The following is a 72,089-nucleotide window of genomic DNA, read 5'->3' on the forward strand; positions in this document are numbered from 1 at the left end:
ATATTCATACTCAGTAATACTGTAAATACAATACGTGTACACTCATACTACATGAATACAGTATATATTCATACTCAGTAATACTGTAAATACAATATGTGTACACTCATACTACATGAATACAGTATATATTCATACTCGTAAATACTGTAAATACAATATGTGTACACTCATACTACATGAATACAGTATATATTCATACTCAGTATATACTGTAAGTACAATACGTGTACACTCATACTACATGAATACAGTATATATTCATACTTGGTAATACTGTAAATACAATACGTGTACACTCATACTACATGAATACAGTATATATTCATACTCAGTACATACTGTAAGTACAATACGTGTACACTCATACTACATGGATACAGTATATATTCATACTCAGTAATACTGTAAATACAATACGTGTACTCTCATACTACATGAGTACAGTATATATTCATACTCGGTAATACTGTAAATACAATACGTGTACACTCATACTACATGAATACAGTATATATTCATACTCGGTAATACTGTAAATACAATATGTGTACACTCATACTACATGAATACAGTATATATTCATACTCAGTAATACTGTAAATACAATACGTGTACACTCATACTACATGAATACAGTATATATTCATACTCGTAAATACTGTAAATACAATATGTGTACACTCATACTACATGAATACAGTATATATTCATACTCAGTAATACTGTAAGTACAATACGTGTACACTCATACTACATGAATACAGTATATATTCATACTTGGTAATACTGTAAATACAATATGTGTACACTCATACTACATGAATACAGTATATATTCATACTCGGTAATACTGTAAATACAATACGTGTACACTCATACTACATGAATACAGTATATATTCATACTCAGTAATACTGTAAATACAATACGTGTACACTCATACTACATGAATACAGTATATATTCATACTCGTAAATACTGTAAATACAATATGTGTACACTCATACTACATGAATACAGTATATATTCATACTCAGTAATACTGTAAGTACAATACGTGTACACTCATACTACATGAATACAGTATATATTCATACTTGGTAATACTGTAAATACAATATGTGTACACTCATACTACATGAATACAGTATATATTCATACTCGGTAATACTGTAATTACAATACGTGTACACTCATACTACATAAATACAGTATATATTCATACTCAGTAATACTGTAAATACAATATGTGTACACTCATACTACATGAATACAGTATATATTCATACTCAGTAATACTGTAAATACAATACGTGTACACTCATACTACATGAATACAGTATATATTCATACTCGTAAATACTGTAAATACAATATGTGTACACTCATACTACATGAATACAGTATATATTCATACTCAGTACATACTGTAAGTACAATACGTGTACACTCATACTACATGGATACAGTATATATTCATACTCAGTAATACTGTAAATACAATACGTGTACACTCATACTACATGAGTACAGTATATATTCATACTCGGTAATACTGTAAATACAATACGTGTACACTCATACTACATGGATACAGTATATATTCATACTCGGTAATACTGTAAATACAATACGTGTACACTCATACTACATGAATACAGTATATATTCATACTCGGTAATACTGTAATTACAATACGTGTACACTCATACTACATGAATACAGTATATATTCATACTCGGTAATACTGTAAATACAATATGTGTACACTCATATTACATGAATACAGTATATATTCATACTCAGTAATACTGTAAATACAATACGTGTACACTCATACTACATGAATACAGTATATATTCATACTCAGTAATACTGTAAATACAATATGTGTACACTCATACTACATGAATACAGTATATATTCATACTCGTAAATACTGTAAATACAATACGTGTACACTCATACTACATGAATACAGTATATATTCATACTTGGTAATACTGTAAATACAATACGTGTACACTCATACTACATGAATACAGTATATATTCATACTCAGTACATACTGTAAGTACAATACGTGTACACTCATACTACATGGATACAGTATATATTCATACTCAGTAATACTGTAAATACAATACGTGTACACTCATACTACATGAGTACAGTATATATTCATACTCGGTAATACTGTAAATACAATACGTGTACACTCATACTACATGAATACAGTATATATTCATACTCGGTAATACTGTAAATACAATATGTGTACACTCATACTACATGAATACAGTATATATTCATACTCAGTAATACTGTAAATACAATACGTGTACACTCATACTACATGAATACAGTATATATTCATACTCGTAAATACTGTAAATACAATATGTGTACACTCATACTACATGAATACAGTATATATTCATACTCAGTAATACTGTAAGTACAATACGTGTACACTCATACTACATGAATACAGTATATATTCATACTTGGTAATACTGTAAATACAATATGTGTACACTCATACTACATGAATACAGTATATATTCATACTCGGTAATACTGTAATTACAATACGTGTACACTCATACTACATAAATACAGTATATATTCATACTCAGTAATACTGTAAATACAATATGTGTACACTCATACTACATGAATACAGTATATATTCATACTCAGTAATACTGTAAATACAATACGTGTACACTCATACTACAGGAATACAGTATATATTCATACTCGTAAATACTGTAAATACAATATGTGTACACTCATACTACATGAATACAGTATATATTCATACTCAGTACATACTGTAAGTACAATACGTGTACACTCATACTACATGAATACAGTATATATTCATACTCAGTAATACTGTAAATACAATATGTGTACACTCATACTACATGAATACAGTATATATTCATACTCAGTAATACTGTAAATACAATACGTGTACACTCATACTACATGAATACAGTATATATTCATACTCGGTAATACTGTAAATACAATACGTGTACACTCATACTACATGAATACAGTATATATTCATACTCGTAAATACTGTAAATACAATATGTGTACACTCATACTACATGAATACAGTATATATTCATACTCAGTACATACTGTAAGTACAATACGTGTACACTCATACTACATGGATACAGTATATATTCATACTCAGTAATACTGTAAATACAATACGTGTACACTCATACTACATGAGTACAGTATATATTCATACTCGGTAATACTGTAAATACAATACGTGTACACTCATACTACATGGATACAGTATATATTCATACTCGGTAATACTGTAAATACAATACGTGTACACTCATACTACATGAATACAGTATATATTCATACTCGGTAATACTGTAATTACAATACGTGTACACTCATACTACATGAATACAGTATATATTCATACTCGGTAATACTGTAAATACAATACGTGTACACTCATATTACATGAATACAGTATATATTCATACTCAGTAATACTGTAAATACAATACGTGTACACTCATACTACATGAATACAGTATATATTCATACTCGTAAATACTGTAAATACAATATGTGTACACTCATACTACATGAATACAGTATATATTCATACTCAGTACATACTGTAAGTACAATACGTGTACACTCATACTACATGGATACAGTATATATTCATACTCAGTAATACTGTAAATACAATACGTGTACACTCATACTACATGAGTGCAGTATATATTCATACTCGGTAATACTGTAAATACAATACGTGTACACTCATACTACATGAATACAGTATATATTCATACTCGGTAATACTGTAAATACAATATGTGTACACTCATACTACATGAATACAGTATATATTCATACTCAGTAATACTGTAAATACAATACGTGTACACTCATACTACATGAATACAGTATATATTCATACTCGTAAATACTGTAAATACAATATGTGTACACTCATACTACATGAATACAGTATATATTCATACTCAGTAATACTGTAAGTACAATACGTGTACACTCATACTACATGAATACAGTATATATTCATACTTGGTAATACTGTAAATACAATATGTGTACACTCATACTACATGAATACAGTATATATTCATACTCAGTAATACTGTAAATACAATATGTGTACACTCATACTACATGAATACAGTATATATTCATACTCAGTAATACTGTAAATACAATACGTGTACACTCATACTACATGAATACAGTATATATTCATACTCGTAAATACTGTAAATACAATATGTGTACACTCATACTACATGAATACAGTATATATTCATACTCGTAAATACTGTAAATACAATATGTGTACACTCATACTACATGAATACAGTATATATTCATACTCAGTAATACTGTAAATACAATACGTGTACACTCATACTACATGAATACAGTATATATTCATACTCAGTACATACTGTAAGTACAATACGTGTACACTCATACTACATGAATACAGTATATATTCATACTCAGTACATACTGTAAGTACAATACTTGTACACTCATACTACATGAATACAGTATATATTCATACTCAGTAATACTGTAAATACAATATGTGTACACTCATACTACATGAATACAGTATATATTCATACTCAGTAATACTGTAAATACAATACGTGTACACTCATACTACATGAATACAGTATATATTCATACTCGGTAATACTGTAAATACAATACGTGTACACTCATACTGCATGAATACAGTATATATTCATACTCGTAAATACTGTAAATACAATATGTGTACACTCATACTACATGAATACAGTATATATTCATACTCAGTACATACTGTAAGTACAATACGTGTACACTCATACTACATGAATACAGTATATATTCATACTTGGTAATACTGTAAATACAATACGTGTACACTCATACTACATGAATACAGTATATATTCATACTCGGTAATACTGTAAATACAATACGTGTACACTCATACTACATGAATACAGTATATATTCATACTCGGTAATACTGTAAATACAATATGTGTACACTCATACTACATGAATACAGTATATATTCATACTCAGTAATACTGTAAATACAATACGTGTACACTCATACTACATGAATACAGTATATATTCATACTCGTAAATACTGTAAATACAATATGTGTACACTCATACTACATGAATACAGTATATATTCATACTCAGTAATACTGTAAGTACAATACATGTACACTCATACTACATGGATACAGTATATATTCATACTTGGTAATACTGTAAATACAATATGTGTACACTCATACTACATGAATACAGTATATATTCATACTCGGTAATACTGTAATTACAATACGTGTACACTCATACTACATAAATACAGTATATATTCATACTCAGTAATACTGTAAATACAATATGTGTACACTCATACTACATGAATACAGTATATATTCATACTCAGTAATACTGTAAATACAATACGTGTACACTCATACTACATGAATACAGTATATATTCATACTCGTAAATACTGTAAATACAATATGTGTACACTCATACTACATGAATACAGTATATATTCATACTCAGTACATACTGTAAGTACAATACGTGTACACTCATATTACATGAATACAGTATATATTCATACTCAGTAATACTGTAAATACAATATGTGTACACTCATACTACATGAATACAGTATATATTCATACTCAGTAATACTGTAAATACAATACGTGTACACTCATACTACATGAATACAGTATATATTCATACTCGGTAATACTGTAAATACAATACGTGTACACTCATACTACATGAATACAGTATATATTCATACTCGTAAATACTGTAAATACAATATGTGTACACTCATACTACATGAATACAGTATATATTCATACTCAGTACATACTGTAAGTACAATACGTGTACACTCATACTACATGGATACAGTATATATTCATACTCAGTAATACTGTAAATACAATACGTGTACACTCATACTACATGAGTACAGTATATATTCATACTCGGTAATACTGTAAATACAATACGTGTACACTCATACTACATGAATACAGTATATATTCATACTCGGTAATACTGTAAATACAATACGTGTACACTCATACTACATGAATACAGTATATATTCATACTCAGTAATACTGTAAATACAATACGTGTACACTCATACTACATGAATACAGTATATATTCATACTCGTAAATACTGTAAATACAATATGTGTACACTCATACTACATGAATACAGTATATATTCATACTCAGTAATACTGTAAGTACAATACGTGTACACTCATACTACATGAATACAGTATATATTCATACTTGGTAATACTGTAAATACAATATGTGTACACTCATACTACATGAATACAGTATATATTCATACTCAGTAATACTGTAAATACAATATGTGTACACTCATACTACATGAATACAGTATATATTCATACTCAGTAATACTGTAAATACAATACGTGTACACTCATACTACATGAATACAGTATATATTCATACTCGTAAATACTGTAAATACAATATGTGTACACTCATACTACATGAATACAGTATATATTCATACTCAGTACATACTGTAAGTACAATACTTGTACACTCATACTACATGAATACAGTATATATTCATACTCAGTAATACTGTAAATACAATATGTGTACACTCATACTACATGAATACAGTATATATTCATACTCAGTAATACTGTAAATACAATACGTGTACACTCATACTACATGAATACAGTATATATTCATACTCGGTAATACTGTAAATACAATACGTGTACACTCATACTACATGAATACAGTATATATTCATACTCGTAAATACTGTAAATACAATATGTGTACACTCATACTACATGAATACAGTATATATTCATACTCAGTACATACTGTAAGTACAATACGTGTACACTCATACTACATGAATACAGTATATATTCATACTTGGTAATACTGTAAATACAATACGTGTACACTCATACTACATGAATACAGTATATATTCATACTCGGTAATACTGTAAATACAATACGTGTACACTCATACTACATGAATACAGTATATATTCATACTCGGTAATACTGTAAATACAATATGTGTACACTCATACTACATGAATACAGTATATATTCATACTCAGTAATACTGTAAATACAATACGTGTACACTCATACTACATGAATACAGTATATATTCATACTCGTAAATACTGTAAATACAATATGTGTACACTCATACTACATGAATACAGTATATATTCATACTCAGTAATACTGTAAGTACAATACGTGTACACTCATACTACATGGATACAGTATATATTCATACTTGGTAATACTGTAAATACAATATGTGTACACTCATACTACATGAATACAGTATATATTCATACTCGGTAATACTGTAATTACAATACGTGTACACTCATACTACATAAATACAGTATATATTCATACTCAGTAATACTGTAAATACAATATGTGTACACTCATACTACATGAATACAGTATATATTCATACTCAGTAATACTGTAAATACAATACGTGTACACTCATACTACATGAATACAGTATATATTCATACTCGTAAATACTGTAAATACAATATGTGTACACTCATACTACATGAATACAGTATATATTCATACTCAGTACATACTGTAAGTACAATACGTGTACACTCATACTACATGAATACAGTATATATTCATACTCAGTAATACTGTAAATACAATATGTGTACACTCATACTACATGAATACAGTATATATTCATACTCAGTAATACTGTAAATACAATACGTGTACACTCATACTACATGAATACAGTATATATTCATACTCGGTAATACTGTAAATACAATACGTGTACACTCATACTACATGAATACAGTATATATTCATACTCGTAAATACTGTAAATACAATATGTGTACACTCATACTACATGAATACAGTATATATTCATACTCAGTACATACTGTAAGTACAATACGTGTACACTCATACTACATGGATACAGTATATATTCATACTCAGTAATACTGTAAATACAATACGTGTACACTCATACTACATGAGTACAGTATATATTCATACTCGGTAATACTGTAAATACAATACGTGTACACTCATACTACATGGATACAGTATATATTCATACTCGGTAATACTGTAAATACAATACGTGTACACTCATACTACATGAATACAGTATATATTCATACTCGGTAATACTGTAATTACAATACGTGTACACTCATACTACATGAATACAGTATATATTCATACTCGGTAATACTGTAAATACAATACGTGTACACTCATATTACATGAATACAGTATATATTCATACTCAGTAATACTGTAAATACAATACGTGTACACTCATACTACATGAATACAGTATATATTCATACTCGTAAATACTGTAAATACAATATGTGTACACTCATACTACATGAATACAGTATATATTCATACTCAGTACATACTGTAAGTACAATACGTGTACACTCATACTACATGGATACAGTATATATTCATACTCAGTAATACTGTAAATACAATACGTGTACACTCATACTACATGAGTGCAGTATATATTCATACTCGGTAATACTGTAAATACAATACGTGTACACTCATACTACATGAATACAGTATATATTCATACTCGGTAATACTGTAAATACAATACGTGTACACTCATACTACATGAATACAGTATATATTCATACTCAGTAATACTGTAAATACAATACGTGTACACTCATACTACATGAATACAGTATATATTCATACTCGTAAATACTGTAAATACAATATGTGTACACTCATACTACATGAATACAGTATATATTCATACTCAGTAATACTGTAAGTACAATACGTGTACACTCATACTACATGAATACAGTATATATTCATACTTGGTAATACTGTAAATACAATATGTGTACACTCATACTACATGAATACAGTATATATTCATACTCGTAAATACTGTAAATACAATATGTGTACACTCATACTACATGAATACAGTATATATTCATACTCAGTAATACTGTAAATACAATACGTGTACACTCATACTACATGAATACAGTATATATTCATACTCGTAAATACTGTAAATACAATATGTGTACACTCATACTACATGAATACAGTATATATTCATACTCAGTACATACTGTAAGTACAATACTTGTACACTCATACTACATGAATACAGTATATATTCATACTCAGTAATACTGTAAATACAATATGTGTACACTCATACTACATGAATACAGTATATATTCATACTCAGTAATACTGTAAATACAATACGTGTACACTCATACTACATGAATACAGTATATATTCATACTCGGTAATACTGTAAATACAATACGTGTACACTCATACTACATGAATACAGTATATATTCATACTCGTAAATACTGTAAATACAATATGTGTACACTCATACTACATGAATACAGTATATATTCATACGCAGTACATACTGTAAGTACAATACGTGTACACTCATACTACATGAATACAGTATATATTCATACTTGGTAATACTGTAAATACAATACGTGTACACTCATACTACATGAATACAGTATATATTCATACTCAGTACATACTGTAAGTACAATACGTGTACACTCATACTACATGAATACAGTATATATTCATACTCAGTAATACTGTAAATACAATACATGTACACTCATAATACATGAATACAGTATATATTCATACTCAGTAATACTGTAAATACAATACGTGTACACTCATACTACATGAAATCAGTATATATTCATACTCGGTAATACTGTAAATACAATACGTGTACACTCATACTACATGAATACAGTATATATTCATACTCAGTAATACTGTAAATACAATACGTGTACACTCATACTACATGAATACAGTATATATTCATACCCGTAAATACTGTAAATACAATACGTGTACACTCATACTACATGAATACAGTATATATTCATACTCAGTAATACTGTAAATACAATACGTGTACACTCATACTACATGAATACAGTATATATTCATACTCAGTAATACTGTAATTACAATATGTGTACACTCATACTACATGAATACAGTATATATTCATACTCAGTACATACTGTAAGTACAATACATGTACACTCATACTACATGAATACAGTATATATTCATACTTGGTAATACTGTAAATACAATACGTGTACACTCATACTACATGAATACAGTATATATTCATACTCGGTAATACTGTAAATACAATACATGTACACTCATACTACATGAATACAGTATATATTCATACTTGGTAATACTGTAAATACAATACGTGTACACTCATACTACATGAATACAGTATATATTCATACTCGTAAATACTGTAAATACAATACGTGTACACTCATACCACCTGGATACAGTATATATTCATACTCAGTACATACTGTAAGTACAATACGTGTACACTCATACTATATGCATACAGTATATATTCATACTCAGTAATACTGTAAATACAATACGTGTACACTCATACTACATGAATACAGTATATATTCATACTCGTAAATACTGTAAATACAATATGTGTACACTCATACTACATGAATACAGTATATATTCATACTCAGTACATACTGTAAGTACAATACGTGCACACTCATACTACATGAATACAGTATATATTCATACTTGGTAATACTGTAAATACAATATGTGTACACTCATACTACATGAATACAGTATATATTCATACTCGGTAATACTGTAAATACAATACGTGTACACTCATACTACATGAATACCGTATATATTCATACTCAGTAATACTGTAAGTACAATATGTGCGCATTAAAATTACATAAATACAGTATATATACATACGCACAACATACTTTAAATACAGTACATGCACACACTCACACTAGATCAATACAGTATATACGGATGTAGCCATCTTTAACTTGATTCTGATAACTTGCTGCAGCGTGATATCACACAACAAAAGCCATTGAAAAGTCATTGAAAAAGTCGAGATAAGGGATCTAGCCACTGTTTGTTTAATGCGTTAAAAGTCAAGGTAAAGATTGCTACATCTGTATGTATACTCACAACATACTGTAAATATAGTACGTGTACACTTATACTACAAGAATACAGCATATATGCATACTCAGTACATACCTCATAGTACATGAATTTAGTATATATGCATACTCAGTACAAACTGAAACTACAATACGTGCACACTCAAAATACATGAATACAGTATATAAACATACTACAATATACTATAAACACAGTACATGCACACACACACTACATTAATACAGTATATATGTATACTCACAACATACTGTAAATACAGTACGTGTACACTCATACTACATGAATACAGTGTATATGCATACTCAGTACTACTGTAAATTCAATACGTGCGCACTCAATCTACATAGTAGAGTCAATACTGCAGAATTTCCATCCAGACCAAATCTCATACCCACGCTGCGGAAAAAAATTGTAGAAAAGACGTGCAGAAACTGAACTGCGTTTCTCAATCTGCAGCATGTCAATTACTCTTGCGAAAATGTGCGGAAATTCTGCAATATTTATGCTACATGTGAACTGAGCCTTAGAAGTCAGCTAGACTACTCTAGTTGCTGATGATTGACATGTTGTCTGATTTCCAAATGCACAGCATGCTCATTATGTTGTGTCAAATCTGAAACACAATCTGCGGCAAAATAGGCATGTAAGCCGATGTTAGATAGCTCAGTGAAGATGTGGATCCTCTAAGCTACAATCGGTTTGGTGCTGGCTAGGCTGGTGAGCGAAGTCTTAGCCCCAATGCACATGACCGTATGTGCCACTCGAGTCCCATCTGTGATCCATGTAGTCAGTCATGTGCAACTGGGCTAAGGAGTTTACCAATTCTTCACCCTTAACAACCCAAAAAGTGAAATGGAGTTAAATTCCACAGTCTCGGTACCCAAAATAGTCACCAATTGGTGGCAGAAGCGCTAACGGAGCAGTAGGATAGTCAGGAATGGAGCTAACGGTTGTCACCAGGGAAGCATTAGGGATGCGAAAGGCCAGAGAATGAGACGGGAGCATAGTCAGGGGATAACCAGGGGTCAGAACCAGGAGTGGAACAACTGGTACCAGGCAAACAATCTAAAGGGCGAAATCTAGGAACAAAGCCAAAATCAAGGTCAAAGCTAAGTTCCGGTACAATACAGATACAAGAGCAAGTAATAGGAAATACCTTAATTAGCCGGCAAGGTGGTGAGGCTGGAGACCCCTTTAAATAGCCTGCCAGGGCGGACATCAGCAGGAGGTTCCAGTTGATTTGGCAACATGACGCAGATGGCAGAGAGGAGGAGGGCTGTGGCCAGGTATTTACAACGATGAAGTTGAGGAGAGATGAGTCTCGTTACCTAGCAACCTGACATGACCAACGGCTAGCACCGCGGCCGCCAGCAGATACCCGACTCTGGAATGTGGAGAGGGTAGTAACAGCCAAAACCCAGACTGGATCCTAAACACAGAGAAAGTATAATGGAAAAATCGTTGGGTTCAGTTGACTATCTTTTAATGTATATGGGCACCTTATTCTCTATAACAAACATTAATGTACGGATACTAACAATATACATCAAGAATAATAACTCCAACACCTCCCTAATAAACTCATATGTACATAATTTAGAAAGTCTGGAATTGTGTGCATTTTACCATCCTAAAGGTTAAAGAAATACTTCAGAAAACATATGTTTGACTTCCCACCATAACAAATGTATTTGCATATCTCAGACTGCAACTTATTCTGCTGCACCATCTCTGAACTCATAAGATATCTGTCAAAAAGAAAAAAAAATGTTTTAGATGAAATAGCAGAAACAGAGCAAATGCAGAATATTCCCACTGCTCGTTTCCACCACTTATGCAAGAAACAAGGAGGTTGTAGAGGTTACTCAGCTGTTTCCATAACTTCAATATAGATAGCCGTCCACATAATAGGTCACATGAACACATGGTGGCCACCTTTTCCATTTGGTTTCCTTCTGTATGTGGCTGGCTAGCTCGACTTGTATAGAAGGGGACAGAGGTGGAATTTCCCATCTGTCAAACATTTATGGTAAATCCTGTGTATATGCCATAAATGTCCAAAGTGGGAAAACTCCTATAATTCTGTATAGTACTGATACAGATTTTAAGTACCGAGCTATTTATCCCATCTTGCATTCAGTGGTTAGCCTTCATGACTGCAATCTATGGTTGTAAACCCGAAAAACACTGTAGCCCTATGTTCATTTTTTTTGCCTTATCTTAAGGCGGCTATATACATGAAATAACTGTTATGTCTCCTGACTACCACAAGCCAAACTTGACTAATGTGTACGGCCATCTTCAAGGGCAAATGCAGGATTTTTAAAGGGGGTTTCCAAGCAAATTGGGTTCCTACAGTGGAGATGGCAAATGTCTCCTCGCCCCTGAATTGTCTATACAGTACAAAACCTCAAAGGGTCTCTAACTTTTTAACAAACGTTGCACAAATCAAAAGTACTACTGAATACAAGAAAATGGTTAATATATCTTATAAGAGAGAATGCCTCTTTCTCCACTTATCAGGCTCCTTCCCCTCCCTCATAACTGTTCACTCACTCTCAATTTACTGTTGTATCTTCCTGCTGGTTGTGCCCAACAATTGTGGTGCAACGACCGCGGCCGTGCGCCATCCACCCCCCGTCGGACATAAAATAAAAAGAATGGATACTCTTCTCAAAGCTCCTCTTCATTTCTCTGGGTCCGCTCAGCATGCTGTGGCTCATACAAAATACAGACGCTGCGACTTTTGGGCATTTGTGACTATTCTACTCACCGCAGATACTACAGTTTCCTGGTAAGTACTATATCTCACCCCAGTGCAGGATTCTTAGCTACGCTGCTCACGGCTGCTGTATAATTTCCTCCATGCTGCTACAGCATATATATATATATATATATATATATATATATATATATATATATATATATATATATTATACAAAAATGGTGACAGCACTCTGAAAACACCCTGCACTCCTCCCATTTTGCCCTGGGTGATTTTAATTAGTTTAATTAGTTTAATGCTGGTTCCTTCCATCCCAAGGTATATGTAGGCTCAGCTACAGTTCTGGGGGTACGAGCAGAGTAGGGACCCACCTATAGTGGCAGGTGGGCTCACACAATTTGATCAATATATGCGCTAAGAACCTCACTATTGTTAGTAGATTTAGAGATGGGGAGCAGGATATTCTCTGCTCTATGTGTGCATTGTATAGAAGACATGATAGTTATTAGGCTCCGCCCACTAGCTCAGAGACAATTGAGAATTGGAGATAGAGCCTGCAGATAGGAAAACTGCAAAATAATACCACATACAAGTCATATAATGGCCAGTAATGTTATTCCTCATGTACACACATATAACCGCTTATTCTGAAAAGTCACCTGAAAGGTTAGGAACGCTTTATTGGAAGTGGTCTAGGACACAAAAAGGTACCTATCATTTAATTTTACTGTATGTCCAAAATTCGTTATAGGGGTTAGAGCCTTGTTTTTATTATTCAGAGCTTCAAATCCTGTTTAGGGTATGCGCACATGCCATTTTTTGGCAAGCAGAAAAAACCTGCCTCAAAATTCCTTTAGGATTTTTGAGGCAAATTTTGAAATGCAAAAAGTTCTTTTACACTTTTTTATTATTCTGTTGTGATGTCCGCATTAAAATAAAAAAATGATGTGTGAACTTAATGAGTTAAATGATAACATTCTGGCACGTGGCAAAAACTGTTTTTTTGAGAAACCATGGTGGATTTTCCACGGTTTTCCAAATATCACAGAAAAACACCACACCAAAACCACAATGTGTAGCTTTACCCTCAGGGTATGTTCACACAGGCCAAAAGACTGCATCAGATTGTGGTGCAGATTTTCATCCGAAATCGCCGCTGCGAAAAGAAGAGCAAAAAAACCAAAACCCAATACTTACCTTCACTGGCGTTGCCATAGCGATGTGTCCCTCTGGTCTTCATGCAGCCCGGCCTCCTGTGAAGATGTTGCAGTCCATGTGACCGCTACAGCCTGTGATTGGCTGCAGGTGTCACATGGGATGAAACATCATACAAGGAGGCTGGGCTGCACAAAGAACAGCTATGGGAACAAGCAGCCATCATTTTGATAGCGCCAAGGGGTTAACTATAGACTTTTTTTATTCAATTTGAACAAAAAAAGTAGTTTATTTTCAGATTTGCGATTTTTACGGCGGAATCGCAGCTTTTCCACCATAAGAATCACAACATTTGCCTAGTGCTATCTTCAATAGCCCCATCGAAATAAATGGCGAAAAGGCAGAGCATGCGCACTATCGCTCTATTCCTATGGGGGCTCCCAGGAACGGCAAGGTAACCCTGTTCTCGTGATCAGTGGAGGTCCCAGTGGCCGGACCCCCACCGATCAGATATTTATCACCTACCCTAAAAGCAGCTTCTTACCGTTTATTACATTGCATGTAAGGGAATAAGATAATCACATTGTATTTCCATATGGACACTGATTGTGATGACAAAATTAAAAGTTCACCCAGTTCCTTGGGTTCGCACTATTCCTAAAGAGGCTGTGAGACATACAAGGTTACCCCTGTGTATACGTGCCGGCCCCGTGAGGTCACTGATAGTACATATCTATATAAACACTTGTAGCTACAGTGAAGTTTGCAGAATCCGGGTCAGGTATACTGTACATTACCATGAGGGACACAATGGTTCTCCTATTGCTCCTACCATGCATGATCTATGGAGCTAGCCTGCCAGAGCCAAGTAAGAATATTACTCTTATTTTTAATGGGGTAACAAGGATATTACAGTATCAATTGATCGATCAATATAGGTATCAAATAGGATAGGATATTATACTTTAATACTATGTATATCCATATTTACTTTTTACATACTCCATATTACACTATTAGATTTTACCTTTATATTTTTTATCAATTACTTAATGTTCAAAGAGGTTTTCAGGTTTAACCCCTTCCCTCCTCAGCCATTTTTCGGATTTCCACATTTTTTTTTCCTCCCCACCTTCCAAGAGCTATAATTTTTTATTTTTCCATCTATATAGCCACATGAGGGCTTGTTTTTTGCGGGATAAGTTGTAGCTTTTCATGGCACCATTTATTGTACCGCATACTGAGAAGCTGAAAAAAATATATTTGTGGGGTGAAATGGGCAAATAACAGCGATTAAGCCATCTTTTGGGGGGTTTTATTGTTACGGCATCTATCAGGCGGTAAAAACGACATATTCATCTTATTGTACAGGTTGATACGATTACGGCGATACCAAATTTATATGTTTTTGATTTATGTTTTACCACTTTTAAAAAAAATAAAACTATTTGCCGAATTAAAAAAATCTTTTGTGTCGCCGTATTCTGAGAGCCATAACGTTTTAATTTTTTCATCATAGTGATGTGAGGGCTTAAATTTTGCGGGGCGAGCTGTAGTTTTCACTGATACCATTTTGGCGAATATACGACTTTTTAAATCACTTTTTACTTCATTTTTTTTGGAGCGCTAAGGTGACCAAAAACCAGCAATTTGCATGTTTTATATATTTTTGTTTTGTTTTACAGCATTCACCAAGAGGGTTAAATAACACTATATTGTGATAGTTCAGACTTTTATGGACGCGGTGATACCAGTTCTGTTAACTTTTATTTTTTTTAACATTGATTTAGGGAAAAAATGTGAAAAGGGGGATTTTTTGAACTTTCAATACTTAAAAAACTTGGAACTTAAAAAAAACCTTTATTTAACTGTTTTTTTTACTTTTTTTATTAGTCCCCCTAAGAGACTTGAAGCAGCGATCGTTGGATCGCTTGCATGATATACTGGAATACTAATGTATATCGTGATTCTGACAGTCTCCTCTGAAGCCCTGCCGGAGGCAGAGCTTCATAGGAGTACAAAGATGGCAGATCTGGGGGCCTTTGTTAGGCCCCCAGGCTACCATAGCATCCGTTGTTACCAGCCAATCGTGCCGCGGGGGGCGCGATGGCTTGTTTGAGGGGGTGCCCCCTGATTCTAACACTTTAAATGCCGCGGTCACGATTGACCGCGGCATTTATGTTGTTAAACGGGCGGAATCAAAGTGAACTTTGATTCCACCGGTTGCATTGAGGTGTCGGCTGCGTAAGGGCGGGTTCACACATGGCGGAATTTCACTTAAATTCCGCTGCGGACACTCCGCAGCGTTAATCCGCAGCGGAGCCGTTTCTCCATTGACTTTCACTTTAATTTAGCAGTGTTCGTTTACACGATGCGTACAATTCCGCTGCGGAGCATAGGCTGCGGAGCGGAATTTGGTGTCCGCAGCATGCTCTGTCTGTTGCGGAGCAGTGGCGGACTGGTTGCGGACTCATGGCGGAATTTCTCCATTGACTTCAATGGAGAGTCAAAATTCCGCAATGAAGTCCGCAGATCTTATGTGTGCTGTGGAGCGTATTGTTTTTACTACCATGACATTTCTTCATTCTGGCTGGACCTATGTATTTCTAGGTCTACAGCCAGACTGAGGAAGTCAATGGGGCTCCCGTAATGACGGGAGCGTTGCTAGGAGACGTCTGTAAATAGTCACTGTCCAGGGTGCTGAAAGAGTTAAGCGATCGGCAGTAACTGTTTCTGCACCCGGGACAGTGACTACCGATCTCAATATACATGTATCTGTAAAAAAAAATATAAGTTCATACTTACCGAGAACTCCCTGCGTCTGTCTCCAGTCCGGCCTCCCAGGATGACGTTTCAGTGTAAGTGACGGCTGCAGCCAATCACAGGCCAAGCACAGGCTGCAGCGGTCACATGGACTGGAGCGTCATCCAGGGAGGTCGGGCTGGATGCCGAAAGAGGGACGCGTCACCAAGACAACGGGCGGTAAGTATGAATTTCTTTGACTTTCACTAGGGAAAGTGCTGTCCCTTCTCTCTATCCTGCACTGAATAGGGAGAAGGGAAGCACTTTTCCTGCAGTCCGCAGCGGCCAGTCCGCATCAATTTTCTGCACATTTTGTGCAGATCCGCAGCCGTAATCCGCAACCCGGATTAGGTGCGGCATTGATGCGGACAGTTGCGGAGGAATTCCGCCATGTGTGGTCATGCCCTTACACAGCTGTCACCCGCTGTGTATGGAGCAAGCTCAGCCCGTCTGCTTGCTCCATACTTCCCCTTAACCCTCATTACGTACAGTTACGTGATATTGCGTGAAGGGGTTAATGTACAAAAAATTCAAATATTGAAAGTAAAAAACCTTTTTTAATTTCCCCCCCAAAGTAATGTAATAAATAAGCATAATTGATATTGCCGCCTCCTTAAAAGTCTGAACTGCCAGAATTGCAGTTTTTTGATTATTTTTAGCTCACAAAATAAATGGAATAAAAAGTGATCAACAAGTCGTATGTGCCCAAAAAAATTATACCAATAAAAACAACAGCTCACCCCACAAAAAACAAGCCCTCATATAGCTCCATCGATGGAAAAATAAAAAAGCTCTGGGTTTTTCAACAAATAGTTTTTTTCTTTGTAAAAATAGTACATCAAAAATAAAAAATATATAAATTTGGTATGACCGGAATTGTATTGACCTGCAGAATAAAGATAACATGTAGTTTATACCACACGGTGAACGTCATAATAGCGAAAAAAAAAAAAACAACAATTGAGAAACCGCTGTTTTTTTCCAATTCCACAACAAAAATATATATTTTTTTCTGTTTCCCAGTACATTATATGATACATTCAATGGTGCTTTTAAAAAACTAGAACTTGTCCCACCGAAAACAATCTCTCATACGGATATGTCAACAGAAAAATAAAAAAGTTATGGGTTTTGGAACGCCGTGAGAAAAAACTAAAATGGAAAAATAAAAAATGGCTGCGGCGCCAAGGGGTTAATAATATAGAATACAAAATAAGGACAAAATCAGGAGGGAAGATAATATAACACATTCAATACAATCCTAGACAAATTTTAATAAACCATCTAGATGAGACCTCAAATAAGAAATAATTATTAAAAAAGGTAATGGTGAAGTTAATATGAGTTATGGTACCAGCTTCTGAAGATGATTAGGAGGGAAGAGGAATGGGCTAGTGTACAATAGGTCGGCGGGTGGGTGGGGGGAGGGGGGTTGACAAGGAGGACAAAGGTAAGGCACTATTTCTGTTGGAAGTTTTGTCAGATGCAGTGCTATATTTTATATATATATATATATATATATATATATATATATATATATATATATATATATATATTAGGGGTCCAGGAAGCACAGAGGACTTCAGCTTGGCAGTCACAGGGGCATATACAGTAACTCTTCAGTGTGAGAATCCTGCATAAGAATACAGTTACCCTATATATTAGCTTCCAAGGCTTCTGCCATGTATGCTTGACAGGTGCAAGTGCCAGCTCTGTCCCCCTTTTCACATAGAATTCAATGGAGGCGTACCTGTGTGAACAGATGGATAAGCGGATAAGGGCCATAAACGTATAAGATTGGAATACCACTTTAACATGAATACTCCTCATTGTCTCATACTTTTGCTTACTATGTGACCACAAAGTCCAAAAAATTAGGGGAAAATAACTAGAACAAAACCAACAACACCCATTGTCCATCCAACTACATATACTAAATGCTTCAGATGAGACTTGTAGACTAAAGAGTGTATTGAGTCTATCCTTGTGGACAAGATAGGGGCGAGATGTGCAATTCATGCCACTTTATAGAGTTCCTAATATGGGAAAACACCACCAAACATATCTACTTGTTGCCTAACGTGTCAATGCTTTTTTTTTTGCTTTTGGAAACCAGGGCAAGCAGTACTTTCTGCCACTAACGCCGAGATTACAAGTCTGGCTGAACAGTTGTATTCTGCAGATGTAAACAAAGCCAACAGTGGTGACGTAACGCTCAACCTCCAGTATAAAGCGACCGGCACCGAAACCAGTTCAGGAACAGACTTTGCCAGCCAAAAGTAAGCTGATGGTGGTGTCAGTAATTTGGGGTCTGTTATACATAGTAATGTCAAATTATTAAAATATTCAAAACACATTTGCAAACTTCCATAGATTAGAATAGAATTTCACAGCTCCTCTGTTATAGGGATTGCGTCGCTTCCAAGGGGTCGGTCCAAGTATACATATATATATATATATATATATATATATATATATATATATATACGGATATTGTAAGCCTGCAGCAGGTAAAGTACTGGAGGGGGTGTATATCTTGCTCAGTCTGGGCTCGTGACTGAGCCACAAAAGGTCATTTAGTGCAGAGAGGGTCAGAGCCTGGGAAGCCACATAAGGATAGTGTGGAAAGCCTGACCCAAGAAACACTGTGCTCACGGTTTATAATAGGTGGGGAAACCTGCTGTTTAGTTCATGCTCAGACGGGCAAGGTGTTTGTTTTATTTTTGGACTGCAATAAAGCCAAGTGTGGACTTTAAACCTGAGCGGTATCACCATTATCATTTCTAACCACAGCCTCCGATACATGCAGATTCCGACAATATATATCGCATTGGCCACTTATGTTCTATGTAATATATTAATAGGTATTTTTGAGTGCCATATTCCACCCTCCAGTCCACTAAATTATTTATTATTTAAATTAAGCTATTTGTTTCTTTCCTGTAAAGAACATAACGTACATTACTACACGTACATAACGTACATTACTGCAGTCCAACCACTCATAGGTGGCAGCCTTGCAGTATTTATGATTTGCTGATCTGCAGCCCTCTTGTGGTCAGTTATGGAAATTACTGTTGCGTTTCCTTTCCATGAAATCCTGCTACTTGAGCTGTCATAGTAAAACAGCTGTGTATTAAGTGGATATATTATACCGTATATACACAGTCAGGCTCGTTTCTCAAATACTGGCACAATGCCAAGGGTTTGCTGTAGAGTGTGCCATATGCCCCAGGATGGAACCATGCAGCTACTCACACACAAAAAAAGAGTACTACCTGCAAGCGTCGACCCCTTTTTTCCTGGGGATTACGAAACAATTTAGCTGTAGGAAAAAGTGTCACCGGGGCTTGATAAATATGGCCTCCAACAGCGTCTGAAGACTCTGCCATCTTAAGTTCCACTAGATGTTTTTATAGATGGTGGGTTAAAAATACATATCTATCATTTTATACATAACATTTTGTAGATGATTTTTTATGTTTTTTTCTACTATAGCATCTTTTAGAAGTTAGGTTATAACTTGTTATAATATCTGTATCCAGTGGTTCCATTTTAATACAATCAAGAGAAAGACATTGTTAATATGGGTATTATTGACTCTTTATTATTTTTTCAGGCTTTTCGGCTATGTGAATGAAGCCAAACTGTTTGCCCGTCCAACCTTTTCTCGCTTCATATCACTGCTTGACAATTATATCAAAACCACAGGGACAGCAGAGGTAGTGACCAGTGGTGAGATCGCAGAACAAAATGCATTTGTAGATGAGATCTTCAAGACCACAGTGTTCAGCAGACTGTCAAGCTTCTTCGTGTCCAAAGGTAAATGTAGAAAAGACCTGTACCCATGATGTACACGTAAGATTAAAAGCACAAATACAACTAATTACGAAAAGTAGGCATTTACATCAGTAGGTACAAGCAGGAACATACACAGAAATCATAGGGCCCAATAGAAATACTCAGGGAAAAAGACAATGTGCTACAGCAACTAAAACTAAATACTGCATGTATATATATATTTTTTTTTTTTATATATATTTTTTTTAATGTGTATGAAGGTTTTTAATTATTTTTTTTTTAACAGACTGGAATTTCCTTTAATCTGATACATCAAGGGTCCCCTAGGGTGCCAGACTATGAGAATTTTTCTGTAGATAGACACAGTGAACGTTACAGTACTTCTTCATTCATCAACAAGTAGTACATTGAACACCATTTCATTTTAAGTTCCAAAATTCTGTTCTGAGTGATCTCATAATATATGTCTCTAATGGTTGGAGCTATATTTTTCTGATATCAGAACTCCAATTCTACTGCTTTCCTTCATACAGCCATAGTGTAATGACAGGGATAGGGAAACAGACAAGTGAACCCTAATCTACCCGCCACTCAGTCCCTGCCTACTTGCAACGACCCGCCCTAGGCAACAGGGTACAACTGGGTGACGGTCCCTACACTCAGTAAGTGCACGACAGACAACCAGAGAAGGAAACACAGAACAAAGGGAAACGGGGCAGTTGCCCACGGCAACACCGTGAGCAACAAGAGTAGTAAACGAGCCGAGTCAAACCACGAGAGTACGAGGTGCCAAACGCAGAGCAGGAGAGTAGTGAACAAGCTGAGTCAAACCAGGAGTGTACGAGGTACCAAACACAGAGCAGAAGAGTAGTCAGTAAGCCAGGGTCAATATGAAGCAGGGTCAAATAGATCAAGAAGCTGCAGCAGGGCCAGGAAACCAACAGAGAAGAATCACAAGCAAGGAGGAACAGGAAAGGCAGGTATAAATAGACAGAGGGCGGGAGCTAGCTCCGTCTGGCCAGGCTGTGATAGGCTCTCCCACTCCTAAGCCTGCCATCCTGAGTGGTGGAAGATGGAGTCAGTCTCACAGACATAGAAGCAGGTGCAGACTGATTACCTATGGGCGTGGATACAGAAGCTGTGCCTGGCAGACCTTAACACATAGAGTTAATAAAATTGTGGCTGGAATAGTTTGGAAAGTATTGTCTATTTGAGCGTCTAACTATCTGTCGTCATACATAGGCTATTACACTACTGCTGAAAGCTTTAAGACTGACTTCACTGAGATGTGGTTTGGATTATACACCCGTACCAAAGGACCTTTGGATTCATCTGGTTTTGAGCACATTTTCCATGGTAAGAAGAGACATATTATTATTACTATTATTATTATTATAATATCAGGAAGAATTCCTACATGTTAATTCTGCACTGATGTTATGCCCTAGGTAAATGTCATGGCTAGACCAATTGGATATATGGCCTTGCTGTCTGGGTTATGGACTTTATTTGTTTTTTTAATAGTGTAGAAATGGCATGTTGCACTTGTTTTTGTTTAGAAATTATGCCTTGCCGTAGAAAGAGTGGTTAAATCTCATTTAAAAAATCTAATTGTAATGTGTGGTGGTATGTTCTAGAAAGTTTATAGCATGACCTTGCTTAACTTATCCAACCCTGCTTGAAGGAAAACTGTACTTTTGAACAACAGTGAAGAGTTATGACACTTGCTCATATAGTATGGCTCCACCAGGTGTTCAATGTTCATAGTAATGTACACGTCCACCTAATATGCTGAGTGCTGTGGACATGCATGACAAGTTACTCTACCCATAGTCAGGAATCTGTATAGGGATCCTCTGTTCAATGCAGAGTAACCAATATAAATACATTTCTTCCCTGCTTGTCAGGGTAGGAGCAGAGCCAAAGCAGTATCATGTCAGTATAACTGAGGAGACTCCGTCTTCCCAGCTTGTTAGGATTATAAAGCCCTGCACCCAGGCAGCAGATATAAACCCTGCACATGCCCCCCTTAGTCTTTATTGTTTGATTTTATAATTTTTTAATTGCTTTCTAAAGAAGTGGAAATACTGTGGAAGTCGCACACAATATATACAGTATGTATATATATATAAATATATATATATATATATATATAAAAATTTCATTACTCTGGATTCCATGTTAACTATCTGCAGGGAAGGTAAGAAGGAACTATATTGTCAGCTGCCAGTGGAAGAAGACTGCTTCTGCTCAGAGCCTCTCCCCCGCAGCACAGATTTGCAGCAGCCCCAAGGGGTACACAGGGGACACAGGGAAGCAAAACACTGAAAATTACTTTAAAACAGCTATTAAAGGGTTTTTCTCATCTCAGACATTTATGGCATATCCACAGGATATGCCATAAATGTCTGATTGATGCGGGTCCCAGCTCTAGCACCTGCACGTATATTAAGAATGGGATAATCCGATTCCCATCTCGCCTGGTGAGGTGGCCGCTGGCCACCGATTCCAGACGGGGACTAAGAATTCAATCAGACGGTAGTTTTTCATGGCCGATTTAACCTGTGCGCCATCTATTTTCACGGATTCCTCATAGACTTGAGTCTATTGAGTGATCCGTGAAAACAGACAAAATGGGACATGTCCTATTACTTCACAGGTCGTTCACTCGGTCCGTTAAAACAACGGCTATGTGAATTGCCCCATAAAAATACATGCAGCAGTGTGACGGCCGTTAAAAAAAGTGTCTGTCACACGGATGATTTACACGTTCGTCTGAATAAGGCCTAAGTGGAGAGGTGGCCAAGCATTTGCGCAGTTCTCCCCATTATGTTCTGTGGGAGCTATGGAAACAGCCAAAAATCGCTTGCTCGGCTGTTTCCATAACTTCTATATGACATAATGAAGAGAGTCGCGCACATAAATGTCTTAGATGGGAAACCCCCTTTAATGGCATTTCTAGAATTTTAGTATAACAACGATTAATGGGATGACGCCTTTAAATACTTTCCTTTTGAGCAACATGTCATTTTCTTCTCATTTCACATCCAAATTTGACTAAAAATGATGTTGGTTATGTTGGTTCCTTTTTAGAATCTATGAGGGTTTTTCCTATAATAGATATTCACAAGACCTAATAGCTTTCTGTTTGAACCAAGAATAAAATATCATACAGTATAACAAAAAAGCAGTACAAGAGAAATAAAGCAAAGTATTTCCATAGATATTCAACATTTTATGTAGATTTAAACAGAAAAATGTTGAAAATATGTGCAAAAGTTGAGTTTTCCTTTAAATTGGCAAAAGATTACTAAAGATGGCCATACACTTAAAATTGCTTTCGGCCAGATATAGTTCAGCTATCTCCTCCGACCTCCCCATAAACATGCATACTCGCCCGAACAAGCATGTTGTTCAATAGAAAAAGGGAGACAAACTTCTGTCAGATATATTTGACAACGGATTACGTACCGGTAAAACAGCGGGTCCACATCGGGAGGCCCCCATGCACATCAAATTGTCTGCAGATCCCGAAAGGGTCCGCCAACAATATTCTAATGTGTATGGTAAGTGTAACTGCAATAATTATCCTACTATACGTCTTTAAAGGGAACTTGTCACATTGAACATGATGTCTGGTCTGCAGGATGTTGCAAAGTAGGAGGAGCTGAGCAGATTTGTATCTATTTTTATGGAAAAGATTCAGTATAACTTCTATATTTTTTATTTAGATCCCTTGTTTATATGCATACTCATACGGGGAAGGCTGTCAATCAGAATAACTCCAGCCCCTTGACTGAAAGCGCAGAGTTAGCAGGAAATTAAACAAATAAAATACAAGTTATACTGAATCTTTTCCCATAAAACTAGATATCATTCTGCTGAGCTTGTCCTATAGCTGCCCGCAAATTGGACATTTTGTTGAATGTGACAGGAACATCTCCATTTATGCATCCACTTTCTTCAGAACTAAATGAACTATATTCACCATCCATGATATGTGTGTGGATGGACGTGAAAACCACCCACACTCCTGGTACTCAGAGGCCCATGTTGCTCCTAAAAGCTGTTGCTGAGATCATATGAATAGTATTTAAATGTTTACTATTATCTATGAATGGTGAATGTCATGCACTTTTCTATTCTTTTATCTCGTATTCAGAATCACTGTGACTGGCACAGGGTAGAGGTATTGGTATAGTGGTTAGTAAGAAAGATGAGCCTGGCTGCTGCATTCAGGATAGATTGGAGAGGGGAGAATTTAGTAAGAAGAAGACGGATTAGTAATGAGTTACAGTAGTAAAGGCGAGAATGAATAAGAGCAACAATAAGAGTTTTGGCTGTTTCCACAGTAAGAAAAGGGTGGATTCTGGAGATGTTTTCTAGGTGCAGGAGACACTAGCATGCAAGTGATTAACTATAAGAGAGAAAAGGAAATATCTGGGTAAAATATAACTTCAAGAGATCTGGGATTGCTGCCTAGGAGCTATGGTAGTACTACACACTGAAATGGAAACATCAGATTTAGGAAGGTTAGTAGACGGTAAAAACACAAGGAGCTCAGTTTTTAAAAAATGTGGTTTCAGATAGAGATAGTACATAATGTTAAAGACAGCGGACAGACAATCACGAGTGTTTTTTATCACAGCGAGGGTGATATAACTGGAAGAGTTATATAATTGGATGTCACCAGCATAGAGGTAGTATTAGAAGCCAAATCTGATGATAGTTTGTCCATTAGGGGCTGTGTAGAGAGAAAAGAAGAGAGGACCTAGGACTGAATGCTAAGGAACTCCTACATCGAGGGGAAGAGAAGTAGAGCTAGCAAATAATACACTGAACGAGCGGTCAGAGACATAGGAACAAAACCAAGAGAGAGCAGTGTTTTTAAGACCAGTAGAGTGGAGTCTACTGAGCACGAGTTGGTGTTCTACAGTGTCGAATGCTGCAGAGAGATCCAGAAGAATCAATAAAGAGTAGTTGCCATTAGACTTGGCCATCAGGAGATTATTTGAGGCTTTAGTAAGGGCACTTTCTGTAGAGTGTAGAGTGCGGAAACCAGATTGTAAGGGCTCTGAAGAGCGTTAGTAGGGAGATAGAGGATGGGACGAGAGTAGACCAAGTTCTTGGAGTTTAGAGATGAAGTGGAGATTAGAGACATGTCGGTAGTTAGCAACGTAGATTCGGTCAAGAGTTGCTTTTTACAGTAATGGGTTGATAACAGCATGTTTGAAAGATGAAGAAATGATCCCAGAAGAAAGAGAGAGGTTAAAATTTTAGTTAGGTGACTAGTGACAGTTGGGGACAGACTAGATGAGGTGCCAGGAAATAGGATCACTAATGCAGGTAGTAGGACGACAAGAAGAGAGGAGCTTAGAGACTTTTTCTTCTGTTATTGGGTCAAATGCTGAAAGTGAAGAAGAGTGTAGGAGAAAAGAGGATCGATGCTACTTGGGGACTGGGAAATAATTTCATGCCGGATGTTATCAATTTTAACTTTGAAATAAGTGGCCAGGCCTTCAGCAGTGAGATCTGTGATAGGCGTCTGAACTTTAGGAATACGAATGGTAGTGTAATGACGGGGTAGGAAGACAGACAGGTGAGCCCTAATCTACCCGCCACTCAGTCCCTGCCTACTTGCACGGCCCGTCCTAGGCGACGGCGTACAACTGGGCGACGGTCCCTACGCTCAATATGTGCACGACAGACAAGGGTACACAGAAGCTAGGGGAAATGGGGCAGTTGCCCACGGCAAGACCGTGAGCAACAAGAGAAGTGAACGAGCCGAGTCAAACCAGGAGTGTACGAGGTACCAAATGCAGAGCAGGAGCGTAGTCAGTAAAGCCAGGGTCAAAATGAAGCAAGGTCAATAATGATAGCAGGAGCAGCAGAGCCAGGAAACAGGAAAGAATCACAGGCAGAGACAAGCAGGAAATGAAGGTATAAATAGACCGAGGGCGGGAGCTAGAACCGTCTGGCCAGGCTGTGATAGGTTCTCCCACTCCTGAGCCTACAAGCCTGAGTGGTAGCAGATCGAGTCACTCTATCAGACTTTGGAGCAGGTGCAGACTGATTAACCACGGGCGTTGACACAGAAGCTGTGTCTGGCAGATCCTTTACAGGTAGCACCGCTATATAAAATGACTTTGAGACGTGTGCCATGTTGGGAGATTTAGAGTGTTTGCTTCATCCAGGCCACATTTGAGTATTTAATTGTAATGTTTGGCAGTCAGATAGGACAGGAGAGGGAATAGATAGGGGACAATGAGAACGTAGACTGTCTATGTGTTGCTGAGTGTTGATGGCATGTAGATTTAGAGGAGAGTTAATAAAGTCAGAAGCTGGTAAGAGCCGTCGGAAGATCCATCCTCATGCCTAGGAGAATTAGTAATTTGCGAAAGGCCTAGGGAGTAGGTTAAAGATAGAAACTGCGAGCAGATGAGAAATTTGGCGGTCAATAGGGATGTTACAGTCATAATGGGAGTGGATAAGAAATGATGAAGCAAGACAGTGAGTCTGAGGGTGTGGACCGCAAAGGAGGAGAATGTGAGTGGGGGATCTGGTAGTGCAGTATGGGAAAAGAAGTATTCCTACTACTCCACCCAGTCTGTTCTTGAGTCTGGGGGTATGAAAAAAGTGTAGACCACCATAGGAGAGAGCAGCAGGGGTATTAGCGTCAGACTGGTGAAGCCATGTATAAGAGAGAGCCAGCAGGTTGAGAGAGTTGGAAAGGAATAAGTCATGTATAAAGGAGAGTTTGCTGCACATGGACTAAGACTTCCAGGACGCACAGGAAAAGACATGCAATGAATGTTAATCAGATTTGCAGGTTTATCTTGTATGGCAGGTAAGAAGTTGAAGTTAGCAATAATAGAAGGGGACCCAGGGTTAGAAGAAATGTCCCCTGCAGCTAACAGCAGGAAAATGGAAAGAGACGGCAGATGGTTCAATGGTTTATGAGACGAGACCGACTTTTGTGTTGAATAGTGGGATGAGATGGTTTAAGGTGATTGAGGAAAGTGAGTTTTGCATGGGAACTGCACATGGTCGAGGGAAGGAGTGAGGGACTGATGTGCATAGAATCCATTGCAGGCATAAATAGGTGGTAGGTCTAAAATAAAAAAATAAAATGAAGACATAAGCATTGAACATGGAGAATATTCTTGGGTGAAAGCAGATATAGAAAGAATTAACCGTGGTAGTTGAGCTGTAGACAAGTTTGTTTGCTGCAAGTAATAGAATATGCATGTCCCTGTATACACAATGATGTAAGTGACTTTATAATCTAGTCCTCCCACACAGAACACAGCTGCTGTGTAACACAACGTTCACATGAGGCAGTGCATCAAGGTCATGTTCATCATGGTATCGTGTATTTGATAAATGTGATATTCCCAACCCTGGAAAAACTGTTCGGTCCTTGGACATTATTTGAATGGAAAAAGAACAGAGGTCTATTAAGAAAATAATTGTTTTCTCCTATTTTTTGTTTGCAATTTATTAATAACTGTGTTACCATTATGATAACACAACTAAATATGAGGCAAATTATGTCCTGGTAGAGATGAAAAAATACACTTTGTGTAGCCTTGTTGTCAAAACTTCTACATTTAATGTCTCACAGTCCGTATTTCTGAACTAATCTTAGAATGCAAAACTACTGTAATGTGGTGCTCGGGGAGTGGAAAATATACTCCCCAACAAATTAGCCCAACTATAATCTATACCAGGAGTACTGAACTTTCGGAACGTGGTTCGAATCTGGACTGTCGACGCCAGTTGAGCCTCCATTGTAGATGGGGACCAGCAGCCAATCCACATTTGGCGGCTGGTCCCCTTTCGACCAATTAATCTTCTGGTTACAACAAGAATATGAGCGCTATGCATGCCCTTTAATTAATAGGTCTGGTTTAAGACTAACGGTCTATTTCGTCCCATTGCAGCTGTATATCTCCATACTTATACTATTATACGGCTTATGGCTCCAATATTGATATTGCGCTTGTGTAGCCTGTTAGTATCTCCATGGGATCTTGGCTGTCACGTTATCGCATCATAGTTTCATGTAAGGGACATTGCGATTACTCATGTGCCCCGCATTAATAACATGAATGTGAGTTACATGGGGTTACTAATGTGGGGTACATTGGGTTATTAATTTAGTAGCCCATTGTGCTGCACATTATTAACCCTATTGCACCTATTTAGTGACTTGTGAAAAGTTTTAACCCTGTTTTTCTTGTTTTGTTGCATTACAACTTTAAATTGAAATGGATTTTGGGGGGTCTGTACCATTTGATTTTTACAACATGCCTACCCCTTTGAAGGTGAAAAATATTTTTAACGTGACAAACAATAGTTAAAGAGTATCTGTCACTAGTTTATTCATTTCCTAACTAATCTAATAGGAAATGATAACTGATGACTTTGATGACTAATGATGTTGATTACTACAATTTACATTTTTTTCAAAAAACTTTTATTATTTGCAAAGTTATTTGGATTTTTCTAAATATGCTAATTTGGCTATACTTGCCAAATGGGAGGTTACTCTTTCTTTTCACTCTGGGCGGTGTAATGTTTTCTGTATGGCGCTGTCCAATCATCATACAGCTTCTACTCTTTCTAGCCCAGCAACACAGCGTGATCATATAATATACATGTAAAGGATCTGCCAGACACAGCTTCTGTGTCGACGCCCGTGGTTAATCAGTCTGCACCTGCTCCTAAGTCTGATAGAGTGACTCGATCATCTACCACTCGGGCTGGGAGGCTGAGAAGTGGGAGAGCCTATCACAGCCTGGCCAGACGGAGCTAGCTCCCGCCCTCTGTCTATTTATACCTTCATTTCATGCTCCTCCTTTGCCTGTGATTCTGCCTGTTTCCTGGCTCTGCTGCTGCTGCTTGTACTATTGACCTCTGCTTCATATTGACCCTGGCTTTACTGACTACTCTCCTGCTCTGCGTTTGGTACCTCGTACACTCCTGGTTTGACTCGGCTTGTTCACTACTCTTGTTGCTCATGGTGTTTCCGTGGGCAACTGCCCCATTTCCCTTAGCTTCTGTGTACCCTTGTCTGTTTGTCTGTCGTGCACATATTGAGCGTAGGGACCGTCGCCCAGTTGTACGCCGTCACCTAGGACGGGCCATGCAAGTAGGCAGGGACTGAGTGGCGGGTAGATTAGGGCTCACCTGTCTGTCTCCCTACCCCGTCATTACAATACAGCTTCAATTCCCGACTGTGTATTCAACTGGTGATATCTCCGGTTGTTTCACAGCTAGACCTGCGATCCTGGTGCCATATGAAAGATTAGAATCTCCTCTTTCATATGCCACCAAAACCACTGGAGATCTGGCTATTTGAAGTGATCCCCCTTCTTTTCAGCCTCAGTCTCTCATACTGTGTGAAGCACAGGACAGATAGGACAGCGTCAGAGGCTGTGAGGCAGCTCCACCTCAGGAGAATCACTGTTGTTGATGCCCACTTATCTAGTATAGTCTCATTTGCATATTTAAAAAAAAGCTTATAACTTTTTAAATAAACTTTTTGAGACACAATTTTCACTAGCATTATCAGTGTGACAGCGCCTATTAGATTAGCTAGGAGATTGGGCACAGTCTCAAATTTTGGGCAGACAAACGGTTTTCCAGTTCCTGCCGATAGAAAACATCCCCACAGCATGATGCTGTTACCATCATGCTTCACTGTGAGAATGGTGTTCTTGAGGTAATGGGAAGTGTTGGGTTTGCTCCACACGCATCGTTTCCCATGATGGTCAATAGTTCTGTTTGGCGAACTTAAAACGTGTTTTATTCCGTTTTGTTTTTTTAAGAAATGGCTTTTTTCTCTGGCCACTCTTCCCTAAAGCCCCACTCTGTGGAATATACAGCTTATAGTGGTCCTATGGATGGACAGATACTTCAATCTCCGCTGTGGATCTTTTGATCTCCTTCAGCGTTATCGTTGGTGTCTTTGTTGATTTGCTGATTAATGCCACCCTTGCCCGGTCAGTGAGTTTTGGTGGGCGGCATTGTCTTGTCAAGTTTTTGTAGTTGTGCCAAATTCTTTACATGTTGTTACAGTGGATCTAACAGTGCTCCGTGGGATGTTCAAAGTTTGGGATATTTTTATTTTTTATATATTTTTTTAGCCTAACCCTGATCAATATTTCTCTACAACTTTGTCTCTGACCTGTTTGGAGAGATACTTGGTCTTCATGTTGCTTTCTCAGTAGTACTGTTTACTCAGGGACCTTTCAGAACAGATGTATTTATACTGACATCATGTGATAGATCAAGGGACACTTTTATTGCACACGGGTGCATTATTCAACTAATTATGTGACTTCTGAAGGTAATTGGTTTTGCCAGACTTTATTTAGGGGCTCCATAGCAAAAGTAAATACATATTCACTCACAACTTTTCTGTTTTTTTTTGTTTTTTTTAAAACAAGTTATTTTTTTCATTCCACTATAGCAATTTATACTATTTTGTAAGGTCTATTACATAAAATTTAATTTAAAATTTCAGGTTGTAATGCAACAAAACAGGAAAAACGGCAAGGGGTTGGAATACTTTCACAAGGAACTGTAATCCCAATTTTCCTCAAATAATCCCAACGCACCTCACATTATGTGCCATTAGTGACATGAGGTTATTTAAAATTATATTGTGAGGCCCATGCGGTTACTAATTTAGTTTACCCATGTACCTCCCAGTAACTTCATGCATCTTGCATCATCTTTGTTTTAACCCCATGCGCCTCGTTTTAACTCTCGTTTGGTGTTCAGCTCAGGTCTTTACTTGACAGCAGACACCGGTAAATGGACCTTTACAAAATGTAGTTGAGTACCCCGTATCTATTCGGTACTGAGTTGATGATCAGTGGTAGATATTATAGTGTATATTGTATAATTCTTGATTTCGTTGATTGACATGGTAATATACATCTGTTATTTTTCCGATATTAATTACATGTTGTAACTGTTTGTGATAGTTTTAATTAACAGCGCAGTCACCATCTGCGAGACGGCTATCCAATTTGTGAACCATGTCAGAAAATGTCATTTTCAGTGACAGAAAATGTAAATACAATATTTTATTTTTATTCTGTCGAGTTGAGATATTGATTGTGCCTTGTCAAGGGGGTGGGGGGGGGGGCACTGTCACATTGTGTGGAAAATTAAAAATAGCTGGACAAATAACATTAAAATAGCAATTCCAAACGGGCAAATTTCAAGGAGGCCTGCTTCTTTAGACAAGATTCTCAAGTGCCGAGAAGTAGTAGGTAAGTTATAGGTGGAATTCCATTATTTTCAACAACTACTACTACTACTACTACTACTGGACCATCACTTTATCGGACACATGTCAGTGACTGACGCTCTCTGTACACAGGTGAAATCCACAGTGGGAAGATATCTGGATTCCACAGCTGGGTTCAGTTCTACCTGCTTGAAAAGTCTGGACAGATCAACTATCTGAGTTACAGTGCAGATGGCCCAGTAAGTACTTGATGCCTGTACACATATGATACTTATATGAGTTATAAACTTTTCTTCTATGGTACTGAAAAGTATAAAGCACCCCCTTTCCTGACCCTCTTCAAATTAAAATAAAACTTCACTGATGTTGTCAAGGGGTATTCCCCTTGATATTCAATGATGGCATATTAATATTCAATGTCTGCAACAAGGTGGCTGAAGCTGTTTTTTTTTAAGTAAATGGAGTGATGGTGCTTAAATAAAAAATGAAGGGGACCCTTTGTCGTAGACATTGATATGCCAACAGTGCATTCTAGGCTGGGACCATCAACAATTTGACATTGATGCATCTAAAATAAATAGAAAAACAACTTTACAAATCTTGATTAATAATATCAGCAAACAAACAAGGAAGGTGGCACTGTGAATGAAACTGGAGGTAAACTCCCGAATCGGGTGCTCAGCTTCCAAGGGTTGACTCTAAGGGTATGTTCACACGCTGAGAGGCATTTACGTGTGAAAAGACAGACTGTTTACAGCTGCCTCGTTTCACACGTAAATGCTCCTCCTCGTAATTTACGAGGCATCTGTGACGCTCGTAAATCTTGAGCTGTGCTTCATTGAGTTCAATGAAGAACAGCTCAAATTACGTGGCAAAGAAGTGCCCTGCACTTCTTTGCCGAGGCAGTCAATTTACGCGTCGTCGTTTGACAGCTGTCAAACGACGACGCGTAAATTACAGGTCGTCTGCACAATACGTCGGCAAACCCATTCAAATGAATGGGCAGATGTTTGCCGACGTATTGTAGCTCTATTTTCAGGCGTAAAACGAGGCATAATACGCTTCATTTACGCCTGAAAATAGGTCGTGTGAACCCAGCCTAATACCATTCAATATGTAAACAAAAGAAAATGAAGCGGCACTCCAGGAAGGTCCAAAAAACGATATAGGCTTTATTCATCCATGATACATGAAAAATGCAACGTTTTAACCCCACAATATAGTCATTCTCAAGTTTGAGAATTACTTTATTGTGGGGTTAAAACATTGCATTTTTCATCTACCATGGGCGAATAAGTCTACACCTGTTTTTGGATATTCCAGGAGTGCCGCTTCATTTTCTCTTGTTTACAATCTTGATTAATAATATAACATAACTCCTATGCAGATCCATGAGTCCTGAATAAAAATAATTTAAAATATATGTTATAGCCAATAAACCAGCACTTGTGTAAAATCACTAAGTGTCTAGTCATTAGGACCCAAAATATCTCTGATTAAAGTGATGTACAAGGCCGATGTCGATTTATCACACCACACTGAATTATTTTATTTTTAGTGGACAGGTTATCCTGATGTATATGGATTCCAGTTCAAGTGGACTACATACATCAAAACCCTGGGATCAATGTTTCTAGGAACCAGCCCTGAGTTTGACATTGCAATGTTCACTCTGTGTTATGTTACACGTCCAGATAGTCAGTAAGTATATCATGTCTGTTTATATAAATATTATAAAACTAGAAATAAAGCCCGTTGTGCGAAAAAATACAATGGGCTCTAGAAAAGTCTTCCCTCTAATGTTATCACTCTGCCACCTGTGTGCCACAACCCTGTCCCCTGTATGACATCACTGTACCATGTATGCCACCACTCTGTCCCCTGTACATCACTGTCCCCTGTATGCCACCACTCTGTCCCCTGTAGGACATCACTGTACCTTGTATGCCACCACTCTGTCCCCTGCACATCACTGTCCCCTGTATGCCACCACTCTGTCCCCTGTAGGACATAACTGTACCTTGTATGCCACCACTTTGTCCCCTGTATAACATCAATGTCCCCTGTATGCCACCACTCTGTCCCCTGTACGACATCACTGTCCCCTGTATGCCACCACTCTGTCCCCTGTAGGACATCACTGTACCTTGTATGCCACCACTTTGTCCCCTGTATAACATCACTGTCCCCTGTATGCCACCACTCTGTCCCCTGTAGGACATCACTGTACCTTGTATGCCACCACTTTGTCCCCTGTACGACATCACTGTCCCCTGGTATGCCACCACTCTGTCCCCTGTATGCCACCACTGTCCCCTGTGTGTCACCACTCTACTCCCTACTCCTGTGAAGCAACATTTAGAAAACTTTCTAACCGGAACGTCTTTCTCCAGGAAAGTGTTTAGCATGACAAAAAGCACAAATTTGGTCAAGAGTGCCACATGAATTTCTTGAAAAAGCATTTTCATCATGTATGTTGTTTAAGGCCTTTTATTGTGCAGCATTTTGTCTAGCTCGGAGAGCTCTGACATCTCTATTATTGTACTTTTGACTTCTTTAAATCGTTTCTTCAGGCTGTTTTTGTTGTCTGTTTCGAAGTTGTCTTTTGTCTTTCGATTGCTGAGACATGCCCTTTTTTCTGAGTCATGATTTGTGTTTCTTAAAGAGGCTCTGTCACCAGATTTTGCAACCCCTATCTGCTATTGCAGCAGATAGGCGCTGCAATGTAGATTACAGTAACGTTTTTATTTTTAAAAAACGAGCATTTTTGGCCAAGTTATGACCATTTTCGTATTTATGCAAATGAGGCTTGCAAAAGTACAACTGGGCGTGTTGAAAAGTAAAAGTACAACTGGGCGTGTATTATGTGCGTACATCGGGGCGTGTTTACTACTTTTACTAGCTGGGCGTTGTGTATAGAAGTATCATCCACTTCTCTTCACAACGCCCAGCTTCTGGCAGTGCAGACACAGCGTGTTCTCGAGAGATCACGCTGTGACGTCACTCACAGGTCCTGCATCGTGTCAGACGAGCGAGGACACCGGCACCAGAGGCTACAGATGATTCTGCAGCAGCATCGGCGTTTGCAGGTAAGTCCATGTAGCTACTTACCTGCAAATGCTGATGCTGCTGCAGAATCAACTGTAGCCTCTGGTGCCGACACGATGCAGGACCTGTGAGTGACGTCACAGATCTGCACTGCCAGAAGCTGGGCGTTCTGAAGAGAAGTGGATGATACTTCTCATCAGAGCGGCCAGCTAGTAAAAGTAGTAAACACGCCCCGATGTACGCACATAATACACGCCCAGTTGTACTTTTACTTTTCAACACGCCCAGTTGTACTTTTGCAAGCCTCATTTGCATAAATACGAAAATGGCCATAACTTGGCCAAAAATGCTCGTTTTTTAAAAATAAAAACGTTACTGTAATCTACATTGCAGCGCTTATCTGCTGCAATAGCAGATAGGGGCTGCAAAATCTGGTGACAGAGCCTCTTTAAATATTCACGTTCTGCATGCACTGAGAATCAGCTTCAGTTTCAGTGTCATTTTATTATGACAATCACACAAACGCTGAAGCTCAGCATTTCTTTCATCTACAGTTGGTTGTTGCCTCCTTGTTCTGCCATAATTGTCTTTGCATCGTTTAGCATCACCTTGTTCTTCTGCGTTAACTGCCATTTGGGACATGGCATTGCTTATAGATGTAAAATAATGTTGTGTTCACCCCCCCCCCCACACACACCATGTGACCTTTGGCATTCAGTAAACGGGGTTACATGTAATCCATGGGCTAATTTAATAGAAATAATTGTGGAATCCTACCTCCCAACTTTCAAGTATTGTAAAGAGGGACAACTGATGCAGCACAGCTAATTTTTCCAAATTAAGCCACGCTTCTAACCCTGCCAAATCCCCTTCCATACACACCACCCACACAGTATAATGCCCCCATAGTGGCCTCCACACAGTATAATGCCCCCATAGAGCCCCCCACAGCATAATGCCCCCACAGCTGCCCACCACACAATATAATGCCCCCATAGTGCCTCCTCAAAGTATGCCCTAATAGAACCCCCCACATAGTTTAATGCCCCCATAGTGCCTCCTCAAAATAGAATGTCCCCATAGAGCCCCCACATAGTAGAATGCTCCCATAGTGGCCTCCACACAGTTCCCCCCACACAGTATAATACCCCATAGTGCCCCACAAAGTATAATGCCCCCAAAACTGCCCCACACAGTTTAATTCCCCCATTATTCCCCCCCACAGTATATTGCTCCCATAGAGCCCCCACACACAGCATAATGCTCCCACAGCTGCCCACCACACAGTATAATGCCCCCACAGCTACCCACCACACAGTATAATGCCCCCATAGTGCCTCCTCAAAGTATAATGTCCCCATAGAGCCCCCTACATAGTATAATGCTCCCATAGGGGCCTCCACACAGTGCCCCCCACACTGTATAATGCCCCATAGTGCCCCACAAAGTATAATGCCTCCATTGTGCCACCCACACAGTATAATGCCCCCACACAGTATAGTGCCCCCATAGTGGCCTCCACACAGTACAATGCCCCCATAGATTCCCCCTATAGTATAATGCCCCCATAGCTGCCACCACACAGTATAATGACCAAATAGCTGCCCCTAGAGTATACTGCCCTGCCCCCATAGCTACCTTCACACATTATAATGCTCCCATAGCAGCCCCCACACAGTATAATGCCCACATAGCTGCCCCAACACAGTATAATGCCCACATAGCACCCTCACAAAGTATAATGTCCTCATAGCTACCCCCATGCAGTATAAAGCTCCCACAGCGGGCCTCCATACCCGGTATAATGCCTTCAGAGTGCACAATAAAAAAAATTGTTACCTAACCCCATTCCCACAGGAGGAGATCTCTCTGTTCCTCCAGGCTGTGCTCTGTGTGGCTCAGCACACAGAGGTGACAGGTGTGATGACGTCACTGCATCGCGCCTGTTTACGCCAAGCCGCTCACAGCTGACTTTACATAGTGAATAGTAGATCAGGGAGCTCACAAATCCCTGCTTCAACATTGGATTCAACTGTATCTGCATCCTGAGGAAGCAGATGCAGTTAACACTGGGACATACCACCGGCCACCCAGGACAGCGAGAGACCACCTGGAATCCGGAACTGTCCCACTGGATCCGAGACGGTTGGGAGGTATGGTGGAATTATTGTTATTATTGAACAGCTCATTCACTGTGTGTGTATGTACTACTATTACACTGCAGTCTGTCTCTAGGTGATATTGTCATGCCAAAAGCAACCAATCACAGCTCAGCTTTCCTTTAATTAAACTACTCTGGTAAAATTAAAGCTGGGCTGTGATTGGTTGTTATGGGCAATAAACAGTTTTACTTTTAGACAGTTTAAATAAATCTGATCACTAAAACAACACATTTCTTAAGGGAACCTGTCACCAGATTTTAAACCACTAAATCCACAGCACCCTACCTGAGGGTGCTGTGTTTAGAGGTGAAAATGTTGGTAAAAGGGTTCCCTTTAGATTAGTCCATGCAGGTAGATGAGAGGCAGTAAATATGTCTGCTTCAACCTGCGACTGATTGGCTAAAGTGGTTACCCCATGTGACCGCTGCAGCCAATCAGAGAAGAAGTGAGTCGTTGGCAACAAGGCTTGTGTTTTTATATATTAGTATGATGATTTGTTTTTATTGCTACATTCATTGAATTATCTCATTTTATTTTTAGGTGTTCTGTCACTATAGGTGGACATACTCTCAAAATACAAACATACACATGGGCCAATTCAACATATGGAGTTGGCAAGAGATATGTGGCATCTACTTACCCAGTCGTTTAAAGGATAAGATTTTACCCTCATATGCAAATAAAATCTTCCCTCTGCAAATATCCTTTGTGCTGTTATTCTTAATGTTACTTTTAGGTTGGGTTCCCACAGTGCAGAATTGCTGCAGATTTTGCATGCGTTTTTTTTTAACCAAAACCAGAATTGCATCCAGGAGACGAGACCTATAAGGCTTTTCTTTATATATTTCTTCTGTTTAGGTTCCGTTCCTGGTTTTGCCTAAAAAATCTGTAGCTAATCTGCACTGTGGGAACCCAGCCTTAGAGTTCAGATACAGCTGAATATTTCCACAGTGGATTTTTATGCGTATGTCACTGCAGATTTGATGGCAAAAAATCTGCAGCAAATCAAGAAGATTATACTGTGGATGTGAAGATCGACAGCATGTCCTGAAATCAACGCAGATTTTATTTTTATTTTTCCAGATTTTCGCTGCAGAATCCTCAATAAAGTGACTGTGAGCTTTAACAGCTAACAGGGCACACATCCAAAAATTTCCCCTCCCTCTCCAGGCTCATTAAGCAATGTTGTGACTGAATAATACTGCCACACAGTGACTGAATAACACTGCCATATGATTAAGTGGTAAACGGTAACAACTCTAGTTGTAAACATCCCTACTGTTTTAGGGTATTAAGGGAGATTATGCAGGGGCAAACGCAAGGTTTTTTAAATGGGGGTTCCAAATGCATACTTTATAAACCTAAGTTGTTTTTGCCATGCTCCCGCTGCCCTCTGTTTTTTACGCTACGAGTATTGGTCTGCCTGTATCGACCAGCCGAGCCCTTTATATGACGCACTCTAATATAAAGGGCTAGGCTAGTGGACATGTGCTGACCACTACTCAAAGCCTAAAAACCAGCGTAGATAGTGCCCCCTGTAGATAGTGCCCCACACTGACCCCGTAATAGTGCCACACACTGCTCCTGTAATAGACAGCACAGTGTATCATCATAGCCTTGGGGTACTTTGATATAATTTGTATAAGTAAGGCCCCATGCACACGAACGTGCTTTTGCGGCCGCAATTCCCCCAAAAATCCACGGGAGAATTGCGGCCCCATTCATTCCTATGGGGCCATGCTCACGACTGTGGTTGCCACGGTCCGTGCATGGCCCCGGAGCCCGGACCGCAGAAAGAACGGGCAAGCCTTATTACGGCCGTGTTCTGCGGTCCGGGATCATTGAAAATAATGGCCGCGGCCATGTGCACAGGCCGCGATTACCAGAAATTTCTGCAACAAATCTTCAATACCATTAAAGAGGCTCTGTCGCCAGATTTTGCAACCCCTATCTGAAGAGAAGTGGATGATACTTCTCATCAGAATGCCCAGCTAGTAAAAGAAGTAAAAACGCCCCGATGTACGCACATAATACACGCCCAGTTGTCTTTTTACTTTTCAACACGCCCAGTTGTACTTTTGCAAGCCTCATTTGCATAAATACGAAAATGGTCATAACTTGGCCAAAAATGCTCGTTTTTTAAAAATAAAAACGTTACTGTAATCTACATTGCAGCGCCTATCTGCTGCAATAGCAGATAGGGGTTGCAAAATCTGGTGACAGAGCCTCTTTAAGGGTACCTTCACATGCAGCATTTTTAGATGGTTTTTTTTTGTGGTGCTTGTCCCGGCGCTTTCTGCGGCAAGAAAAATATCGCGTATTTTTGTGTGGCGTTTCTTTTTTCACTTGGTTTTTTGGGTCAGTGGCGCTTTTCTTTAAATCGTGGCAGGGGAAAATTTTGCGTTTTTTCCTTAAACAAAGTATGTAATAAAATACAAATAGCGCCACACAAAAAATGCTTCTAAAAGCGCATGAAATTTATGTCGTTTTTTACAAGTTCCCCACAAAAAGCTGCACAAAAAGTATGTGTGAAGAAAGATTAAAGGAGGAAATGTATCCAACACCGATAACACCCATGTGAAAAAGTAACTGCACCCTTTAAGCTAATAACAAGTTGCACCACCTTTCTCACCAATAATGGAATCCAAACATGGATACAATTGAGTGCAGGGGACCTGTTCTGGATCCCTTATTCTCCCACTTTCCCGGTATCGGCTGTAATTTTAACAAACACTTCCGGGGAATCCTGACGAACCGACCAGATCCTTCCCCTGATAATACCGCGCATCGTGACCACACATTGCCACCACATAGTGACTGCATAATATTTCCATACTGTCACTGAATATAATATGCCACACCATGACCACATATTACCACCATATAGTGACTGAATGACCACCATACTGGTACTTAAAATACCGCCACACTATGAACACATATTACCTCAACATTGTGACTGAATAATACCACTCGGTAACCATATAGTGGTAGATACCAGTTCTACACAGGTGCTCTGCTGACCATATAAGTGAATACAGTACAGTGAAATCCAGAGATTCACCGGTGACTTCTCAGATTGCAGTCATTTATTTCCCCTTTTCTTTTCCATCTGACCCAGACTGTCATGACCACTTGTCGATGCAAACTTTGTTACCCAGACATCGATGGCTCCTCACTTTTCCAGCACCCTCCCCACCTATTCTTCACCCTCTACACAAGCTTTCCATCCTATCTCCTCTTTTAACAGTACCATCCTGCTGCCTCACCCATTACTGTGCCTACTTTTACCACATGTGCCCACATTATACTGTACTTCACATATAATGGTGTCATAACTACGGTTACCCCCAAAATAATAGGAAGTGCCCCAGACTGTAAAAGTTCCGGCACTGTAATGTGTTCGCTTCTGGGTCCCACGCACTAATAGTCATCTCTTATTGGCATTAACACAGTATTAGTGCCCCTATTTGTCCCCCACACAGTAATAGTGTCCCCTTAGTTCCCTATCACAAAAATAATTCCCCCTAATGCTCCTATAAAGTAATCGTGCCCCTATTTGTGCCACCAGAAAGTAAGTGCCCCCTTAGTGCCCCTTTACAGTAATAATCAGTGACGTAAGTACCACCGTAGCAGCAGTAGCGGCTGCTACGGGGCCCGCGGCATGAGGGGGCCCGTGTCGCCCACCGGCACGGGCCCCCACCATGGCCGGAGGCTCCGCTAGCAGCCGCTATGGCTGCTACAGCGCAACGCCACTGAACACTACGGCAGAGCAGGGAGGTATCTTCCCGCTCTGCCATTAAACAAAAGACATGTATCCCCTATCCACAGGATAGGGGATACATGTGTGATCGCTGGCAGCGATCAGGAGAATGGGGGACTGAAAGTCCCCTGAAGTTCTCCACCACAAACCTCGGACTTCCGGGGTCTGTGTCGGCAGTTCCGTAGAAATGAATGGAGCGCCGGTCGCACTTGTGCGCATGCGTGACCAGCGCTCCTTTCATTTTTATTGAGCTGCGCAGACGCCGGAAGTCAGAGGTTAGTCATGGAGAACTTCAGGGGGACTTTCGGTCCCCCGTTCTCCCTATCGCTGCCAGTGATCACACATGTATCCCCTATCCTGTGGATAGGGGATACATGTCTTTTGTCTTCACACTGTAGGTCGCATTTTTTTGGGGGGTTGGGGACGCTGTATGGCGTTCCCTACAGGGGGGGCTGTAAGGCGTTCCCTACAGGGGGGGCTGTATGGCGTTCCCTACAGGGGGGGGGGGCTGTATGGCGTTCCCTACAGGGGGGACTGTATGGCGTTATCTACAGGGGGGACTGTATGGCGCTATCTACAGGGGGGACTGTATGGCATTATCTACAGGGGGGACTGTATGGCGTTATCTACAGGGGGGACTGTATGGCATTTTCTACAGGGGGGGACTGTAAAAAAGGCACTATCTACAAGGGGGGGGGGGGTTGTGTGACACCCAGGGGAGGGGGGGCCCCAGTCAAAAGTTTGCTATGGGGCCCAGTCTTTCCTAGTTACGCCCCTGGTAATAATGCTCCCTTACATTCCCTACACAGTAATAGTGCCCTCTTAGTGCTCCTACATTTATTAATGCCACCTTACTTTCCTTAGAACAGTAATAATGCCCCATACTTAGTAAAAGTGCACCTTAGTCCCCCCTACTTAGTAAAAGTGCCCCCTAGTGTCCTCCACACAGTATTAGTGCCCCCTACTTAGTAAAAGTTTATTCTTAGTGCCCTCTAAACATTATTAGTGCCCCTTAGTGCCACATAGAATAGTGCCTCAACAAAGTAATAAAATGAATGCTCACAACTTCACTCCAATCCTCTGCTCTGCTTATTAGTCGGTCAGAGAGTGTGGCGCCATGGGACTCAGGTGGGTGGCATCCATCAAGAGAGGTCTTGGTAGTCAAGCAACCTTCCGGAGGGAGCTGCGGTCCGCAAAAGGGATCATCAGAGGAGGAGTCAGAGAGGAGTGCAGATGGAGTGGCAGTGCACATACAGAACAGGCTATCACAGAGGGTGACTGGCGCTTCTACATTATTCTCCCTGACAGTCTGCTCTCTGGCACTGCTGCTCTGTGCCTCTTCTTAGTAATTAAGTGATGCGACCTGTGCAGCAATACAGGTTGCATACTCCAAAGGCCGGCCCTGGCTGAAGGCTCTCAGAAGTTGTGTGCCTTCCAGAAAGAGTTGTGTTTGAGCAGTTGGTGTAATTTTGGTGGGCGACTCCTGGAAAGAACATCACTGTTCAAAGTCTTGCAAATTTGGACATGGTGGATATTTGTTTTAAACAGGAAAATAAAATCACCAGTGACTACATTCTTTCCTTCTATGTTACAAGTAGGGAGTGTGGCCTTGCAGTCGCACAAGTGTCACTGATGTACTAAAAGTTCTGAATCATAGATTAGTGGCAGCGAATAATGTTAGGTAAGAACTGGCATTGGTCAGTAGTGAGGGGCCGGCTATATACCTTAATGCCCCTACACATTGTAGGGGAATATATCCCTAATTTCCCTGCTTTCTAGTCAGTAAGTCAATCTTTACAAGTGACCCTAATTCAAGCAGCTTCTTCTTATTTCTAAACCACTTTGCATAGAGCAGTTAATGTAGCTGACATACACTTATTTAATAAAGAATTTATTCTATCTCTACAATGCTTCCTCTTTTTATTTTACATGAGTATTTAAAATAATTATTTTATATTGGGACCTCAAGAAAAATCTTCATTACAAGTTTTAAAAATACATGTTCTGTTTTGGAGAACCTACATTATGCAATTAGCCTGTTACTCATCATGTCCAAATATTTCCTGGAACTAAACAATATGTATCTTCTTGTAAGTGGAAAGTATATTGCGGCATTACCCCACGGAGCACAATGATTTTCCTTTTGATTACATGCTGCACAGATTTTCATTATTTCATTTTTAATATCTTTATTTGGACCACTTATGCAAGTTAATTTTTATTACAAACTTGCTTCTCCCTTTGTGGTGTGGCAAATAGTCTTGTGATGTAGTTGCCAGGCATCCAGCTGTTGTACCAACACATAAATATTTCTTGAAAGTGACCTTTTACTGACATGGCAGCTATAAACTTGTCTTGTAGATGTCCTTACTTAGTTAATGGTATTTATATCTCTGACCATCCCATCTGTATCTAATATTCAGCTCAGAAAAAATGCCTTATTTTAAGTTCTCCTTGATATAAATTGGTGAATGCTACCATTAGCTTGTAAGATGGAAGGCCGAATGCTCTCAATAAAGATTTTTTTTATTTTTTCCTTGCAAATGTACAAACTTGGACTGAAGACCACAACCACTGCAGGAGTCCCACCGTCTGGTTGTGCTCAAGATTCCACCAGAAACACCCATGTGCAACTGTGCCTCTCTAAGTGGCATGGATTACCAGATTTTTCTTGGTCAGTGTAGTTAAAGAGGCTCTGTCACCAGATTTTCAAACCCCTATCTCGTATTGCAGCAGATCGGCGCTGCAATGTAGATAACAGTAACGTTTGTTTTTTTTCAAAAACGAGCATTTTTGGCTAAGTTATGACCATTTTTATATTTATGCAAATGAGCCTTTCTTATGTACAACTGGGCGTGTTTAAAGTTATGTCCAACTGGGCGTGTATTGTGTTCGTTACATCTGGGCGTTTTTACTTGTTTTACTAGCTGGGCGTTGTGAATAGAAGTGTATGATGCTGACGAATCAGCATCATCCACTTCTCTTCGTTACCACCCACCTTCTGGCAGTGCACAGACACACAGCGTGTCCTCGCAAGATCACGCTGTGACGTCACTCACTTCCTCCCACAGGAACTTCATCGCGTCAGATGAGCGAGGGCACGCTGTGTGTCTGAACTGCCAGAAGCTGGGTGGTAACGAAGAGAAGTGGATGATGCTGATTCGTCAGCATCATACACTTCTATTCACAACGCCCAGCTAGTAAAACAAGTAAAAACGCCCAGATGTAACGAACACAATACACGCCCAGTTGGACATAACTTTAAACACGCCCAGTTGTACATAAGAAAGGCTCATTTGCATAAATATAAAAATGGTCATAACTTGGCCAAAAATGCTCGTTTTTGAAAAAAACAAAACACATTATTGTTATCTACATTGCAGCGCCGATCTGCTGCAATAGGAGATAGGGGTTTGAAAATCTGGTGACAGAGCCTCTTTAACACCGGGGAATGCGGCAAAGTATGTGCCTATTTGTATTGTGTCAGTCTTGATTGACAGTCCAAACACACTTCCTCTGCACTACGCTAAAGGGACCAATCACAATTAACTTCAATTACTTTTATGAACCAAAACTTCTATGATAACTTAAACTCACAGAATGATAGTGATTGATGCAATTCCACAATCTAATAGTAAGGCCAGACGTAGCTCAGGACAAACGTCAGCATGATATAATACAAGAGTCTGCTCCTCCACTCAATCCTCTGCTAATTCTCAATGGATGAGCTATTTTTCACTGCTGCTTCAATCCCTATGCTTTCTGTTTCAGCAGCCAGTATTCTTGCATCTCTGTTTGAGCGCGCGTCAATCAGATCTCTCTTCTTCCTGTCCAACACTGTAAGGCCTGATTTACACGAGCGTGTGCGTTTTGCGCGCGCAAAAAACGCTGCGTTTTGCGCGCGCAAAAGGCATTTGACAGCTCCGTGTGTCATCCGTGTATGATGCGCGGCTGCGTGATAAAGATGAGGCTAGTCGACGTCCGTCACTGTCCAAGGTGCTGAAAGAGCTAACTGATCGGCAGTAACTCTTTCAGCACCCTCGACAGTGAGTTCCGATCACAATATACACCAACCTGTGAATCAAAAAAAGACGTTCATACTTACCATGAACTTCCTGCTTCCTCCAGTCCGGTCTCCCGGCCGTTGCCTTGGTGACGCGTCCCTCTCTTGTCATCCGGCCCCACCTCCCAGGATGACGCGGCAGTCCATGAGACCACTGCAGCCTGTGATTGGCTGCAGGCTGTGCTTGGCCTGTGATTGGCTGCAGCTGTCACTTGGACTGAATTGTCATCCCGGGAGGTCGGACAGGAGGAAGAAGCCGGGAGTTATCGGTAAGTCAGAACCTCTTGTTTTTTTTACACGTATATGTATATTGTGATCGGAAGTCACTGTCCATGGTGCTGAACCAGTTTAACTCTTTCAGCACCGTGGACAGTGACTGTCTCCTGCCGTCGCGTACCCGAACATTTTTTGCCGGGTTCGGTCAAAACGAGTTCGGCCGAACCCGGTGCGCTCATCTCTAATTTGACACTCCGTTTGGATGTTTGTAAACAGAAAAGCACGTGGTGCTTTTCTGTTTACATTCATCCTTTTGACAGCTCTTGCGCGAATCACACAGTTCGCACGGAAGTGCTTCTGTGCGGCATGCGTGGTTTTCACGCACCCATTGACTTCAATGGGTGCGTGATGCGCGAAAAACGCACGATTATAGAACGTCGTGAGTTTTACGCAACGCACTCGCGCTGCGCAAAATTCACGCATCGTCTACACTGCCCCATAGACTAATATAGGTGCGTACGACACGCGTGAAAAGCACGCGCGTCGCACGCGCGTATATTACGCTCGTGTAAATGAGGCCTAACACTGCGATGCCCCGCAGGACGTCACGCATCGAACCCCTCCCGGTAATGCTGAGTAGCACGTCGTAATGGGAAAATACTTTAGTGACACAATACAGACTTGTCAGAGAAAGAATTGGACACCAGTGCAGGAAAATTTTGGGAGCTGGCAAGGATGATGCATGACTTAGACCATTATTGAGTAGGTGCAGTTTAACGTGGGGTGCGGAGTCTAAGGAATCCCCTGCCCTTCACCGTTAACCCCTACAAAGATAAGATTCCCAGGTCATGTTCCCCAGAACATTCCCCAATAGAGGGTCGGGCTGTAGATGGCTGGTATAAACAGCATCATAGTCAAAAATATAGGGAGCGTAACGAGCGGGCAATGCCAGATTAATTAATCAATATCAGAAAGCAAGGTCAGAAGTCGGTACATAGATAATTCAGATCAAGCAAAGTCAAGACAAAACACAGGGAACAACAGGAAAAACACTAGGAAATTCCCCACCAAACCAAACAAAGAGCTCCAGGAGATATTCCCCTTTAAGGTCTCAAGCCGATATTGTCATTCACTGCGTCAGGCCCCAATCCTGCGGCAGAGCCGTGCACAGTACAGAGAAGAGAACTGTGGCATCACCCAAACAACGAGAAGCCACAGCTCTGGAACGAACCGACGGACGCCCCGCCTGGCCGATGTATCGCAATACCTGACACCCTTGCACTCAGCACTAAGCAGGAACGACTTCCCTCCTTCTCTCATGACCAACCACCATTAGAGCGAAGCAGCATCACAAGCCACTGTCCTGGAGGCCTGAACTCTCTGACAATGGGAAGCTGTGGTGCACATTAACGGCCCCGCTCTCGGCCCACAAAGTGCCCACACATCACCGCTACTACACATATAACACAAAAGAGGAGGCAACAAACAACCTCCACACCAGGGGCGTAGCTAAAGGCTCATGGGCCCCGATGCAAGAATTCTTACTGGGCCCCCCCCCCGCAAACTTCTCATGGCCGACGGTCCGCAGCTTTCAGCTGCATCGCTGGGTCTCCTAAGTGACCCAACAATGCAGCACTAGCAGCCGGGGCGTCACTAAGGCTGGGTTCACACACCCTATTTACGGACGTAATTCAGGCGTTCTAGCATTGAATTACGTCTGAAAATGCGTCTCAAAAGCGTTGGCAAACATCTGCCCATTCATTTGAATGGGTCTTACGATGTTCTGTGCCGACGGACATTTTTTTTTACGCGCCGCTGTCAAAAGGCGGCGCGTAAAAAAGACGCCCGCGTCAAAGAAGTGCCTGTCACTTCTTCAGACGTCAATGGAGCCGTTTTCCATAGACTCCATAGAAAAACAGCTCCAATTACGTCCGTAATGGACGCAGCGAAAGACGCCTGCACATGCCTTTATGGCTGAAATTACGGTGCTGTTTTCTCCTGAAAACAGCACCGTAATTTCAGCCGTAACGGACGCTGCCGTGTGAACATACTCATAGGGCTTAAAATGTCAGGGGAAATAGCCCCAATACATATGTGTCCGCCCAAAAAAAAGTGTGTGTATAGGAGACAGCATAGAATATCTATAGCATGACGACCCTATAAACTATGGATAGGATTAGATACAGTGGCTCAGCAGACAGTATCACACATGATAGGATTAGATACAGTGGCTCAGAAGCCAGTATCACACATGATAGGATTAGATACAGTGGCCCAGCAGACAGTATCACACATGATAGGAGTAGATACACAGCTCAGCAGACAGTATCACACATGATAGGATTAGATACAGTGGCTCAGCAGACAGTACCACACATGATAGGATTAGATAAAGTGGCTCAGAAGGCAGTATCACACATGATAGGATTAGATACACAGCTCAGCAGACAGTATCACACAAGATACGATTAGATACAGGGCCCAGCAGACAGTATCACACATGATTGGATTAGATACACAGCTCAGCAGACAGTATCACACATGATTGGATTAGATACACAGCTCAGCAGACCAGCAGACAGTATCACACATGATTGGATGAGATACAGCTCAGCAGACAGTATCACACATGATTGGATTAGATACACAGCTCAGCAGACAGTATCACACATGATTGGATTAGATACACAGCTCAGCAGACAGTATCACACATGATTGGATTAGATACACAGCTCAGCAGACAGTATCACACATGATTGGATTAGATACACAGCTCAGCAGACAGTATCACACATGATTGGATTAGATACAGGGCCCAGCTCGCTGACATTGCGTCTCCAGCGCTGGACCCAGGATAGGTAAGAATAATAATCTTGCTTCTTTGTGTTACTGATTATTTTTGTGCGTTTGTGTTTTTTTACAGGTTCAGTTGTTGGACTTCGGATACGAGGACTTCAATGACGGCGTTTTTTTTATTCTCAATAAAATGGTTAATGAGGGTTGTGTTCTTTTATTTCAATAAAATATTTTTTCTATGTGCTTGTATCTTTTTAAACTTTATTATCACCGCCTTAGTAATGGCCGCTGGCTGATTGACAACCTCCATTACTAAGGCGAGGCTTAATATTAGCCGGTGCAAAGGCTAACACTAACCCCCATTATTACCCCGGTACCCACCGCCACCAGGGGTACTGGGAAGAGCCGGGTACAAACCAGTACCCGACCATCTTTAGTGACGGGCAGGCACCGGGGTGGCCGCAGGCTGGTATTAGGCTGGGGAAGGCCAAAAACAGTGGCCCTTCCCACCCTGGTAATGCTGCCTGCTGCTGCTGTGTTGTATCTGGCTGGTTATGAAAATTGGGGGGGGGCCCCACATCGTTCTTTCCAATTATTATTATTTATTTTTTAAATGACGTGGGGTTCCCCCCATTTTTCATAACCAGCCAGATACAATAAAGCAGCAGCAGCCTAGTATTACCAGGGTAGGAAGGGCCACTGTTTTTGGCCTTTCCCCTCCTGATAATACCAGCCTGCGGCCACCCCAGTGGCCGACCATCACTACAGATGGTCAGGTACTGGATCGTACCCGGCTCTTCCCAGCACCCCTGGTGGAGGTGGGTACCGGGGTAATAAAGGGGGTTAGTGTTAGCCTCGGCACCGGCTAACACTAAGCCCCGCCTTAGTAATGGATGCTGTCAATCAGCCGGCGGCCATTACTAAGGCGGTAGTAATATAGTTTAAAAAAAAAACACAAAGACATAGAAAAAATATTTTATTGAAATAAAAAAAAAAAAACACACAGCCCTCATTAACCATTTTATTGATAATAAATAAAAAGCCGTCATCGAAGTAGTCCTGGAATACGACGTAGTCCAACGACCGAACCTGTAAGAAAACACACAAAAAATGATTAGTAACACATGTGTTAGGCTTAGATACAGGGCCCATATGTGATACTGTCTGTGGGACCCTGTATCTAAGCCTACCACAACGTAGGCTTAGATACAGGGTCCAGCAGGCAGTAATCTTATACAGTATAAGATTACTGTGTGCTGGGGCCCTGTATCTAAACCTACAGTGTGGTAGGCTTATATACAGGGCCCATCAGACAGGATCACACATGGGCCATGTATCTAAGCCTACCATGTGATTGGCTTAGATACAGGGCCCAGCAGACAGGATCACGCATGGGCCATGTATCTAAGCCTACAGTGTGGTAGGCTTATATACAGGGCCCACCAGACAGGATCACACATGGGCCATGTATCTAAGCCTACCATGTGATTGGCTTAGATACAGGGCCCAGCAGACAGGATCACGCATGGGCCATGTATCTAAGCCTACAGTGTGGTAGGCTTATATACAGGGCCCACCAGTCAGGATCACACATGGGCCATGTATCTAAGCCTACCATGTGATTGGCTTAGATACAGGGCCCAGCAGACAGGATTACACAATCTGTGATCCTGTCTCATGGGCCCCCTAAGCCTGATACATCGTAGGCTTAGGGGTTGTACAGTCCCTAAACATTGATGGCCTATCCTCAGGATAGGCCATCAATAGCTGATGTGTCGCCCGGGACCCACAAATCAGCTGTTTTGAAGGAGCCGCAGCACTCGTACGAGAGCTGCTTCCCCTTCATTTCACTACTCGCCCACACTGTGAATCGCCGACACAGATTCACAGTGTGACCGGAATGAAGTGACAGGAATGAAGGGGAGAAGCTCTCGTACGAGTGCTGCGGCCCCTTCAAAACAGCTGATTGGCGGGTCCCAGGAGTCGGACCCCGCCAGTCAGGGCTAACCTTACCTTCCTCTTCGGCCGCGGCGGGAGTTCTGTCGTCTCGATGCTGTGCGCGGCGCTTAGCGCTGTGACGTCATGCGCTGCGCACAGCGCTTGACGTCAGGACCTCCGCTGCCATCCGGAACCAGGAAGGTAAGTAAAGTATGTTACTATAGTAACAGGGGCCCGCGGCCCGAGTTACTATAGTAACTTTTTATTGATGTGGTGCGGGGGGCCATGGGCCCCCCTGGCTTCGGGGCCCGGTCGCAATTGCGACCGCTGCGACCCCTATAGCTACGCCAGTGCTCCACACTCTATTGAGCCCACACACATCAGATATGATGCACACTTGAGGGTCACAGGCTTACAGTGGAAGGGAAAAAAAAGCCCCAGCATAATGCTTACCCCCCATTCCCAATTTTTACAAGCTTTGCTTTATAAAGGACATCCTTTTTTTTATAGCTTTAGAAGTTTTGGGGTTTATTAAGCCCTTCCCGACATCCGCTGTATATATACGGCGCTGCCGGGAAGGTGTTCCCGCAAACCGCAGTACAGTTACGTCGCAGTGATGGTGTGGGCTCAGAAGCAAAGCCGGCACCATCACCGCGGGGTGACAGCTGTATTATATAGCTGGCACACTCCTGTAACTGCCAGGACCGGAGCTATTCTCCGATCCGGCTGATTATCCCCTCAGATGCTGCGCTCAATATTGCGCAGCTTCTTTAACCCGACCGGCAACCCAGTGACGCAATTGCTGGGTTGCTGTGGCAATCGGAGGCCAGATAATGGCGTCCGAGTCTGCCTTGTACGGGAGCCGATGAGCCTCGTATGTAGTGCAGTGTATTAGAGTAGCGATCGGGGCATCAGACCCTCAAATGCCCTAGTGGGACAAGTCAAAAAAGTAAAAAAAAGTTAATAAAAATGTCGTAAAACAATAAAAACACACACGTTTCAAATAAAAAAAAAAGCTAAACTGACTTTTTTCCCATAGTAAGTCTTTTATTATGGGAAAAACTGTAAAAATGAAATAAACTATAACATAATTGGTATCGCCGCGTCTGTAACGACCCAAACTGCAAAACTATTATGTAATTTATCCCGCACGGTGAACGCCGAAAAAAACCCATGAAAAACAACGCCAGAGTCTTTGTTTTTAGGTCACATCTCCTTCCAAAAAATGCTATAAAAAGTGATCAAAAAGTCACATTTGCTCCAAAATAGTACTAATAAAAACGACAATCCGTCCCGCAAAAAATAATCCCTGACACCGCTTTGTGCACGCAAAAATAAAAAAGTTATGGGTCTTAGAATATGGCGACACAGAAAACAAATGATTTTATAAAAAAAGTGATTTTATTGTGCAAAAGCTGCAATACATAAAAAAACGATATAAATTTGGTATCGCCGTAATCGTATCGACCCGCAGAATAAAGCTAACATGTAATTTAGGGCGCACTGTGGATGCCGAAAAAAACCCAATAAAAAACTATTCCAGACTTGCTTGTTTTTGGTAATTTCTTTTACCAAAACATGAAATAAAAAGTAATCAAAAAGTCGTGGGTTCTAAAATGGTACCAATAAAATCTACAGCCCGTCTCGCAAAAAACAAGCCCACACACTGCTCAATCAACTGAAAAACAAAAAAGTTATGGCACTAGTAATGCGGTGATGCAAAAAAAAAATCTCAATGTGCAGGCCGGAGGGGAACATTCCTTCAGTTTCAGGGCCCTAGTATTTAGGAACTAGGAAAGGGAAGGGACATAGCACATCCGCTGGAAGCGAGGGTGCCCGTATTATACCAGCGCAAAACTTTCCCAGCAATATTTCCCAAACTACGAAGGAGAAAAAGTCGCCAAAATGTGCAGAGCGTTACAAAAGGGGGATAAGAAAGAAAACCGTTTATCAGTGTGACACCGGCCTGCGCATAACGGATTGCTTCACATCGTAACACACATCTATGGATAATTGTATTATTTACCCCATTATTATACCCTCTTATTGTACCCTGTTGTACTCCGCACAGATTACATATGCCACCACATTATAAACTGAAATACCAGCAAAACCCTAAACCAAGAACTACTACCAAGCAAAATCCATGCTCAAAATGGCGGTCTTTCCCTTCTTAGCCCTACAGTGTGCCCAAACAGCAATTTATGGCCACAAGTAAGGCATTACCATACCCGGGAGAACCCGCTTAACAATTTATGGGGGAAGATTCTCTAGGGGCACAACATATTGTGCGGTGAATAGGCAGATCAGTGGAAAAATTTCAATTTTCACTTTGCACCATCCACTGCGTATTCATTTCTGAAAAACACCTGTGAAGTCTAAATTCTCACTACACCCCTTGATAAATGCCTAGTTTCTAAAACGTAGTCATTTTTGTTTGGTACATCAGTGGTTTTGCAAATGCAACATGCTGTCCGCAAACTATTCTAGCAAAATCTACGCTCCAAAAGATAAATACCGCTCCTTTTCTTCTGAATGCTCCCATATATGTAAACAGCTGATTATAACCACATATGGGGTGTTACCGTACTCGGGAGAAATTTATTTACAAATGTTGGCGTGCTTTTTCTTCTCTATTCCTTGTAAAAATGAAAAATGTTGATCTAAAACTACATCTTGTTGGAAAAAATAAATATTTTTCATTTTCATGGCTTAATTCTAATTAATTCAGCAAAAAACCTTTGGAATCAAAATTGTCACTATACCCCTAGATGATTCCTCAGGGGGTGCAGTTTCCCAAATGGAGTCACTTTTGGGGTGTTTCCACTGTACTAGTACTACAGGGGCTCAGCAAATGTGACATGGCGCCAAGAAACCATTCCAAAATCCAAATGGTGCTCCTTCCATTCTGAGCCCTACCGTGTGTCCAAACAGATGGTTATGACCACATGTGGGGTATTGTTTTACTCGGGAGAAATTGCTTTACAAATGTTGTGGTGCTTTTTCTGCTTCAGTCCTTGTGGAAATAAAAAAAAAATACCTAAACCTACATTTTCTTTGAAAAAAAGTAGATTTTAATTTTTACGGCCTACTTCCAATAAGTTCTGTAAAACACCTGTGGGGTCAAACTGCTCACTGTACCCCTAGATAATTTCCTCATGGGGTGTAGTTTCCAAAATGGGGTCACTTTTTGGGGGTTTCCACTGTTTTGTCCCCTCAGGGGCTTTGCAAATGCGACATGGCCACCGCAAACCATTACTGCTAAATTTGAGTTCCAAAAGCCAAATGGTGCTCTCTCCCTTCTAAGCCCTGCCGTGTGTCCAAACAGCCGTTTATTACCACATGTGGGGTACTGTTTTACACAGGAGAAATTTCTTTACAAATTTTATGGTGCTTTTTCTCCTTTAGTCCTTGTGGAAATGAAAAAAAATTAGCTAAACCTACATTTTATTTGAAAAAAATGTCGATTTTGATTTTCACAGCCTACTTCCAAAAAAACAACTGAAAACAAATCTGGACACATTGAGCCAATTTGTGTCACAGAGAAAATATTTGATTTTGACCCCAAGAAGAGGTAATCATTCATAGAAGCCTAAATCAAAGCATTTATACAAGTGATTATATTTTATTTTATTTCCGACACAATGACTATACTCTATCAAACTAGTTGCAAAGGATTAGAAAAAAAACCCACACCTGTCTAAAGATTGTTTGTGGTATTGTAGCTCAGCCACATTCACTTCAATGAAGTTGAACTGAAATACCAGCCACGACCCGTGGACAGGTGTGACCAGTGGCGGATTATCATTAGGGCGGTTCGGGTGGCCGCCCGGGGCCTAAGGCTCCCGGGGGGGCCCATGGCCGACTGAACCACACATGATCGCACGGCCCCCCTCATGCCCGGTGTGGCATCGCTAGCAACGGAGGGGGCCCCGGTGCTAGCGGCAGCCACATTCACACATCAATGAAAAGTTACTATAGTAACTGGGTTCTATGTAATAAACTACACGGGCCCCTGTTACTATAGTAACTGACAGTACTTACCCCTCTTCTTCCTGGAGCGCATCGGAGATTTTGACGTCACAGCGTTGTGCGCAGCGCATAAAGTCACGATGCTATGCGCCGCGCACAGCGTCCCGACAGTTGATGGAGTGAGGACCAGCGGCCGAAGAGGAGGTAAGTTTAATTTTATTGTCTTGCTGATGGGTTGGGGTCAGACACCCGGGACCCCCGCCAATCAGCTGTTTTGAAGGGCTTGCAGCCGCTCGTACGAGCGCTACTTCCCCTTCATTACGGTCACTTTCTCACACTGAATCGCCAACACGGACGTGTCAGCGATTCACAGTGTGAGCAAGTGAGGGAAATGAAGGGGAAGCAGCACTCGTACGAGCGGCTGCAACCCCTTTAAAACAGCTCATTGGCGGGGGTCCCGGGTGTCTGACCCCAACCCATCAGCAGAAAGACAAATGGAAACCTTAGCTTACGTTTGCATCACCATTGATCTCAATGGTGATGGAAACTTTGCTAAAGATTTCCGTTTGGGGGATATTCATTTGTATCTCTAGGGGGCTGTGTGTAACGCTCTCTACGGGGGGGGGGGATGTGTGATATCTACAGGGGGCTGTGTGTGACGCTATGTATGGGGGGTGTAATATCCACAGGGGCTGTGTGTGGCACTATGTACAGGGGGCTGTGTGTGGCACTATGTACAGGGGGTTGTGTGTGGCGCAATCTATGGGGGGGTGTAATATCTACAGGGGCTGTGTGTGGCACTATGTACAGGGGGCTGTGTGTGGCACTATGTACAGGGGACTGTGTGTGGCACTATGTACAGGGGGCTGTGTGTGGCACTATGTAAGGGGGGCTGTGTGTGGCACTATGTACAGGGGGCTGTGTGGGGCACTATCTATGGGGGGTGTAATATCTACAGGGGCTGTGTGTGGCACTATGTACAGGGGGCTGTGTGTGGCGCTATCTATGGGGGGTGTGTAATATCTACAGGGGGCTGTGTGTGGCACTGTACAGGGGGCTGTGTGTGGCACTATGTACAGGGTGCTGTGTGTGGCACTATGTACAGTGGGCTGTGTGTGGCGCTATCTATGGGGGGGTGTGTATTATCTACAGGGGCTGTGTGTGGCACTATGTACAGGGGGCTGTGTGTATGTGGTGTTTTACAGTGTGTGGTATTATTATATTCAGGTGCGCAGTGTTTGGTGCTATTATATTTAGGGATACAGTATGTGGCACCATGATAACTTTATTTTCATTTATAGGTGTGGAAATGTTGGAAAAGTGAGGAGTCGAAGACATCTGAGTGGCAAATTCTGCAGAAATCAGTCATGGCCGGGAGAAGTCGTCATGTGCTCTGAACCGGATGGAGAAGAAAAGAGGAAAAAAGCTACTAGAATCTGAGACGTCGTCACATGTGAGTCACTAGATTTATAGAGAATCTGTCACCTCTCCTGACATGTTTATTATAGGAAATCCTTGTATTTCACAAAAAGTCTTTCTGCAGTCCAGGACTGATAGACAATTCCCCTTGTCAGGAGGATGTGTCCCTGCACAGTGTGATACTGTCAGTATGTAGGGACACAGCCCTGTGACAAGGGGAATCCGTAACACCCATTTGTTAATGCTTGCCCAAAAGGTAGTGTTAAGAATAGTTACAGCGTGGCAGGGCGGCGATGCGCAAGGGGGGCCCAAATTTGGGTAACAGCCCAGGGCCTATCGTCTACTTAATCCGCCACTGGGTGTGACGCTGTCTCTGTAAGAAAGAGGCCATGTTTTTCCAATACAGTACATCCTCTTTTAGTCATATTGTCTCTGAGGAGTTCCGTTTTAGGTTTTTCTTTCCTAGACCCATGCAGCATGCGGGTGGTGAGGGGCTGTTTACGGCGCAACATGTAATTGGTTGTTGTGCAGTTGCGCACTTCTCTCTTCCGGATGTCGTGTTCAGCGCTACTGAATGCAGCATACAGACTACTCCCTTTTAGACTGCACTCGTCTTTCTGGAGTTTGCAGCGCACGCCTGTATTAGCTCTTTTACTGTAGTAAAGAGATGGCACTATTTACCTTGTCACAGGATAGGCCAGTTGCAGTATGCCGTTGCAATCTCCCTTGAGTGCATAACCAGCATTAGCATGCCTAAGGAAGATGGTGAGATGCCATACATATACAGGATGCAATTTCTGATTTAAATTCAGTTTTTTTTAGATTGATGTCTTCCTTCTAATTTTTTTCCAGTTTGTTAGGAACAGCTGACATACAGAAACCTCCCTCCCAGCTGGCTCTAGCATTATCATGCCCAAGTCTATTGCTGAAAGCCAGTGAAAACACTATTCCAACTGTCCCAGGTTAGGCCGGTTGCTTTATGCCATCTCACCTCCAGGTGTGTTAGCACAAGGTTAAAATCTTGGTATCTAATGTTCTAATCTTAAAAAACCCCAAAAAACAGACAAATTTGCCATTTTAATTTCATTTTTTCACTTGCCTTGTTTTTTTATTATTTCTTTTTTATTTATTATTTTTTATAATTTTAATATATTTTTTATTATTATTTTTTTACTTTTTGTTTGGAGATTTGCCATGTATGTACACATTGAGCCCCCAGGCATGCATTGGGTCTCTATCTGTGCATGCTTGACATACTTCAAGCAAGTTAGATATAGATGACCCTCCCGAGGATATATATGGTCGACAGTTGGAATTGTGGGGGTCACTCTGTATGGGATGACCTCAATGGGGACTAGTGATTAAGTATACACTAATGGTTATTGTGTTCCGTGGACAGTGGGTTTCGCTCCATACAGGATGAGCATTTACTATTGATATTATAATTTTACATCTTTTGCTTTTACTATATATTGTATATTCCTATGTATGATGTGGGGACTAATAATTTAGTTTTGCTTGCACTGTTTATCATCGGTGCCATCATCCAACATGGCTGCAGCCGATCTATGGATGAAGTGCGCATGCGGGTGGTGAGGGGCTGTTTACGGTGCAACATGTAATTGGTTGTTGTGCAGTTGCGCACTTCTCTCTTCCGGATGTCGTGTTCAGCGCTACTGAGTTGCCGTCTCCCCTCTCGCATGCTCCAACAGACATCTTCATAATTAGGTAACAGGGTCATATTTAATTTAATTTCAGCTGCGTGCTGACTATTTAAGTCTTCCTACTACACTGATCCAACACCCCCTGACGAAGCCAGGTGCGAAACGCGCATTGGGGTGTTGGACAGTGTATAGGCAGTTACGATGGCTTATGGTAAGTGAGGTCCTGTGTGATATATGGTCTCAGTTTTGATAAATACTTGTGTTGACATCGTAATGGTATAACCGTGGCTCTATTTTTGGAATAACTGATGTGCACATAGTGTTTGTATATATCCAAGGTAATACAAGGTATGTTTTGATATTTGGAAATATTGACCTGTGTTACCACCAAATATGCCCTGCCTTATGTTATACACTGTCCTCTTTTTGTACTTTGTGCACATGTGTTTTTATGGGTGTTTTTTAAACGGTATGTACAACTGTTTTTGTGTCTTAATAAAGATTTTGTATTTTTCTCTACAAATCGATGGACATTTTTCATTATAGCATTTAGGGTAGAACTTGTGGATACTGACTGTAAACATTCTCCTCTGTATTCAGGTTCAGTGGAAGCTTCCCTTAAAGAGGCTCTGTCACCAGATTTTGCAACCCCTATCTCGTATTGCAGCAGATCGAGGCTGCAATGTAGATAAGAGTAACGTTTTTCTTTTTTTTAAACGAACATTTTTGGCCAAGTTATGACCATTTTTATATTTATGCAAATGAGGCTTTCTAAAGTACAACTGGGCGTGTTTAAAGTTATGTACAACTGGGCGTGTATTGTGTATGTACTTCTGGGCGTTTTTACTTGTTTTACTAGCTGGGCGTTGTGAATGGAAGTGTATGATGCTGACGAATCAGCATCATCCACTTCTCTTCGTTAACACCCAGCTTCTGGCAGTGCACAGACACACAGCGTGTTCTCGAGAGATCACGCTGTGACGTCACTCACTTCCTGCCCCAGGTCCTGCATCGTGTCGGACGAGCGAGGACACATCGGCACCAGAGGCTACATTTGATTCTGCAGCAGCATCGGCGTTTGCAGGTAAGTCGATGTAGCTACTTACCTGCAAACGCTGATGCTGCTACAGAACCAACTGTAGCCTCTGGTGCCGGTGTCCTCGCTCGTCCGACACGATGCAGGACCTGGGGCAGGAAGTGAGTGACGTCACAGCGTGATCTCTCGAGAACACGCTGTGTCTGTGCACTGCCAGAAGCTGGGTGTTAACGAAGAGAAGTGGATGATGCTGATTCGTCAGCATCATACACTTCTATTCACAACGCCCAGCTAGTAAAAGAAGTAAAAACGCCCAGATGTAACGAACACAATACACGCCCAGTTGTACTTTAACTTTAAACACGCCCAGTTGTACTTTAGAAAGCCTCATTTGCATAAATATAAAAATGGTCAGAACTTGGCCAAAAATGCTCGTTTAAAAAAAACAAAACGTTACTCTTATCTACATTGCAGCGCCGATCTGCTGCAATAGCAGATAGGGGTTGCAAAATCTGGTGACAGAGCCTCTTTAAGGCCTATTTGCACAGGCCAATATTTGTCCGAAAGAGCGTTTTTATGAGTTCCCAATTATTGAGCGGAGTAAACAGGGCAGTGATTGGCTGACAAACAAGCAATTGCTCCTTCTTCAACTGATCACTTTGTTTGTGTTGCCTGTAAAATCATCGTTGTTGGCAGCACATCTTCTTGTGTAAATAGGGGATGTATTGCCGACAATGATGCAAACAGATAGGAACTGAACAATCGTAATAATGATTTTTCGTCCCCATACGGAAAGCATTAGCCCATGTGAAAGAACCTGTTAATGAGCTCCGATCGACTTGTTATATCATCGATGAGCGCTTGTTATTGGCAGAAATCTGCCCGTGTGAACCAGCCTTTACTCTTCCCAGTAAACAGACTGTTGTCTCTAGTGATCCTGCAGCTGCATCCTCTCTCAGATGTCACACAGCAGGCTGCAGTGACTGAGAAGAACAAGCTCAGCAGCAACCGGAAGAAAGGGAGAATTGAGACATTCCAGTCTTGAATGAAGGGGAAAACAATCTTAGGGGGTGGGGGTGATGGAGAATGTAATATTTGCCAATATTCAGTTTGCTGTTATGAGACAGTTATCACAATGCAGAAGGGAGGGGGTATTTGCGGCAACACCCACTTGAACGGAACACTGTCGGGATTGCAAAAAACAAACAAACAAACAAACAAACAAACAAACAAACAAACAAACAAACAAACAAATCAAATGAAAGTATCGATTAAATGACAGAACCCTTGTACAACGGAGACAAACTGAAACCATTTACACCGGATCCGTCACCATTGAAATCAATGGTGATGGAAACGGAAACCTATGGTTTCCGTTTGTGTCAGTCATGGCTCCGTTCTGACGGAAAGCTCAGACAAAATATTGGAACGGAGCCCTGACGCAGATGTGAATGCAGCCTAATCTTGACAAAATCATGTGGCCACAAGTTTTAAAAGACGCTCCTGTTGTTCGTGGGCTATACATCTACAGTACTTTGGCATTAGTATGCAAGGTTTTTGGGACACACAGGGTTAGTTTTGTGTATGTGCCGGCCCCCTGCGGTCACTGAGACAAGAGGTCTATAAAAGAGGCGGTTACAGTTAGGTCTGAAGGACTTTAGTTGCAGATTCTACATCATGAAGAGCTCTTTTGTTCTGCTGTGGCTCTTACCATGCGTAATTTGTGGAGCTAAACTGCTAACACCACGTGAGACGCTTGTAATATTACTCTCTGCTTTATGGGGTTGTTAAGAATTGCTCAATATTTGTAAATTGTTCATATTTTTGCACATTTTCTTTAATGAAATCTGTGTTTGCAGCTTTCCTTTTAATATTTAACAGCCATGTCAGCCTTTGAACCCAATTGTTTTTTAAATAAATTAATGTTAACACCTGTTTCCCTATTATAATATCTTTACATGCTTTTCAGGTAGTGACACGGGGGGGGGGGGGGGGTAGAATAGATAGGGGGGGGGTTTGTTGGTGTTTTCTAGGGTCTCATAATTTACTACTACTATTTGTGTAATAATGGTATTACATGACATGATGTTTTGTAAATTATTTAACTCCTTAACGACCACCCACCGTCTTTAGACGGCAGGCGGTGCAGGTGCTTCGTCTACAGCGATGTCTTTTGGCTGCTGAAAGGCTGAGAGGTAAAATCGGAAAAATGTAGCCGGTCAAAAAGGCCTTTTAGAGGAAAAATGGGAAAAGGGGGATTTTTTTTAACTTTTAATATTTTTTTATTTTTTGTACACTACTAAAAACGTTATTTAACTATTTTTGGGATTTTTTATTATTCCCCCGAGAGGATTAATTTTATTTTGTATAAGGCCTAATGCATACAACTGTAGTGGTGTTGTGGGCCGCAGAAGCACAGATTTGTTGCAGTCCATTCATCCGCAAAAAAACGTTTGTTGTGCATCCGTGTGTCATCAAGATTCACAGAACCGCAAATAAAAAATTTGATGTCACCAGTTTGTGAAGCCGCAAATCCAGACTTGACCTGAGTTTTTGCGGCCCAAATTCGCAGCCCCAGCACGTGAAAACCATGGGGCCATATAAATAAATTAGTCCGCAATTTATCTACAAAAATGCGGATGAATTATGGACACAAAAGCATGGTCGTGCAAGGTCACGCAAGGCTGCTTTCAGACGTCAGTAATACGGGCGCATTTTAATGTCCATTTTATGGCTATAATACCTGGTCTTCCCACAAGTCTACCAAACTGGATTTATAACAACATAGGAGCCTATGATGATCAAAGTCCAGTTCAGTACAACTGTGGGAGGTCTGGGTATTGCGGTATTAGTCTGGGTTCAACTGTTGGAGGTCATCAGTAATACTGGCGCTAAAATGCGCCCATATTATTGATGTCTGAAAGCAGCCTAATGTTGTATTTTACACATTTTAAAGTGCAATTTTGTCTCCATATTAGTGACATCTTCATGAATTAGTTAAAAAAAAGATATATTTTGAATATTTTATAGCTGAATTGTTTGTTCTTTTTTACAATGTTAGTTCATGCTTCAGTTTTCCGATTTGTAATTATTACAAATTATTATTACTAATACATTTATAATTGATTTATGTATTTATCATTTTTTGGATATAATAGTCTTTATGACCATAATGTTAAATCCATAGTTACCATAAAATACCAGGTATAATGTCACATAAAATGGTGTTTCATAGTGTTTCATGTAATGATAGCCATTGTGTTAAAAACACTTAAAGGTAATGTGTCGCTAGAATTTTTTTTTTTTTTTTAGTTAAACAGTTAGTGTATAAATGATTAAACATTCTTCTAATTTTTTAAATTTTTTTACGAGTCAGGAAATATTATAAATTAGATTCTAATTTATAACATTTCCCAGTGCTGGTCACTAGATGGAGCAATTCCCAAAATTGCAGCATTGGCATGTGGTAAAGCAACCACATTGCTTTATGCTGCAAAATTTGAGAATACACACTCGCTCTAGTGAGCTCACAGAATCCCCCCTCCTTTATCCTGGCTAATGCCAGGAGAAAGGAGGGTATTGAACGGTCAAACCTCCTACACTGTGTGTCGCCATTTTTTGAGCTAACACACAGTGTAGTAGGTTTACATACAGTAGTAATCACACACTAAAACACGTACATACACACACAGACCTAACTTACCTGCTCCTGCCGCCGCCGCTCCCTCCGGTCCGTCCGCTCCCTCCGCTCCTCGTGCTTGCTTCAGAACACAGTCTGGAAGCCGCGACCGGAAGTAGTAATCTTACTATTCCGGTCCACAAGAAAATGGCGCCGGACGTCGCTCGGCCGAAGATTTTCAATTTTGACTGTGTGGGAGCGGTGCATGCGCTGTTCCCACACAGACGGCGTACAGCATAGTGGATGGAACGGGCCCCGTTCGCATTTACTATGGGGCTGTATCGACACATACAGAGATGGAAAAAAAAATGGCAGCCCCCATAGAGAAGAAAAAGTTAAAAAATAAATAAAAGTAAAACACAAACATACAAATAAATAAAACATTTTTTAATACAATACTAAAAGCAAATTGATATAAAAAAATTTTTTTTCGCGACACTCGTCCTTTAATTGTTAAACTGGGAAAGAGATCTAGGCTTAAATTTTACGACTCAACAAAAAGACCGTTTATACACCATGACTCATAAATCTTCCATGGAAAGTAGATTCCAGGAGGCAGGATTTTATATTTTGCCGCCGTGGTACAGCGTGCCTTCCAGGTTGCACACTTTTATACCTGCTGTCTCCCCTTTGTGTTGGAGATGTGTAGAACACAGACGCGTAGCTAGGGGTTTAGCACGGGGGGGACACATCTGAGTGGGTCCCAACCCAGTGGGCCGCCCACACAGTATAATGACTCCTTAGTATGCTCCACATAGTATAATGCTCCTATAGCTGCCCCACAAACTATAATGCCCCTATGGTTGCCCCCGCACAGAGTAATGCTCCCATAGCTGCCCCCACATTGTATAACTGGTTCCTGACCGCTGGCTGTGTTTTTACGGCCAGCGGTCAGGGTCCTTAAAACCCGCGCCATATAATTTTTACGGCGCAGGTTTTTGAATGTTGGGTCTCTGGCTGTCAGTGACTGCTGGGGACCCTGAGGAGAAGATAGAAGCAGCTTCCGCTGCTTCTGTCTTCTCCGATCCGCTGTGTATAGGAATAGAGGTAGCGGCCGCTCCGCTGCCTCTATTGGTCCCGGTGTTCATGTGACTGGTCACATGATCGCCGGGTGCTGTTAGTGACAGATTGCTGCTGGGTCTTACTAGACCCAGCACAGCCCTATTAGTGACGATCGTCACTATAAAAGGGCTGATTTCCCCTGTAACTGGGGCTGCTGTGCAGCTGCAATTACAGTGGAAAAGCATGGTGTAAAAATAAATAAATATATATATACAGTTCCCCAAAGGTCTTTTTTGACCTCTGAGGGACAGACCATAGTAATAAAAAAATAAAGGTAAAGTAAAGTCTAAATTTTTTTTATAATAAATACACATAAAATACCCACCCCCAAAAAAATGTTCTCCCCCCCGCCAATCATTGTCGTAACGCTAGCCCGCACCCAATTACCCTAATATAGACATGTAATATATTTAAATTTACGGTAAACAATGACGATCACAAATAAAAGGTCTATTTTAGGGTAAAACTATGTTATTACCCAAAAAAAAATAGCTGAGAAGTAAAAAAGATTATTTTTTTTACTATTATTTTCAAACTTTAAGAATAAAAATCCTGAAATAGCAAAAAGGATGTGTATAAAAATGATAAAAAAAAGAAACCTGCATTGTCTAAGGAAAAAACATAAATCACGTCCCCCACATATTATAATAACCTCTTAGTGGCCCCGCAGTATAATAGACCTTCACATAGTATAATGCCCCTATAGCTGCCCCCACACAGGATAATGCCCCGTATAGCTGTCCCACACAGTATAATGCCCATATAGTGCCTCTCACACAGTATAATGCCCCATAGCTGCCCCACACAGTATAATGCACCCTTAGCTTCCCACATGCAGCATAATATCCCCATAGCTGCCCCATATAGTATAATGCCCTCATAGCTGCCCCCACATAGTATAATGCCCCCACAACTGCCCTCATACAGTGTAATGCCCCCATAGCTGCCCCATACAGTATAATGCCCCATAGCTGCGCCATACAGTATAATGCCCCCATAGCTGCCCCCACATTGTATAATGCCCCCATAGCTGCCCTCATACGGTATAATGCCCCCATAACTGCCCTCATACAGTATAATGCCCCGATAGCTGCCCTATACAGTATAATGCCTCCAAAAGTTGCCCAAATACAGTAAACTTCCTTATATACAACGAAGCCAAGCTGCAGTCACTAATCATAGCTGTATCCTGGTACAGATGGTCTACTCTGTTAAAATAAATGAACTATTTTTTGAACAGTTATGTGTCAATAACACTTTTATACTTTGGGTGACAGAGAAACCTCCTCGAGCATCACAGTTTGCTGTCACTAATGATGAGATTCAGAACCTGTCTGAGCAGCTGTACGTGGATGATGTAAACAGAGCTGCCAATGGTGACATTATCCTGAACCTTCAGCACAAGGTAACCAGCTCCCAGACTGGCACAGGGTCTGACTTTTCCAGCCAAAAGTAAGTTGACAACATGGTCCTTTGTACTACACATATAGTAGGTGTATAGCTATATATGCATTGTTTCTTATCTATGTTTCTATACTATTTCCTTTTAGACCAGAGAGACAGGTCAGGACATACACAGTTCCTCTATCAAATCCACGCTAGCCAATATGAAAGCATTCTATGTAAAAATATACCAGTATTGTAATTAAATTAAAGCAAATAAATCAACGATAAAAGAGGGAACACAGGCACTCCATTCAGCCATTATATTTAAACCACCTGCCTAATATTGTGTAGGTCCCCCATGCCACCAACAGCTCTGACCTGAGGCATGGACTCTACAAGACCTCTGCAGGTGTCCTTTAGTATCTGGCACCAAGACGTTAGCAGGAGATCCTTTGAGTCCTGTAAGTTGTGAGGTGGGACCTACAAGTATCAGACTTGTTTTTCCAACACATCCCACAGAAGATCGATCAGATTGAGAGCTGAAAAATTTGCAGGCCACGTGAACACCTTAAACTCTTTCTCATGTTCCTCAAACCATTCCTGAACAATTTTTGCAGTGTGGCAAGGTGCATTATCCTGCTGAAAGAGGCCACTGCCATCAGGGAATACCACTGCAATGAAGGGGTTGACTTGTTCTGCAACAATGTTTAGGTGGGTAGGTAGGAACCAAGGTTTCGCAGCAGACCACGGCCTAGAACATCTCACTACCTCCACAGTACATCTCTTCTGCAGGTAGATGACACACATGCACCGTCCACATGATGTAAAAGATAATGTGATTTATCAGATCATTTACACCCATTGTATGCATTTGTGGTATCTTTTCTGCCACCAGCATCACTGTGCAGCTGAGCCTAAAACTTCCATGTGTAGTACTGTAGGGCTGAATCCTACCGGGAATTACGTATGCAAAATCGTAAAGTCATGTCTTTGGATAATATAAGTTCTTGTCTGTATAAATCCTATTCTTGTTGTCCTGAGTGTATTTATGCCCCACTAATTAAAGTCTCATTTTCCACCCTTAGGCTTTTTGGCTATGTCAATGAAGCCAAACTGTTTACCCGTCCAACTTTTTCCCGACTCATCTCTTTACTGGACAATTATGTTAAGAACACAGGGACTGCAGAATCTGTCAGCAACGAAGAGATCCAAGAACAAAATGCTTTTCTATATGAAGTATTCCAAACTACTGTCACAAAAAAACTTTCCAGTTTTTTAATCTCAAAAGGTACACCAAAGCTTTGATTCAATCGTAGCACCATGTATTACATCAGGGAAAATTAGAATGAACTTCTTCCATATATACCTGAATAGTGTTCCCTTCTTTGCACAGCAGCAGCCCATGTGACAGCCAAGTGACAATTATCTTTGTGCTTTGGTTGCGGTGCAATGTGGTGGTCACCTGGCTAAGGAGAGCAGCACATACCTTTACATGTAGAATGATGTAGGTACAGATAGTACTGCCTCTAGTCTCTCCCTGTGTGGTGTCATGCTATAGCATCGCAGTTATTTATACTCATAGCACATTTAGAAATACTTGTTAAAGGGAAACTCTGCCGCGTATGACTGCCCCCTATTGTTAAAAATCCTAGTGTTTAGCTAACTAAAGTAGTTCCCCATGACAAGTGATCATATGCTTATTTTCCCTTTTACATTTCTTAAAACTGTGCGTCCTGTGTAGATTTCTTAATTTGCGTCTATTTGAGAATTTTCATTTGTATTTTCAACAATGGCATTTATGAATAAATACATTTAAATAGACCTTATATGTTATGGGCATAGACAGATTTCTCTTTGTGCCACTACTGATATGTTACGTAGTTACATAGTATGGTTGAAAAAAGATAGATGTCAATCAAGTTGAACCAGGGAAAGGGAGAGGATATGGATAAGGTAAGGGGTAGGGGTAAATTGTATTACTTTGTTTCCCCTTTTTCATCTAGAGGGAGACAAAATTAAACCCATTCGGGTATGAGCCAATCTGCCATAAAAGGGAAATAATTCTTTCCTTAGGGACCCACCTTATAGAGGTTGCCTTGTCGTGGCAGGTGGGCTCACACAATTTGATCAAAATGTGAGCTAAGAATCTCACTATTGTAAGTAGATTGAGCAGCAATGCATATTTATTTCGTGTTTTGGGACCCGCACCTATATCTAGAACTGACAGCAGAATCCAGGCGGAGACCAGTGGAGAGATGGACACGGTTGTGCGCAGCTCTCTCTATTCTGTTGTATGGTTGTTATTGGAAACAACTGCTCGGCTGTTTCCGTAACACCCATTGAACAGAATGGAGAGAGATGCGCACACGCGTGACCCTCTCTCCACTGGTCTCCGTCTGGATTCTGCGGTCAGTTCTAGATATAGGTACGGGTCCCAGAGCTGGTTCCCGCATCTGTCAGACATTTTTGGTATTTCCTGTGGATATGCCATAAATGTCTAAGATGGTAAAAATTCCTTTAAGTTATACGGTCTGCAGAGCGCTCGTGTAGGACTGGTGTCTACCACTATATTGTTACTATGTGGTGGTAATATTGGTCTTTGGTTTACTACACACATTCTATTGCACTATTAAAAGTAATCGCATTATTTCTATATAGCTGATGGGTGTGCCCAAAGAATTATTTCCTCTGGTGTGCCCAAGGTACTCCAGTCCAACACTGCATGTGGATTATTAGTAGCCAGGTGCATAACCTTACATGTATCTACAATGAATCTAATTCACCTAATAGATTCCCAAACACTCAGTGTGTCCAAGTCGGCCCGTAACATAGAAATATCTTGTTATACTACATATCTTGGTGTCATCTGCAAAAATAGAAGCCTTGCTTTTAATCCAATCTTCTATATGATTGATAAACAATTTAAATAATAGCGGGCACAGAACTGAACCTTGGGGTACACCACTTATAACCGTTATCTTGGGAAATAACATTAACAATGGCGAGTCTTACTTCGTGCAATGTCTGACATATTGTGTTGATGAACAGGTTATTACACATCAGTTGAGAGCTTTGAGAGAGACCTGCGGGAAATGTGGTTTGGACTATACACACGCTCAAAAGGTTCCTTGGACTCTTCAGGCTTTGAACATGTCTTCCATGGTAAGATAAATATTCCAAACACATATAAACGCAATTCCAACGACAGATACCAAGAAAATTACAGGATAAGAAAGGCTTGTTAATGAGCTTATGACTGAAATTAAATGAAAAGCTGAAATTACAAAGACCACACGCTGTCCAGGCATGGGCAAGCAGCATCCAGAAAGCCGTCATGTATCTATTTTTGTGTGTGTGTGTATTTTATATTTATTTAATATGGGTGACGTTTTATTATTGCACCAATAAATTATTAGAAATCATAACTATTAGGTGATCAATGTTTTCTGTACGCAGGTGAAATCCACAAAGGAAAAATATCAGGATTTCATAGCTGGGTGCATCTTTATCTGATGGAGAAGGCTGGTCAGATTAACTATCTCAGCTACAGTTCAGATGGACCGGTAGGTTTGATACATCTGTCACTAGTTAGTTGGTGATAATAGTTATACCGTTGCCTTCGGGGTCGTAGATGTTTCACGGTTTACTTTACAAATATTCAACAATATTGAAACTAGTCTGTAGAAGCCTTTGGCTACATAGTGGACTTTGCCAGATATAACCCCCCGCAGACACTACCATCCATAGTGTCGGATTGTCCCAACGCAACAAAGATGTGACGTGCTGCATTTCCATCCAATGAGGCGGTTGATCTACCACTGCAGTCTGATATTTTGCTCACTAGACAAGTTCTTACGTTTGTTAACTGCAGGAAACACAGCAGACAGCAATGTGACGCCATAACTATGATGGGGGCAATCTACGGTATAGCCCAAGTCTAACATTAACTAGCCTACATTTCCATAGTGAAAATTTCAAAGTAGAATATATAATAATGATATCAATGTTTATTTATATATCGCCAACATATTCCGCTGCACTTTACAATTAGGAAAGTAACAAACAGAAAAATTACAAGTATTCAAAACAAATGAACAAATAATGAGAAAAAATGAGCCCATCATAATAATAATAATAATAATAATAATAATAATAATAATAATAATATCAATAATAATAACAACAACAATAATAATAATAATAATAATAATAATAATAATAATAATGTTTTAAAAAGGTATTTTGACCAATTATCTTCAGTAGGAAGAAGAAAACATCTATGAAAAGTTTCCTTTTATCCTCTGTTGGGATCTATTTTAAGGGAGCATGAACCTTATATGTAAGTTCACATACGGCAGATTTGTTGTAGAAATTTCTGCGACTGGAAATCTGTTCCGTACATCACGGGGTTGATTGTACAGCATGTACATGGTTTTCAGGTGATTTCTGCAAGAAGAATCATTCGTTTCCATGTGTGCTAATAGTGTAAATAATGAATAGTAATTTGCATTTCAGTGGCTGAATTATTGTACCTAGACAGCAACGATGCACCAATGTAATTAAACAGTGAGTCAGAACTGGCACAAAAATGTGTGCCGTCGTCCCATGGATGTAGTTAGCATAAACACCACTATGTGGCGATATTTGAACAGGATGAATTGGTTTCATCACACTAAATAGAGAATTAGACTTTTGGGAATGGTCACGGTGAGCACTACAAATACCAGAAGCACTAGAACCTTAAATACATTTTTTAATACCCGCATGTAATTACCAGAAGTTAGAGGTTTATATCATTCATTTATATTTACATCAGGCACAGTGCCCTCTTTAATTATTCCGTTTACGCCTGATTTTGTTGGAAATTGCACAGGTTAAAAAGTTGCATTTAAATTCACAACATTTGCCTTCTCACACCAACAACAAATGTGGGATGGTCAATCTGTAAGGGTAAGTTCACACTACCGTTATGTTCCGTTTAGGGCTCTTCCGTCAGAGGAAGAGATGAACGAGACTCCAAACAGAAATCGCTTCCGTTTGAATTATTATTGGTTTCAATAGTAATTCTTTAGTTTCAGATGCATTCCCTTTGCATTCACTAAGCACTTTTGCTTCCGCGAAAAAAAAACGTAAACCTAGCGAATGGAGGCAAGCTAAATGCATCTGACAAAAGAATTACCATTGAAATCAATGGTAATTCAAACAGAAGTGATGCTTTCCGTTTGGACTCTCGTTCATCTCTTCCGTTTAGAGCCCTAAATGGAACATAATGGTAGTGTGAACTTAGCCTAAGTGTGCATTAAAAGGTACGTCCACATGTAGATTAAAAACTGTGGATTTTCCGCAACGGAATTAATTGCGGAAAATCTGCAGCGTAATACAGTAGCTGCGAGTGGATCAGATTTGAACAAACCTCATCCACATGATGCATAAAAAATTTGCTGAATAACCATTCATAAATTGACCTGCGGTGCAGTTTTTTTAAATTTGCAGCAAGTAAATTTATGCTTCGGAATCACTACTTTTCTGGTATTTGCCAATTTAATTCAATGGAGGGGTAAAAGCTGCAACAAATAGCAGATGTTCCGGTTTTTGCCGCTGCAAAAATTGCAACTCGGAAAAAAAAAAGCTTATACTTACCCAGAGCTCTAAACTTTTCCGTCTAGGCCGGCCTCCTGGGATGATATTTCATCCCATGTGACTACTGCAGCCAATCACAGGCTGCAGCAGTCACATAGGATGAAACGTCATCCCAGGAGGTCAGACTGCATGGACAACAGTGGAATGTGTCGCCATGGCTACGGAGACCGGGATTAGCATTAGTTGTTTGTTTTCACCCCCTGCTCCTGTTTCGACACTGCCCGCCAGTCTGTTCTTCTTCATATAGTAATAATTGTTGGCAAAAAAGTGCAGTTACAGAAAACTTGCTAAACAATTTAGTAGAATACGAACGGACTGTGTTATCCTTTTATCATGTAATGTTTGTTCTGATGTCATGTCTTTGTGTCTCCATAGTGGACCAGTTATCCTGATGTGTTCGCTTTCCAGTTTAAGTGGTCTACCTATTTGAAAACTGTTGGTTCTTTTTTTATTGGATCCAGTCCCGAGTTTGATATGGCAATGTACACCCTTTGCTATGTTACTCGTCCTGATAGTCTGTAAGTATTTTTTCAGCTGGTAATGACTATATGGTAGCTAATGGGCATCATTTTTTTTTATATACTTTATAGCCTACACTGCCCAGGTAGTATGTCTTTATTGTTATAGAGGGATCATAATAATCAGAATTCAGCATCTAAAAGATGATGACGCGGAAGTTAAGAGGACTTTATTTGGCTGGAGACCTGGATTTATAGGATGGCCCCAATTCTCTGGGCTTAAAGAGGCTCTGTCACCAGATTTTGCAACCCCTATCTGCTATTGCAGCAGATAGGCGCTGCAATGTAGATTACAGTAACGTTTTTATTTTTAAAAAACGAGCATTTTTGGCCAAGTTATGAGCATTTTTGTAGTTATGCAAATGAGGCTTGCAAAAGTTCAAGTGGGTGTGTTTAAAAGTAAAAGTCCAAGTGGGCGTGTATTATGTGCGTACATCGGGGCGTTTTTAATACTTTTACTAGCTGGGCGCTCTGAAGAGAAGTATCATCCACTTCTCTTCAGAACGCCCAGCTTCTGACAGTGCAGATCTGTGACGTCACTCACAGGTCCTGCATCGTGACGGCCACATCGGCACCAGAGGCTACAGTTGATTCTGCAGCAGCATCAGCGTTTGCAGGTAAGATCGACTTAACTGCAAACGCTGATGCTGCTGCAGAATCAACTGTAGCCTCTGGTGCCGATGTGGCCGTCACGATGCAGGACCTGTGAGTG

General features: G+C 40.4%; 2 protein-coding genes across 2 annotated transcripts in view; both read left to right on the forward strand.

The window, feature by feature from the left end:
• The first annotated feature begins 15,956 nt into the window (after positions 1-15,956).
• Positions 15,957-38,877, forward strand: LOC142741736 (uridylate-specific endoribonuclease D-like). Its single transcript, XM_075851075.1, has 7 exons — positions 15,957-16,014; positions 20,065-20,227; positions 21,568-21,770; positions 22,992-23,105; positions 33,148-33,254; positions 34,574-34,716; positions 38,766-38,877. The coding sequence occupies exons 1-7, from the start codon at positions 15,957-15,959 to the stop codon at positions 38,875-38,877; spliced, it is 900 nt and encodes a 299-aa protein (XP_075707190.1).
• Positions 38,878-60,749: 21,872 nt separating this feature from the next.
• Positions 60,750-72,089, forward strand: part of LOC142740734 (uridylate-specific endoribonuclease D-like) — a 13,806-nt gene continuing 2,466 nt past the window's right edge. The window contains exons 1-6 of the mRNA XM_075850153.1: positions 60,750-60,839; positions 65,111-65,285; positions 66,305-66,507; positions 68,268-68,381; positions 68,676-68,782; positions 71,235-71,377. Of these exons, the coding sequence (XP_075706268.1) occupies positions 60,770-60,839; positions 65,111-65,285; positions 66,305-66,507; positions 68,268-68,381; positions 68,676-68,782; positions 71,235-71,377 (812 nt within the window). The 5' untranslated portion in view covers positions 60,750-60,769. The remainder of the gene's footprint in view (positions 60,840-65,110; positions 65,286-66,304; positions 66,508-68,267; positions 68,382-68,675; positions 68,783-71,234; positions 71,378-72,089) is intronic.

Source organism: Rhinoderma darwinii, chromosome 2, assembly GCF_050947455.1.
Source record: "Rhinoderma darwinii isolate aRhiDar2 chromosome 2, aRhiDar2.hap1, whole genome shotgun sequence".
NCBI classification, from domain to species: Eukaryota; Metazoa; Chordata; class Amphibia; order Anura; family Rhinodermatidae; genus Rhinoderma; species Rhinoderma darwinii.

What these genes read in the sequence shown, in the direction of transcription:
- LOC142741736 (XM_075851075.1), top strand. Translation starts at nt 15,957, where the DNA reads ATGGTTCTCCTATTGCTCCTACCATGCATGATCTATGGAGCTAGCCTG. An exon ending in TTTTGAGCACATTTTCCATG is followed by an intron (nt 23,106 to 33,147) that starts GTAAGAAGAGAC and finishes CTCTGTACACAG; the next exon opens with GTGAAATCCACAGTGGGAAG. An exon ending in GTTACAGTGCAGATGGCCCA is followed by an intron (nt 33,255 to 34,573) that starts GTAAGTACTTGA and finishes TTTTATTTTTAG; the next exon opens with TGGACAGGTTATCCTGATGT.